This window comes from Ictalurus punctatus, chromosome 3, assembly GCF_001660625.3.
Source record: "Ictalurus punctatus breed USDA103 chromosome 3, Coco_2.0, whole genome shotgun sequence".
NCBI classification, from domain to species: Eukaryota; Metazoa; Chordata; class Actinopteri; order Siluriformes; family Ictaluridae; genus Ictalurus; species Ictalurus punctatus.
The window spans coordinates 14314442-14375389 of record NC_030418.2 but is presented as its reverse complement, the minus strand read 5'-3'; the positions used below and the strand labels follow the sequence as shown (position 1 = coordinate 14375389).

The 60948-nt window shown below is 37.8% G+C and overlaps 3 protein-coding genes across 10 annotated transcripts in view; all 3 read right to left on the bottom strand.

Moving 5' to 3' along the window:
• Nucleotides 1–1687: 1687 nt before the first annotated feature.
• gabrg1 (gamma-aminobutyric acid type A receptor subunit gamma1) lies at nucleotides 1688–12949 on the bottom strand. Of its 2 annotated transcripts, XM_017464204.3 has the most exons (9): nucleotides 12619–12755; nucleotides 9052–9212; nucleotides 7223–7290; nucleotides 6891–7111; nucleotides 6500–6582; nucleotides 5878–6015; nucleotides 5277–5429; nucleotides 4877–5076; nucleotides 1688–4122 (listed from the first exon to the last, which is right to left on the bottom strand). In XM_017464204.3, exons 1-9 carry the CDS (start codon nucleotides 12687–12689, stop codon nucleotides 3841–3843), a joined length of 1377 nt encoding a protein of 458 aa, XP_017319693.2. In that variant the 5' UTR covers nucleotides 12690–12755; the 3' UTR covers nucleotides 1688–3840. The 2 variants fall into 2 exon arrangements, with proteins under 2 accessions (XP_017319693.2, XP_047010237.2); XM_047154281.2 differs by lacking the exon at nucleotides 9052–9212 and having other exon boundaries at nucleotides 12619–12949.
• Nucleotides 12950–19391: 6442 nt separating this feature from the next.
• Nucleotides 19392–40023, bottom strand: gabra2a (gamma-aminobutyric acid type A receptor subunit alpha2a). The gene is made up of 10 exons (XM_017463215.3): nucleotides 39625–40023; nucleotides 39079–39162; nucleotides 38577–38692; nucleotides 35969–36036; nucleotides 23777–23997; nucleotides 23614–23696; nucleotides 23155–23298; nucleotides 22729–22881; nucleotides 22305–22507; nucleotides 19392–21687 (listed from the first exon to the last, which is right to left on the bottom strand). Exons 2-10 carry the CDS (start codon nucleotides 39147–39149, stop codon nucleotides 21391–21393), a joined length of 1356 nt encoding a protein of 451 aa, XP_017318704.1. The 5' UTR covers nucleotides 39150–39162; nucleotides 39625–40023; the 3' UTR covers nucleotides 19392–21390.
• Nucleotides 40024–53775: 13752 nt separating this feature from the next.
• Nucleotides 53776–60948, bottom strand: part of gng2 (guanine nucleotide binding protein (G protein), gamma 2) — a 13235-nt gene continuing 6062 nt past the window's right edge. For all 7 annotated transcript variants that reach the window (XM_017464872.3, XM_047154283.2, XM_053679626.1 and 4 more), the window contains 3 exons: nucleotides 57071–57157; nucleotides 54749–54866; nucleotides 53776–54638 (listed from right to left, as the gene is read on the bottom strand). In XM_017464872.3, the coding sequence (XP_017320361.1) occupies nucleotides 54510–54638; nucleotides 54749–54835 (216 nt within the window). In that variant the 5' untranslated portion in view covers nucleotides 54836–54866; nucleotides 57071–57157 and the 3' untranslated portion in view covers nucleotides 53776–54509. The remainder of the gene's footprint in view (nucleotides 54639–54748; nucleotides 54867–57070; nucleotides 57158–60948) is intronic.

The window sequence follows — 60948 nt, the reverse complement described above, 5'->3', positions numbered from 1 at the left end:
TGTAAACTTCATTCTTTATTCATTCTGCTGTTACCATCATGAGATAAATCATCAATAAAGATTAGTGAGCCTGTTCCAGAAGCAGCCATGCAAGCCCAAGCCATGACACTACCTCCACCATGTTTTACAGATGAGCTTGTATGTTTTGGATCATGAGCAGGTCCTTTCTTTCTCCACACTTTGGCCTTTCCATCACTTTAGTAGAGGTTAATCTTGGTTCCAGAAGTTTTGTGACTCATCTCTGTATTTCTTTGTGAATTTCAATCTGGCCTTCTGATTCTTACTGTCATGAGTGGTTTTCATCTTGTGGTATGCCCTCTATATTTCTGCACATGAAGTCTTCTTCAAGACTGTGATGCCTTCACCTCTGTCCTACGGAGGTTATTGGTGATGTCAGTGACTGTTTTTTGGGTTTTTCTTCACAGCTCTCATGATGTTTCAGTAATCAGCTGTTGCTGTTTTCCTTGGCCGACTCATTGTTGTCTGTTGCTCAGTACACCAGTGGTTTCTTTCTTTTTCAATTTATTCAACAATTTATTCCAAATTGTTGTATTGGCTATTGATTGATTTTCCCTCTTTCTCAGCTTCAAAATGGCTTGCTTTTCTCCCATAGACAGCTCTCTGATCTTGACTTATCCTTTTAAACACCAAACCCAGTCTTCACAAGTGAAACTGAAGGCTAAAACCAAGAGTAGATATTCAGACCTATTTATTGTTTATACAGTCAATCTAACAGGACACACCTGGGTAACAAGAAACACCTGTCAGTCAAATGCTCAAATATTTTGCTTGCCTACAAATTGAGTGTTCTGATGCAAAATGTGCTATGTTCTATGTTGTTTAACACATCGACATATACATAGCAGGAAATAAAAACTCTAAACTCTCTTCTCGTATTCATCTTTTGATCTCAAACCCAAATGTCTTCATTCTACAGCAAAAATAAATGAATTGGCCTCGCCGTTCCAATAGTTTCAGAGGTGACTGTATATTCAACATCATCACTCTTTCACGAGGTCAACAAATTCACACAAACATGAATAAGTAATCTAAGCAGAAGCTTGCTCTAGCACCCTACCTACTGAATTAAATCAGAACATTACCACAATAATGACCAGCACACTGCATGGATGATGTGAGCCCCACATTATTTTAGCCTTTTATAGCTTTTTTTAATGTCTTTATGTGATAGAACTACAGTTTGATTGACTGCTTATACACACTTTTCAACAAGCTGAAGAGTCAGGAGGTTTATAGTTGGGATCTTTAATTGACATCAACAGTGTTAATTATACCTCTTTTCACTGGGACACATCAACAGGCTTTTAATTTATTCATTGCAATTATTACCCAGAAGCCTTGTCCCTCTTTAAGCTCATCAGATCTCATCAGAGTCTGTGATAGCTCACCGAAGAGAATAAGCTCAAAATACAGAGGATCATGCAGAATCATTGTCCAATAATCATCAAAGAATAAACATCAGATATATCATTTCCCAAGACTAAGTTGGCAATCTAAATCAGCAAATAATGACATCATAACCAAGACTTTTTTGGTTTGTGCACTCAGCACATTACCTGAAAAATTAATTAGAAAGGATTAAATAATTAGTTGATAATATCTTTTCCCAAGTTCAGCCATCTGAGAAAAATAATCAAAACATGTTTTTTGTGTTGTTTTTTGTTTGTTTGTTTGTTTTTTACTACATTCCTGCTTCCTTATGTTACATTTCAATGAATTGCTAAATATTTAACACAAGCAAAAACAGCATAGAATTTATTCAGATTTTTTCAGGCACGGATTTATTATTATTATTTTTTTCACAGTGTTGAGTTTTTTTTTTAACACACTACACAACTTTATTAACAGGTGAAGAGTGCAGCACAGAGAGGACAAGCTAACAACATCTGCAAGAAGAAAGGGCTAAAAAAAAGTCAGGCAGGAGAGTATAGTAAAACCTAGACACAGCATGGAGCACACACACACACACACACACACACACACACACACACACACACACACACACACACACACACACACAAGCAAGCACGCACACACGCGCGCACACACACACACATGCTGTTAAGCAAACCACTGAAATCTATTTATGTATTATTAATAACAGCAAATGGTGATGATGGAAAAGTACAACATATTCTTATAATGCCTTGTTTATCTATTTATATAGAAAAAATATAAATAGATTTCATTTTGTAAATGTTCATTGCTATTCAGCACTATTAAAGACAGCATTCTGCATAGGGTGGACTAAATGTTCAACCACTGACTGAGTGAAAGAGCATGTTTCATGGCTTGTGAGATGTGTCAAGGCTTACTGGACACAAAACACATCAATACATAATTCTACTTTAGAAAATATGTTACAACAGGAAGAGGCTAAATTGCAACCTGCTGAAGGGACATATGGCAAGTATTTATGAAAATAAAATATGCAAACTAATAGAGACATGAAAAAGCATAGCTGGAAAAGGCGTGAGTGAGGCAGACACACACACACACAAACACACAAACTGCATTTTAATGACCGCTCATGGGTAAATTAGAACTGGAACTACAAATTAACATGGAAAAATCTGATCATGCTTAGAATGTTCCTCTTTTTATCATGGTTACCATCTGAATGGTCTACTACAAAATAATCTAAGTGTTAAACTACACAAAAGGCATCCATGGCTTTGTCATAAGCTGACAAGATGCAATTACATAGTTTATAGTTTTGACTGTGTGTACTTGGAGTAGTTCTGAAGAGCTGGGGGAAAAAGAAAGACCAAATTTGATTTCCAGAAAAGAACATTTGCTTCTATAATCCAAGGGGTCTCTGATGTGTCATTAGATTAAAGGAATGTGACACTTGCAAAGAGAAAACAATGAGCAAAGCTTCTGATGGACAATCACGGACAAGAGGACGGCTTTGTGAACTTCTTGGCAATAGTGCGCTACATGAGAGGCTTTGTTAGGAACATTACTGATCATCTGCTCAGTAAATATTAATGACTGTGTGTGTGTGTGTGTGTGTGTATGAAAATGCACAGCGACATTTGTACATCGGTTATTACAGAGATAGGATTAACCCAGTAGGCTGTAATTATTGGCTATTTCCAAGAGAATGGCTTAAGGGTAACTTTTAGAGCATCGAAAAATCTTAATCTACCTACGCTTTGGTTTGAGAGGGCACAAGGAAGCTGGATATTTGTATAAATATACATGTAATTATATATGTAAGTCATTTACGGTAAGATCTACTCAGTTCAGCATCTATATAGCCACTAGTACATAGGTAAACATGTTATTATATGTTAAATTCCTGCTAAAAGCTGTTAATATTGTTAAACTACTGAGTATGCTGAAAGCTAAAAAATATTTTTATTTGTCCACAAAATGCAGCACAAAACATGTTTTTGTGCTACACCTGTAACGATGCAAGTTTTTGAATTGTATCATTCACTGCATACCTTAAAGATGGTTTATTACTGAGCAAGGCAGATATGTCTGAACGTGTTTGATATGGCACACAATGTTTCAAATAGTCTGCAATATTAATCAGATTTTCCGATTTTTAAAAAAGTTCCTGCTGGTAATTTTCAAAGTAGTGTAATACTGAACTATAACGTCTAACATGTCACATGCACCTCTTCTTTCTTTCTTCACTAACACATTCTCACCTAGTAAAATACATCATATCAAAGAATGAAGACACCACTGGTGGGTGGCTCTTATCCACCCACTCTTATACAGTATTGAGAGGAAGGGAAAGTTACAAATGATTTTCAGATATTTCTTAGATTTCAAATGAGTCCAAGCCTCACTCACACCATATCTTTATATGAGATAGAGGTACCCAATCCAGTACACAAGGTTGAAGAGGCCAAAAGCAGTTGGGAAGAATATTCTGGAGTAGGAGTCAATTTTGGACACATGAACATGCATCCTGTTTTCACGCCATGCCCCTGAGCGACAGTCATCAAAGCAGCAGAAAAAACTTGTGCAGTCTTTCCCATCCAGACACTCGTATGCGTAATCATCATCATCATCATGATAAGGCGCAATGTTGTTCATCTGGAGCAGAGACGTCCCTGGTCTGATGTTCGCCATGCTTGATTTCTGGCATAGAGGAACACAAAATTATTCTACACATTCGAATGCTGGCTAGACCTTAGGCAAAGAAAAATGAAAGAACAGTTATTATTATGCTGAGTTATATTTGGCCATTTTAAGAACTGTCATTTTAATTAAATAGTTAAATAGTTAAAAAGATTAGATTACATTTTTAATCTAAAAGATCTGAAGAAATTGCATTTTATTAAACGTTACTTAAATTTTATGTTCAAAGTCATGTTTTGGCTGTGGTTGGTCCATGAAGACCTATATCTGTTTGAGTTTCTATATCTGTTTGAGTAAGTTGCTATGATCACACACATGTTTTGTCCATCTATATTTATTTGATGCTTAGACAGACCCTTCAGGATTGAGATTTTGCAAATCACAGTAATTAGCGCAAAATCAACCAACCTCCGCAATATTCTGAGGAGCTTGCAATTTTTCAAAATTACCGCTGATTTGGGCCAAAACACATCATGTGACATCATCACAACACACATTCAATCAAAGCCCTCTTCAATTCACATGCGTTGAAAATGAGTACAGCTAAAAGGTCTCATTTACCAACAAACATCATAGAGAAAGACCGTGTAAAACAATTTTGTGCCGTTGCAATTTCACCAATTCAAGTAGTTTTCTGAAGAAGAAAACTCTCCGCACCAATCACAAAAAACTCTGAAATCCTGTAAGGACTGTTTAGAACTGCTTTTGTTTTGTTTTGTTCTGCCACACACTGCACAGAGTATTATAAGCTCACCGGTGCACTGCTCGACTTGGTTTTTTTGTTCTGACGGTTACTGGTGAAGTAGTGCAGTGTTCCATACTCCATAAGTGCAGCAAAGGTGAAGATGAAGCAAACAGACACAAACAAATCCATGGCTGTCACATAAGACACTTTCGGCAATGACTTCCTGGATATGGTGCTTAGGGTTGTCATAGTAAGGACAGTTGTGATACCTGTAACAAAAAAACAATACACTAATAATGGGAAAGAACAGCAATTCCCTACAAACAACTGAAATCATGATTAAATTGAATTCGTGAAATTAGATAATTTATATATAATTTAATAAGACCTGTGTTAAAATCTGTGTGCTTTGTGTAAAATGGTATTTATTTATTTTTTTTATCGATTCTGAATTTAGCTTGCAAGCTACCTAAAGACGTTCGGGCAGGCACAGCGTCTTTGTTGATCCAGAAGGAAACCCAGGACAGCACTACAATCATGCTGCATGGGATGTAGGTCTGGATGGTGAAGTAGCCCATTCTCCGGCTCAGATCAAAGAAGATAGTCATAATCACATACTCCCCTAAATAAAACAATCATCAAAAAAGATTTTTGATGATCGTGTAAGAACACAACACACACAGACTAATATATATATATATATATATATATATATATATATATATATATATATATATATATATATATATATATATATATATATATACACATATGTATACATATATATATATATTGTGCCTTGACAGTCAAATTTCACATTTCTATTGCTGTTAACCTTGTTTAAAACCGATTTTACACAGCATACATGACCCCATTCAAGGTAGGATTGCTTTCATTTTGATTTTTATACTTCACAAACATTGCATACAGTGGAGCTGAATCGTTGCCCTAAAATCCCTTTGTTTAACATTGCAGGAAACTACAATGTCACCGAATGTCAGTGACATTCCACAGACTGACATTCACTGCTCAGCTAATTATCTAATTATGATCCTTATTAGAGAACTTACCAGACTGAGTATGTGCCACATCAGATGTGTTGCGCAGGCCAACAAAGGCAAACTGGTAAAGTCTCCAGTACCTCTGGTCAGCTACCTCAACAGCGCGACGCTGCCATCTATACTGGATCTCATTTTTTGGATACCCATCTGCAAAATAAAACACACACATACACATCTCCAAAAAGCTCATGCACTGTACATCACAAACACTCAGCTATAATGTATAGCACACACACATAAGAATGGCAGAATGGCACTGAGGCATACAAGACATATCATGCCTTTTCCTCAATGTTCTACCCAGGGTGATTGATAACACATATGAGAAGCTGAGGGAGAGCACAGACAGCAGATGCAGGAATGACACACTGAAATACAGACTAATGTAAAGGCAGCTGAAGAGGGATGAGTATTCTGCAGGAGGATGGTACACTGTCCTTCCTCATTGAGGGACTGGAAGATGGTATTTGGGGCAGGCCAGAGGTAATGTTTGGGAACCATTTGGCCACAATAGGTGGTGAATGAAAATTGGCCAGCTGACAAAGGCAATGCGTGGGATTGTTTGGCCAGCAGCACTCAGGACGGGGCTGAGGCTGAGTGACAGACTGATGATAACAGTTTTAACACCTACAGCTTGAAAACTCCAGCGGACACGAATGTTCATCCATAGGAAAGTTATGCAGCTTAAGGTAGCATTCCGCATTAATAGTCAACCTGACAAAAACAGAATAATGTCAGAAAAACAAAACAAAAAAAAGGTTGAGTCTCACAAATGCACTGCGTTGTGCAAACTACTATGTTTCATGACTATCACCTCAGTCTATTATTCAGTTTCAACTAACATAAATAGATGTGGATTAAATGAGTTAATGACTTAAACTATATGTGTCAACAGAGAGCAGGGGCTTTTTTTTTCTTACAGATGCAAATGCTACAGGACAGGAGAACAAAAGCACAAATCTCAGCTGCACAAACAACAATCAACCAACACAAGCATAAACAAAATGGCTGCAATGACACACCTCAGAGTGTACATTACACGTCCATTGCTCCAAAGGCGCAGAAGTCGGTTGGGTGTAGTGATCCAGTGGGCATCAGATTTGCGGGAGTTGCGGAAAAACGTATCAGGGATCCAGATCTTTCCCACCATGTTGCTGTTTAGCATGAGGAGCTTCATGCTGCTGTTAAACTTGAGCCGGCTGTCATACCATGTCTGAGCAAAGAAGATGTCTATGGTGTACTCCTAATGATCAGAGCAACAAAAACCACCAAAATGTAAATATAAATAATATATTTATAAGTTATAAGGATGACATCTTCCTAATATCTGTGTAGGTCTGTGGTATTAGCTCACCATGTTGATGGGATCCACTGGGCCTATGCTGTTCACATACACGGCTGTCTCGATGACAGTGGGTCTTACTGTAAAAAATACAACGCTACTGTGATGTGGACTCAAATCAATGTAATGCTTTTTAATACTAACATTTTAATTAACAAACTGATATGTTATTGTACATTCACAATCATAGATATATAAAGGTGATAAATAATTTGAAGTGATCCACAACCTATTGAAATCCTGTTTGAAGTGAAATGTAAAGGTTTGTCTCTTAGTATTTTTGAATAAAACTCACTAATACAAAAAGAATTATATGTAAATAAATGACTTTGTGTTGCACAAACAGCATTTCAACAGCATCAAAACAATGCAGTTCATAAGGGAGGATGAATCACAGAAAGCCCACAGGGTCACTTCACACCCCCTCACTGTCGGCTCTGAGCACTAATGAACTCCACTCATCCTCTCTCCCACTTGTGTTCCTGTTTCTCTTTCTTTCTTTATATATTTGTCCATTTGTCATATGCACTTAAGCAGACAGACTAAGAAGGAAGATCAACATTGATTTAACTCTACTGTACCCTGATACAGCTGTGATCAGTCATTTTAAACAACTGAGCTATGGACAGCATCTTGTATATTCATATTCATCTTATATTCTTCTAGTAAAAGCACTCCAGCATGATATTCCTGAACACAACAAAAAAAACAAATTATTGCATGGTCAGTTTCAAGAAATGTGATACTTTGGCAAGTATCACAGCTTGTAAACACTTTTTGCAGCCAGCTAAGAATCTGTGAGATTCTCGGGCCATCTTGCATGCACTGCTCTTTTGAGGTCTGTCAACAGATTTTCTATAATGTTTAGGTCAGGGGACTGTGAGGGCCATGCCAAAACCTTCAGCTTTCGAATCTTTAGGTAGTCCATTGTGGATTTCGAGATGTGTTTAGTATCATTATCCTTTTGTAGAAGAACAGTGCACCATCACTCCAGAGTTTGCTAAATCTTCCTGAAGGTGTTTTGCAGTCAAACAGAGGTTTTGATTTGCCTTTCTAGCAGTCCTACAAGCAGTTATCTTGGAAAGGTTTCTTGGTCTTCCAGACCTCAACTTGACCTCAGCCATATCTGCCTACCACCATTTGTTAATTACATTACAAACTGAGGAACTAGCTACCTGAAAACACTTTGCTATTTTCTTTTTGCCTTCTACAACTTTATGGGAATCAATTACTTTAATTTTCAAAATGCTAAGCAACTGCTAAGAGGAGACCATGGCTGTTGGTTTTTTGGGACAAGGCTTGAGAAGTCTAGCTTTTGCTGATGCAAAGCTTTGAAACTTGCATCACCTGTTCTTCCCTAACAATGTTTGTGAACAAGCCATAGCTCTAACAAGCTAATTAAGCTCTGAGACCTTGGTAAAAGTTATCTGAGAGCTCAAATCTCTTGGGGTATCCAAACTTTAGCATGGTGTTCCTTTCATGGTGTTCCCTTTTTTTTAATCTAAAATTGTACAGACAAAAATGATACACTAATCTTGTGTAATTTGTTGAGAAGAATGTTTAATTTTCAACTTTATGCCTTTTGGCGATTAGGTCATCTTCTACACACTTAAATATTTTCAGTAACCGCAATTTTGACCAGGGGTGCCCAAACTTTTGTATGCCACTATATCAGTTTGACTTTTTTCCATATATACCTCATCCACATATTCTATTCTGTTTTAAGTATAATTATTGCTATACTTTCTAACTGCCCTGTAGGACTTTGTGCTCAGTTGTCAATCAATGAAAATGAGGTTCATCAAAATCGGAGTCAATTCAAAGTTGCTGTAGTAACTTGCCTCCAATGTCTGGTCGCAGTTTGTTGTCATAGCCCTGCAGTAATTTATTCAAGATGAGGGTGACATCACTGTCATAAACCTTTGGGGATAAAACCCAAGTTTTATTTATGGGAACATCCTCATAATCGTCCTCCTCAGCTTTACTGGGTCCGAATGCCATGCTGATAACATGGAGAAATACAGAAAGATCCATTAGACAAGAGGAATTAGGCATAGAGTAAAAGATAGCAATAGAGAGAAACACAGGGAGAAACATATCTACGGAAAGTGGTTTGAATGAACCAAGAGAACTCACATATTGTACATATTTCATACAAATTCAAACAAACAAGGATGATGTGGTGTGGATATTAGATTGAAGTCATAAGAAAAAGTGCAAACACCCCAAAACTAACCTTACCCTTTCCAACAAATTGTCATAAGAATTGTTACAAATTTACCAAGTTTGGAAAGTGTTAAACTAATAATGATACCTGACAATATGATGACAATGTGACAAGGAGAGGAGGAGGGAAGGGCCAGGCTGTGAGGATGCACACCTGGCACTGAGTTGTCTAATCAGTGGGAGAGAGTGATGAAGAAGTGGCTGGAAGCACCACAAGAGAGAAAGATGCACGTGCACTTTATGTTTGACTTATGTTGGTGTGTATGTTTTATGTTCTGTTTATTATTGAATATTACGTTTATGTTCAGCCCATTCCCACCTCCTCCTTGCCCAGCTTTGAAATTGTCACAGTGGTGCCGAAACCCGGGAAGGAGGAGGGACGCATTGTCAGAGATGTAGGAGGATTGCGGAACTGAGGGAAAGTGAGGCGGTGATGCTGGAGTGGTTTTTGGGGAGGACAGATGAGTCGCTGCCGTCCGCCAAAGGATGGAGGACCCGTTACCTTCAGGTGGATGGAGGTGTGGCTGCCATCCACCTGAAAAGGGGAGGAGCCGTGGCCATCTGCCAGAAAGTACAGTGCCATCGACCAGCGTTGTGGGGGATCGCATCCCAGCGAACCAGATGACAGCATGTCTGGGGACTGAAGAACCATTTTTTTCTCTATTCCCTCTCCCTCTTGCTGTCTCTCCTGCCCGCTCCTTCTCTCTCCCCTCTTCCTCCCTTCGTCACACTCACATAAGGAGAGTATAAGCATATAATTTATTACTGTAAAATCTTTCAGATACTGAGAATGTGCTACCCAGAGTTGGGTGTAACATGTTACAAAGCAAACCATTACTGTAATCTAATTCGTTTTTCTGATAAAGCAGCAATGTAATGCATTACATTTTAAATGGATGTAATTTGATTACTGAGGTCAGTAAAATTATGTTACTTGCATTACAAATTTATTGTTATGAAAACAATATTAAGTAATTTTTTTTTTTAATAAATCACATTTTGCCTATTCTTTAGCCCCGAATAATTCTGCACTTGCAGCGGTTTGTCACTTTATAACTGAACATCAATAAGAGAAGGCGGAGGTGTTGTCATTTTACATCTTCAGTGAACGGAGACAAGATCAATCAAACAGGGTTTACAGGAAAATATGTGGAAACACTTATTATTGGCTGATAATAATACAATATAACAATAATAAACACTTATTAGTGTCTTATTGGCTGATAGTTCTCATTTATGCCAAACAGTAGCTCAAAGTCAGTGTGAGGAAAAATGGATATATGCTGATTTTTTTTTTTTAAACCATTAAAGGGGTTGAAACTGAAACAGTAATATCCTCTGATGCTGAGCAGGAAAACAAGGTGTGTAAATGTCTATGAGTTCCAGTTTACATGAACATGATATGAGCAGAGCATAAGGAAAGATAATGTACTCTGCATGGCACTGTAGCAGCTAAACTCATAAAATTATATCTTAGCAATTTTATCAGTCTGGTACTTCTACAAACAGTGACAACACTTGAGGTGAGTGTTGTAATAAATCCAACTTTTTCTGATCATGTCATACATTGACACGCGGTAGAATTACAGAAAGAACTATAAGTTTCACATTGTAGTGTAACGTGAAAGTAAATTAATTAGTAATCTGATTATGTTTTAAATGCAGTAATCAGTAATGTAATTAGATTACAATTTTAAAGAAGATATTAGTAATCTGTAGTGGATTACTTTTTTCGAGTAACCTACACAACGCTGGTGGTACCTATTAAATGAGTGCAGAATGGAAGTCAGAAATGATTCCTTGAAGGACTCCAGTGATTAATGGAGCTGTGGCTTGACTCTGACTGAAGGTTGGAACCAATAAAGGTTAGCAGTTTAAATAATCTCCCACATCTCTCTTTCTGTCTGTGACTGTTCTGGCCTCATATGAAGCATCACTGTTGCCAAATACCTTTCTAATTCATCTACACTTTTATTCAGTTTACAGGGCAGGAAATTCCAAATTCCCTCACAGTCCAATCCAGTGGATTCCAGTCCTTAAACAGCAAATGGAAGCTCTGATATGAATCCTAACATAGAAAATGGTTATTTAAAAAAAGGATCCCAGAGGATCTCAGATTTGAACTCTGTGGAAAATCCTCAGCACGTGTGGGTTTTTTTTTTTTTTTTGACAGAATCTAAGTTTTTTGTTGATACTGATTTTTTTTCAGATTTGTATCAGATTAGTGATCAGATGTGCCAGAAGTATCAGTGATTGAATCAAAAAAATAAAACCACTTATGTTTCTTGTTATTACTAATACATTATTGACACTCTGCTATATTGCTATTGCTAGATGTAGCCACGCCTCCTGATTTGAGTCATCAGTGCCATAGCAGAGCCTATGAGGCCAGCTGTAGATATTGTTCACCAAAGACTGAATCAGAGGGAATTCCAAAAACAATATCATTAGGAAGATAAGAAATTCATTTCATCATAATTTTTTTCTGCATGTAGAATCAGAACAAGCTTGTACAAAACCCTCATGAAGAAGCTCTTCATATGATAAATTTTTATGCTTCATCCAAAGCCTTAAATATTCAAATATTAATATAAAAAAATTGTGTTGAAATACCACCAAGTCCAGCTTGATACTTATGAACCATGGAAAAGTTTCATTCAACACTGAGGAATTTGCTGTGTATCAAACCTTGTATCCTTCTCATGCACCTACAAGGAGAAGTCAGCTAGCCTATAACTGAGGATAAGGATTTAATACCAATGCTATGTAAATAATCAAATACAAAAACAAAAATCAGGAGTGTTGTATTATTTTCCTCCTTTCCTTTATTATATGGATAAACAGGATTTTCAGAGTGAAGTCTCCTCAAGGTTGATTCAGGAAATGACAATGCACTTACCTGCTGGCTAAAACAAACAGCAACCTGCCTAAGCAATATGATATCTCAGCTTCAGTTTTCTTCCCTATGTTGTACCGCAAGTCTAATCAATCAGAATCGTTTTCTTCTGGGTACAAGCAAAGAAATGTCAGTTTAACGTCGCGTACGGGCCTGAAGAACATCTCAAACCGGTTTGCTGCACTCACAGCCACTTCAGGCGGATTAAACAGAACCAAAGCAGAACCGCAGGCTAGGGTTCAGGTTTACTTCGATTATATTTGACCTTCCTGAGCTGTAGACTTACCATACTCCGAGCAGTCCAGGCAACAGCCAGACCAGTGCGTCTCTCCTCCTGCGGGGATGCAGCACAGCCATGGTTCGAAAACAACACCCCTCAGTCTGAACGAAACGGCCTGCGAAACACTAGCAAAAGCGACAAGAAGAGACCCATTCACATTCACATGCGCCTGAGCCAGCCGCGGTTTGTGCTGAAGTATAACAGATGGCGCGCACTGCATACATTCAGCCTATTGCGCTGTGATCCAATGAGGCGAGAGAGACGAGAGAGAAGAAAATGTGCGTTCACACGCTGAGTAAGACACGCCGTACTGTACAGTATATCTGAGAGAGAGAGAGAGAGAGAGAGAGAGAGAGAGAGAGAGAGAGAGAGAGAGGGAGAGGGGGGGGGCGAGGACGAGTGAAAGCGGAATTCCGCTGATTGCTGCGGTACCGCGTCTTCTGGCCTTCTGCTGACTGAAGCGCACTCACTGCGCCCAAATTTAAATTAAAAAAATAATAAAATAAAAAAAGGACAAAAAACAGCTGTCAATTATTAAATCGTTACAAATCCATCCATCGATCCTACAGAGTTATGATAATAATAATAATAATAATAATGTTGTTCAGTTATTAAATTAGCTATAGAATATTAGTGAGTCGTACACTCTGTAGCTGACAACAAAGTGTCAAATACTTTACAACAGGACTCTTCAGTCTTATCCTGCAAAGGGCCAGAGTGCCATGGCTGAAGGCTTTCTTCCCAGCCACATAGGGGATACACTTGAAAGTTGATTGGAGAGATGAACTGATTAAACAAGTGGAATCAAGTGTGACTCCTGCTTAATGGAAGCCTGCAGCCACACCGGCCCTTTGTGGATAAGATTGAAGACCCTTGCTTGATAAGTTTCACAAAATAATTTTGCCATATTTATGAAACATCAGAGTGTATACAGCATATAATGAGTTTGGTACTACAGACTGTTGTAATACAGAATTGCCAACAACCCATCCACATAATCAAAACCAGCCTGTATTTCAAAATGCATATCATAAGCGTTAAGGTGGAAAAAAAAGTTCATCAGAAGTTCATCAAACAACATGGCATCAGGATATAGTATCCTGTGCTCTGTTGTCTATAACAAAATAAAGAACAAATATGAAGTTCTTAACTTTAGTTGAAATGCTAAGACAACAGCAACAACAACAAAACCATCCACAAAACGTATTCACACTCTGTCCAGCACCATGGAGGGGACAGGCAGGTTGTTGCTCGTGTAACCGTGGTTCTGTGACTGCGGAGTGAACAACTGCCAGAGCGGTTTGCTTCTGAAACTAATGGAGTTTTCCTGTCTGTTCCTGTAAATGACCATGACCGTGACCCTGACCTCATGTGTGTAGCTTATGAAAGACCCTGCTATGTCCTCTGGAGATTCAACCTGAGTGACCCAGATAGCCTGACAGGCCACTTAGCTGTAGAACCAGGCTTACATATATATAGTGGGTTTGGAATGTATTCTGCCCCCTCACTTTTTGTAAGAAAAAAAAAAAAATTTATTATAGGTTTAATTTAACTTAAATGTAAATATACTTTGGATTAAATGTACTTTTTGACCATTAATCTACACACAATAATCCATAAAGACAAAACAAATATGCTTTTTGAAATTGTTTTAAATTTATTTTAAATCAAACACTGAAGTATTTCATTAAGCTAAGAATTCAGACCCTTGACTAAGGCACTCCAAATTGAGCTCAGGTGCATCCTGTTTGCTTAGCTTGTCTTGAAATGTCTCTAGAACTTGACAGGATTCTGCCTGTGGCAAATTCAATTAAGTTGTACATGATTTAGAAAGGCACATATGTATAAGGTCCCACAAATCAGCAACCCAATTAAGTCAAAGAAATTACAATTTAATTGTGTGAAGACACATTGCAAGGGTATAAAACCATTTGTAAAGCTTTGAATGTTAACAGTAGCACAGTGGACTCCATCATTGTGAAATTGAATTCATTTGGCACTGCCAGGACTTCTAGTATAGCCAATGACAGATTAACAGTAGAACTGATTGAGCCATAAGTCTGAGAGAAAACAAGAAACAGAGAACGAAATGAGAGCGATAGCAGCAGTTGCCAATGTACCATTTTAATCAATGTCATTTCAACCAACAGATGTCAGTGGAGAACCAAGCACTGTGGTAAACATTACTGAAATATAATCAATGCCAAGGATACTATTGAGACTGCTGCTGATGCCAACACCACCAGTTTTGGGTGCAGTGAAAGTGAGTTATTTAAGACTAGCTAGCTAGTCATGACTAGCTACTGACTCTCCCTTTCCCCTGAGTTTCTACTGATTATGTTTTGTCATATTCCTCCCAACAAACTCCTGTTTTTCAACCCGTAGTAAGGCCTCTGAGTCCTTAATCTGTCCTCACCTATTGAGCAACTGGGCTAGAATGGCCTTGGTCAGGGAGCTGATCATGAACCCAATGGCCACACTTCAGAAGTATTTGGCAAGCACTTAAAGGACCATGAGAGCATGAGGAAAAATATTATCTGGTCTGATGGGACAAAAATGTAACCCTTTGAGCTGAACTCCAAGTGCTATGTCTGGTGAAAACCAGGTACTGCTTATCAACTGTATAATATCATGCCTACAGTAAAGCATGGTGGTGGCAGCATCATGCAATTAGGGTGCTTCTCAGCATAGGGAATAGGGAGGCTAGTCAGAAATGAGGAAGGGATGAATAGAGCCAAACACACAGAGGTCCTTGAAGAAAACCTGATCCAGGGTGCACACAACATCACACTAGTGCAAAGCTTTACTTTTCACCATGACACCAAAGCATACAGCCGAGACTATGCTGGTGTGGCTCTGGGACAAGTCTCTGAATGTCCTTGAGAGGCTCAGCCAAAGTTCAGATTGAACCCCATAGAACATCTGTGAAGAGACCTGAAGGTGGTAGTTCACAGAAGCTCCCCATTCAATTTGATTGAGTTTGAGAGGACCTGCCAGAAATAATCAGTGAAACTGCCAAATCCAGGTGTGCAAAGCTTATAGAGACTTACCCAAGAAGACTTAAAGATGTCATTGCTGCCAAAGGTGCTTCTACAAAGCATTAAATAAAGGGTCTGAATACTTGTCTAAATGAGATATTCAGTTTTTGATTGGAAACAAAATGTCAAAAATGTCTAAAAGCTTGTTTTTGCTTTGACATTATGGGTTATAGTGTGTGAATTGATGCCCAAAAAGTACATTTAATCCATTTTAAATTAAATCTATAACACAATAAAGTATGCAAAAACTAAAGGGATCAGTAAATTACTGCTTCATACTTGATTCCACAAATGAACAATCAGAATTTTATTTCAAGATAAAATGAATATGCAATCTTTCCCATGAAACAAATTGTGTCCAGTTAAAATGATGGAACATTTGTATTCAGGTGAGTTCTGATAAAAGAAAATGAAAGCGGAGAGATGAAACATCACCATGGTGATGTCAGTCATTAATATTCAGAGACAGTATGATATAAACTCGAAAATCCAAAGAGAATTACACGACTGAAATCTGCTCACGTAAACACACAAACCCAGCTTTACAGTGTTATTATTCACTGTGGTTTCTTGCAGAGCAAATAAGGACTGTTGTTCAAACAGGCCATGATGGCTTGTTATTGTGTCAGATATTCAGAGCTGAGCCACTGCGTACAGTATAGAGATTGGTTGTTACAGCACGATTGTTCCAATGTGATATTTTCATATTAATGTGCATATGTGTCAGACATATTAAGTATCAAAGCTCTGTGTATGTACATGCGGTTGCTAAGCAACTCATCCAACACCCGTGATCTCTGTTGGCTGGTTTGTTCTGTAGAAGAATCCCAATGCCCTGATCTTGTTTTTTCTGCTTTGTCCCTTCATCTATTCATTCATTTGTCATTACCTCTTCTTGTACTTTTTCAAAACATAATGTTTAAATGTGTGTGTGATATCTCTTTTTTAAATTATTTTTATGCTTAAATGCATTTATGTCAGTAAGAAAGGTCAGGTATAAAGGCCTTTTAACATAAAAATGGCCATATCTCAGTATAGTCTTGGAAAATAGGGTTAGTTTCCAGACTGCCATGGTGGTTTGCTTTAGAAATAGTATAGCTGCTCAAAGTAATAAAGTCATCACCTTGTGATTGGTGTCATATGCTTAGCCCCCTAATGCAGCAGAAACAGAAATGGACAGAAGGCTTAGTCACTCTGCTCCTTAGAAAGTAAGAGTGCACACCTCTACTGTGTAGGAATACAGAATAGAGAAACTGGCAACCAAATTCAAGAGCTGTTAGCTTGTATCTTTAGACAGCATAATGATGAGTTCTGGGATGCTTAGTATAGCCACTTTACATATACTACCAGACAATGATGTGAACACCTGTCTCTCTGAACTTGAGTAATGAACCCATCCTGGCAAAAATTACTGATAGCCCACCCTTGGAACATTCTGGCAGACTGTTAGGAATATACTAGAGGCGTTTATTATGTTTGCAGCAACTATATATGTTCTGCAAACAGTCAAAGCTAAAGTTGGATCCTCTAATTGACACATAAAATGCCTAACCCATTTAGCTTTGTATTTTTTGAAGCAAGTGACTGGGCTTGGGCAATGTATCAGTTTCATTAAAGAGCTCTCTTGGGCATTTAGAAGTTTCAACCTGATAAACTGACATGAACGCTGCCTTCTGCCTGCAGTGGCAGATGCAGAAGCAGCAGGATTGAGATCACTGCCACTAGTATAGATACCAGTGACCTTGCTAGTAATACAGGCTGATTAATATCAACTCAGCACAAATACTCAGCACAAACACATGAGAGTTGACACACCGGTTTACAAGGTTTGTAGAGCTCTGGAGAGTGTGGACTGTTAGAGACAAGAGGCACAGATGTCTTAGCCCTTAATGAGAAAATACCCATAACTGGAGGAGAAATGTATATAGAAATCATACCGGTAACACTGTAAGCAATGGGAAACAGCCGTAAAGTGTGGTAGATTACTGATTTGTTAACACATTTGATAAGGTAGGTTGTTAAAAACAGTACAACAGTAAAACACACAGGTCTTTGGCACACAAGCCTAGGAGGCACTAGATCATCACATCTTGTAAATCACCACTGAGTCATTTGATGCAGGTTACCTTTAGGCACCGTAGTGTTGAATTCAGAGATTACAAATGTCAATGGACAGAGTTATGAAGGCTGGTTTTCTGCTCTGCAGAAAATGAAACAAAAAAACTTAATAACATAAAATCTGCACAGGGTAATGTTTACAGTTTCACTGTTAACTATCACCAAAACAACAAATAGTACTTTGGGGAGCACCATAAAGCTCTCCATTTTCTAAAAACAAATTGGGTAAAATAAGGTTGATTGCACAAATTTGACTTCTTCCCATAAATGCCATGCAATGTGCACTGTGGCTACCTCCTGGGCAACACTACTTCATCTGATTTTACATATTGAAAGTTGCGTCATTGTAACCCATGTACTCTATGATGGGTTTGCATAAATTGTTTTAAGAAAATTGGATGTTAATGAGCGCATTCATAGATGGAGCTAAGTGTAATTAAGGAATGGTTTGGCATCGTACTATAATACATGTTCATTTCTCAGTTACAGTAATGAAAGTCTCCAGGGAGGCAACAGCTCTCTAAATTCTTTCATCTGCAAGCTAAATCAGTTCAAATTTTATAGATACAGACCTTGTTAGATTCTAATAACAAAATATGTAATTAGTGTGTGTGTGTGCATATTACTATATTTATGGGAAAAGGGGATTTGTGATAAATGCACAGAAACACAAATATATACATCCATAAACTGAGTGGTGTCAGTTTTTTTCCTTAGACATCATGAGGTCAAGTCAACATTCATGACGTTCTTACAGACATTGCTTAAGGCATACCCCTTGTTTAACAGCACCTGACAAGAGCCCGCAATCCTGACCTTGACACTTCCTCCTCATGTCCACCTAAAGAGATCCTACCAAATGAGACCCAGCTTGGTTTCTTTTCTGGCTAGGCCCGAGTGCATGCCAGAATGTGAAAACTACTTGAGACATCTGTTCTGACAGATGCTTGCTTGTTTCTAAACATATGTTTCTCCAGAGAGTGCACATATGATAGAACTCTGTCTCTAATGTCTATACGCATGTTTTGTGTGTGTGTGTGTGTGTGTGTGTTGTTGTTGTTTTTTAAAGGACGAGGTCAGTCATATCATTGCAGTCATTCTGGAGATTTTAAGTAAGTAACTAACTCACTGCTCTAGTTACTTTTGTTAACTGCATATTCTACTAGTCAAAGGTTACTAAAGCACTTAAACGAACAAAAGAAAGTAATATGAAAAGAGTGTAAAGAATGAAGGAGAGAGGAATACATCAAGGGACTTGGTTCACCTGCATGTACCGCTGAGAGAGAAAGAAAATGTCCACAGTAGGCTGCTGTATTCAGCAAGCTTCCTGCTGTGTATTGATTAGCAGTGTTTCAGTTCAGCAGCGTAAGGCAGTGCCATTCCAGCCCCCTTGCCGTGTTCAGCGGTTCAGGTTTTGCTTGGTCTGCTATGCTTTGGTCTATATGTATGTGAATGAAAGAATGATAGAGTAATGGTGTTGTGTGCGTAGGAGTTTAAGCAGCAAATACTCTAAAATTACTGTCACTGTACTCAATTAATTAATTCATTATTGTACTGTATACTAATACTGTATTCAATTATTTCACTGACAAGCCTGGCATTGTTTAGATTTTTTTTATTATTATTATTTAAATATTTTACAATACTGTTGTAGCATCTTACTGGCAAATTGCAAGTAATCTTCTGCACCCCGCTCCCCAACAGCACAAACACACAGAGAAGTAAATCAGGTTTACCGTGTAAACACTCCACTCCCTGAAGGCAGGACACTTGGAGCAGTGCAGCTCAAAGAAAGGTGCTGTTAGTGAGGCTGCAGTTCATTCATACACCTATACTGCGGCAGAGAAACCTTTTACTCAGAATAACAGTTAAAATAACAGGTTGTCTAATAATAAGAAAACAGGTCTCATAAAAAGCCTGAAGAAAAACATTAGAAATATCTGGAGGGTTCCTGTTAGTTGTGCCAGGTCTAGAAATCTCCTATTTTGAGGTATTTAACCAAATCTGATTATACATCTAATGCTGTCTCTTCTATAATTAGGACATTTTTCTTACTTTTTCAGCGGCACTAGATACTCCATTTTCTTTGCTACTCAAAAAAAAATAAATAAATAAATGAATAAAGACAGTTTTATAGCATTATCAGCTGGTGTTATATTTGCACGTACCTTTAAATCTATACAAGTCATTTTCTGAAAACAGTGACCAGTCAGCAATGAAATAAATCTTTTGCTACATGTACCACAGTCAGCTAGCTACAACTCCAATAGGCTGAATTACAGGATTGAGTACAATTTTTCAGCACTGTAAAACATTTGCTGTACTGAGTGTGTAGAAAGTGGCTACAAAGAAAACAGTGCAAATTTCACTATACTGTTAACAATTCACAGTGAGCATTTGTAAATAACACACATCTACGTATATTATGAGAGATGGTGATTTAAAGGGATTTAAACCAAATCACCATATTAAAGTTTTTCAGACAAATTATACAGTAAACAGTGGCTGAGTAGGACATACATACATCATTGATGTACTGTATCATTGTTTTAATAGAAAAATAAAACACTCCAGCTAAAATGTTTTGTCTTGTCCAAGAGAACAAAGTCAGTAGTGTGTTTCAGTTTCATAAACTGATTTAAAAATATATAAAGTTCCACATTTTGTTTGAAAATGCTACATGGGGAGCCAGAAATGTGCTAGTGTGCACTCATGCTAAATTGTTATAATAGATAGATATAATAGATTGCTCTGTCTAACATAATTTATTTTAACATATTTATGTATGATAATTGTATCAATCTTAAAATGTATAAAGAAAGTGTAAGAAATTCATTCGAAAAACATTTGCAATACATTGTTTGCATTAAATGCATCTAAGTGATACAGGCCCAGACAGAGTGCTGAGTTGTTTTCGTTTTAACACTACATTCAAGTAAGGGAATGATAAATAATTCTAAGAATGACTATACAAACTACATCTAATATTAAAGTCCCAGCTGTGCCATGTGCCATCCTTGGCACTTAAGGATATAATTGGCAGTGCTTTTACTGAGAGGAAAGGGTGACAGCCTTCTTCCTTCCTCCTAACAACATTTAGTCAACTGAATGTGAACTTAAGCATTCTCATCCTGCCGTCTCAGTATATTATATGCATTTAAAAATGTGTGTGGGTGGAGGGGGGGGGGGGGGGGTGTCAAGGGAGAAATCCATATATTTGACTTACTCTACTCAAATTGCCACAATGGTGTAAGAGATGATCTACTCTTCTTATTATATATAGATTCTATTACTTTGGAAGGAAACAGGTAAAATTAAAAATTAAATGAAAATACTGAATCTTGTAAGAAAAATGCTTTATCTTTGTCTAATAAAATAAAATAAAAAAAGTAATTTTAATCAACAGTCTTTACCGAATAAAAAGGCATGTTATCATTCTGAATATTGGTCTGGCAGTGAAAATCTAAAACGATGGACATGGTACATGGTATAAACTTTCAATAGTAAGACAAAAATGGCAAGCGTTACACTATACTAAACAGGTACAAAAGCTAAGCAATGTTTTAATATGTGCGTCTTTGTGCATGTGTGCGTGTGTGTATATTCATATTTAATAGAATGGTCAGTGAGAGGGAACCATGTTCTTAATGACAGGTTCTCTGTTGAGATATGTAGCCCAGTAGACGAGGTTGAAGCTGCCAAAAAGCACAGGGAAGATGATGCGGGACATGCGGTCGATCTTGCTTACGCTGTTGAAGGTCTTCTTGCTCTCTTTAGCCACGGGCTGAGCTTTAGTGGGCTCTGCTGGAGCACTCTTGGAAACGGTGGGCAAAGTTGAATCCTTACCGATGTGGGGAGCATAGTTTGCCACAGCGACTGCATAAGCATTGTTCTTCTTCATAACAGAGCCCTCTTTTTTCTGTGGATATGTTGCTGAATTAATACATAAATCAAATCAACAAATCAATGTGTGGGAGTAAATAATAAAATTGGTGGGATAACATACCTATATAATGGTATACCATGATAAGGAAATTTAAAATGCAGAAGTTATAAATAATTATAGTTACATTTATGCAATACCAGTATGGAAAATACCACTGAGAAATGAGTTATGTGATTTTTAAAACAAGGTAGCGGACTTAAAAAAAAATTTGTTAAATATGCAGTCGCAAATCAGAAAACAGTGGTTCTTAATTGTTTCTTAAAAGCTAGAAGTATATGAATCTTAGAGCCAATTATTTAATATTTATGCCGCTGATGTGTTGTAATTTATTGTATAGTTTTTATTGTATATTTTAACTTATTTATATGTTTTTTTACATATAACTCTATGCCCAAAACCATTGGTCATCAAACCAAGATTTTTCTTTTTTTTTGGATTGTAACACCCCATGAACTATAATCTTCGCACATAGATTTTTCAAGGTGAATGAATGAATTAAAATGAATTAAAAGCACAAGATATAACAAACTCTACTTCAAATTCTATATTCAGTAATGTACACCCTGAGTAGACGGAGTAGTCACGGTTACCTTGTCATTAAGAATGCTCTTGCCATCCCAGGCCCAGCCGCGTTTGGTGAAATAGTTGACTGTTGCAAACTCAATGAGGGCAGAGAAGACAAAGGCATAGCACACAGCAATGAACCAGTCCATCGCAGTGGCATAGGCTACTTTAGGCAATGAGTTACGAGCACTGATACTCAGAGTGGTCATTGTGAGCACTGTAGTCACACCTGGGCAGACAGTAGACCGGAGATACACTCATACTTGCACTTTATACTGAACTATAAAGCTGTTTAATATTCAAAAACTTTTTTTTTTTTTTTTTTTAAAGTTTTAAAAGAAACACAGTGAAAAAATACCAAACATTTGCTTTCATAAAGCTTACACCATGAACAGAGTACAATACATTCAGCGCAACAGCAAATATCAGTGAGGGAACAAAATCACCCACCAAAAACTGTTCGAGCAGGTACTGATTCACGGTTAAGCCAGAAGGAGACCTGGGACAAAATGACAGTCATGATGCAGGGCAAGTAAGTTTGGATAACAAAGTACCCAATCTTCCTCTTCAGATGGAAATGAACTGTCATCACTGTATATTCCCCTAGAGAGAGAGAGAGAGAGAGAGCGAGATAGAGAGAGAGGGAGAGGGAGAGAGGGAGGGAGAGTGAGAGAGAGGGAGAGAGGGAGAGGGAGAGAGGGAGAGAGAGAGAGACAGAGGGAGGGAGAGAGAGAGAAAGGTGAATTATACCTATAGATTTTCAGGTATAACATGAGGAGTGATAAGTCTATGACCGACTAATGAATAAAAAAATGTAGCAGTAAGAGATACTGTACTTTACAGTTAAGGTAATTAATGTAACTAATAAGAACTCACCAGTACTGGATTTAATCGTTTCTTTGCCAACAGTTTGGCCCCTCAAGTCATACTGGTTCAACCTTGATCCGTCTGGAGCCACCTCTACTGAAAGCGTGGCATTTCGTGTCCAAACATAGGTCACCTCTGTCAGAGTATATGCATCTACACACAGCAGCAGCAGACACAGCAAAGTAAAACGACTTTAAAATGCAGAATGCATTTGTAAAGATTATCTGAACCATGATTAAGAATTTAATCATTATGATAATTATATATATTAAATAAATAAATCATATCCAAATTCAAATCATGTTAACATTCTCTGGACGGTAGGCAGTCTGGTCAAAAAAAGTATATGTAGAATAGCAGAATACATGTGAAGGGGAGGGAAGACAATATATACAGTATTCTGCATCTTTTAGCATTTACTATAATTAGTAGAGTACTGGGGGTGGGGGGAATCAAATTTGAGCTTACAGCTGCCAAACTTCAGTGGACATGAATGAGAGTCCATGGGGAAGTCCTCCAAATGCATTGGACATTCTGCCTGCACAGTCAGCCTGGACCACACACATTAAATAAAATGTATAACACCACCAGAATTAAAGAATGGTTGGTGTGCAAAGTGTAGTCTGGATACCTCATGGTGTAAAGTAGTGTCCCATTTTCCATGATCCGCAGTAATTTGTTTGGCATAGTCATGTTATGAGCCACAGACTTCTTGCCATTGTGGAAGAAAGTGTCAGGGGTCCAGATCTTACTGGCCATCAGATTATTGAGCCGTAGGATGTTCATTGGCCCGTGGAACTTCAGGCGCTCATCTGTCCAGCGCTGGCGGAAGAACACGTCCACTGTGTACTCCTGATAGTAGAACACACAGCCAGTGTTAAACAATGGATAATGCAGTAAACAGAAAAAAGAAACAAGAGTTGCTTGAAGATCAACCACCAGAATGGGGGAAAAATTTGATCTCAGTGATTCTGATTGCGGCATGATTTTTAATGCCAGACAGGCTGGTTTGAGCATTTTTATAACTGCTGATCTCCTGGGATTTTTACACACAGGGGTTTTAAAATTTACTCAGAATGGTGCAATAAAGAAAAAACATCCAGTGAGCATCAGTTCTGCGGATGGAAACGCCTTGTTGATGAGAGAGGTCAACATAGAATGACCAGGCAACCACTCTGTACAATTGTGGTGAGCAGACAAGCACCTCAGAATGCACAACACATAAACCCTTTGAGGCGGATGGGCTACAACAGCAGAAGACCACGTCGGGTTCCACTTCTGTCAGCTAAGAACAGAAAGTTGAGGCTGCAGTAGGCACAGGTTCACCAAAACTGGACAGTTTGAAGAATAGAATTTCACTGGAATGTTTCCAACATGTTGTGGACTCCATGACATGAAGAGCTGGGGCTGTTCTTGGAGCAAAGGCAGGCCCATCCCAGTATTAGTATACTGTTCCAAACAAAGTAATCAATGATTATATTTTCCCCTGCTAGTTTTCCTGCTTTCCATTCAACCATAGGTGATTTTACACTTCCAAACAAGAGGTGCAAAAGGTAGCGCAAGAGGGAGAGGAAGCAGTGTGGGTCATGTGACTTCATCTACATTGGCTCTGTAAATATAAAGGCAGCAAAAGGTAAAAGGTATAAGTCTACATAAAATTATCAAGTTTTAATAACATTGTAAAGTTAATTATTAAAATAATTATTATTCCAATGAAAACATTAACACCCCCCCCAAAAAAAAAATGTATGGTACAATACAATACATATACATACACACACACATATATATACATATATATATATATATATATATATATATATATATATATATATATATATATATATATATATATATATATATATATGTGTGTGTGTGTACGTATGTATGTGTTTAATATATATATATATATATATATATATATATATATATATATATATATATATATATATATATATATATATATATATACAGTGAGGGAAAAAAGTATTTGATCCCCTGCTGATTTTGTACGTTTGCCCACTGACAAAGAAATGATCAGTCTATAATTTTAATGGTAGGTTTATTTGAACAGTGAGAGACAGAATAACAACAAAAAAAATCCAGAAAAACGCATGTGAAAAATGTTATAAATTGATTTGCATTTTAATGAGGGAAATAGGTATTTGACCCCCTCTCAATCAGAAAGATTTCTGGCTCCCAGCTGTCTTTTATACAGGTAACAAGCTGAGATTAGGAGCACACTCTTAAAGGGAGTGCTCCTAATCTCAGCTTGTTACCTGTATAAAAGACACCTGTCCACAGGAGCAATCAATCAATCAGATTCCAAACTCTCCACCATGGCCAAGACCAAAGAGCTCTCCAAGGATGTCAGGGACAAGATTGTAGACCTACACAAGTCTGGAATGGGCTACAAGACCATTGCCAAGCAGCTTGGTGAGAAGGTGACAACAGTTGGTGCGATTATTCGCAAATAGAAGAAACACAAAAGAACTGTCAGTCTCCCTCGGCCTTGGGCTCCATGCAAGATCTCACCTCGTGAGCTTGCAATAATCATGAGAACAGTGAGGAATCAGCCCAGAACTACACGGGAGGATCTTGTCAATGATCTCAAGGCAGCTGGGACCATAGTCACCAAGAAAACAATTGGTAACACACTACGCCGTGAAGGACTGAAATCCTGCAGCGCCCGCAAGGTCCCCCTGCTCAAGAAAGCACATATACATGCCCGTCTGAAGTTTGCCAATGAACATCTGAATGATTCAGAGGACAACTGGGTGAAAGTGTTGTGGTCAGATGAGACCAAAATGGAGTTCTTTGGCATCAACTCAACTCGCCGTGTTTGGAGGAGGAGGAATGCTGCCTATGACCCCAAGAACACCATCCCCACCGTCAAACATGGAGGTGGAAACATTATGCTTTGGGGTGTTTTTCTGCTAAGGGGACAGGACAACTTCACCGCATCAAAGGGACGATGGACGAGGCCACGTACCATCAAATCTTGGGTGAGAACCTCCTTTCCTCAGCCAGGGCATTGAAAATGGGTCGTGGATGGGTATTCCAGCATGACAATGACCCAAAACACACGGCCAAGGCAACAAAGGAGTGGCTCAAGAAGAAGCACATTAAGGTCCTGGAGTGGCCTAACCAGTCTCCAGACCTTAATCCCATAGAAAATCTGTGGAGGGAGCCGAAGGTTCGAGTTGCCAAATGTCAGCCTCGAAACCTTAATGACTTGGAGAAGATCTGCAAAGAGGAGTGGGACAACATCCCTCCTGAGATGTGTGCAAACCTGGTGGCCAACTACAAGAAATGTCTGACCTCTGTGATTGCCAACAAGGGTTTTGCCACCAAGTACTAAGTCATGTTTTGCAGAGGGGTCAAATACATATTTCCCTCATTAAAATGCAAATCAATTTATAACATTTTTGACATGCGTTTTTCTGGATTTTTCTTGTTGTTATTCTGCCTCTCACTGTACAAATAAATCTACCATTAAAATTATAGAATGATCATTTCGTTGTCAGTGGGCAAACGTACAAAATCAGCAGGGGATCAAATACTTTTTTCCCTCACTGTATATATATATATATATATATATATATATATATATATATATATATTTATTTATTTATCGGTACTCACTTTTGTTGCCAGTGGTTTAGACATTAATGGTTGTGTGTTGAGTTATTTTGAGGGGACAGCAACTTTACACTGTTACACAAGCTGTACACTCACTACTTTACATTGTAGCAAAGTGTCATTTCTTCATTGTTGTCACATGAAAAGAAATAATCAAATATTCAAAAAAATGTGAGGGGTGTATACGCTGCATGTATATACATACATACATTTTATATATATATATATATATATATATATATATATATATATATATATATATATATATATATATATATATATATATATTTATTTATTTAAGTTTGTATTATATACAAGTATTTAGGCATTAATTTTTATGGATACACAAAGCACCGAATAGAACTACAGTCCTAAAGAATCATAAAAACTCCCTTTCACTGCACCTTGTGGTTTCTGTTACTTGCTGTCTTTAGACATATTGTTTTACTTGTGTTTACTTTTGATCAAAGTGTTTTTATTAGACATTACAGATCTTACTCGTGCTCCCACTGTGTATCAGCGCGTCTATACCACGCGTGAGGAGCAACACGGCCTCATTACTAACGGAGCAAGCGCACAAATACACCATATAATGAAAATAAACTTAAATTAAACTAAACCTTTTAAGCAACTTGCACCAGTTTCACCAAGCCCTTGCACACAGTGGAGCATGTTGGATATAAACATAAGTTTGTGCTCGTACAGCACTTTTTGATTTCTGCGGTGTTTAATATAAAATGCACCCCTGCCTTAGAGGACTTTCTTCCTCAGTCACTTGACGATTTCACCTCCGTCTGATGGTGACGGAGTTCATGTTGGGAATAAAAGGTAACGTTGACAAACAATAAACTGAAGAAAAGTCATTGTCGGTGACTCTGGGTACTAAGGTTTAAATTCATTTAGAATATTTGTCATATCTCTCTCTCCCCGCTCTCATTTGAGTGCCAGTAACACTTATAATCTCAGAATCCCTTCGAGGCAACAGGTTACTTGGCAAGAACCCCAATGACAGAAGAAAGAAGTAGTTACTACAACAAAAATGAAAGAGTAATGGGCCACAGTGTAATGTCTGTGGATAGTCATGTATACCCCATTGAGCTCAAAGGGCAAGAGGTGTCTCTGCCAGAGGCAAATGTCAGAGAACGCCATTTAGACCAGGCCTGCAGCATGAGAGATACCTCCTATTTTCCTTCAGTCAGCTCTAGCATAGAGACATACAGAAACCTCACTATATGCACAATAAATTAGAATAGTGCAAGTGTCAATGTCAGACACTTCAATCTGGTTCCAGAAGTCATTACAGAAAATAAAGTAAGTGATGAGACCAAAAGATAGACCATTTAATCACGCTAAGCCCACATATTCACAATGCTTAATTTATGTCCTGTCAGCACTATATACACACTGATCAGCCATAACATTAAAACCACTGATAGGTGATGTGAATAACATTGAATATCTCATTACAATGGTGCCTATCAAGGAGCAGGATATATTAGGCAGCAAGTGAAAAGTCAGTTCTCAAAGCTGATGTGTTGGAAACAGGAAAAATGGGCAACCGTAAGGATCTGAGTGACTTTGACAACATCAAATTATGATGGCTAGACAACTCGATCAGAGCATCTGCAAAACAGCAGGTGTTTTTTTGGGGGTGTTCCCTGTATGCAGAGGTTAGTACCTACCAAATGTGGTCCATCTGTGATCCAAAGTGGTGCAAAGTGGTCATCTTTAAACTTCACATGGAAGGACAACTAGTGAATTAGCCAGGCCTGGATTAACACAGTGGTGCACTAGGGTGACCTGACTTGAAGTTTCTCCACCTCACACTTTACATGTAAAAATGTGAAATTTACTATGGTTATAAAGACCATAGATTTACATGAACTTATAGCTAAAGTACAGGCTTACTACACTTATTACAGAAAAATGTAAGACCCAACCAAAAAACCTGACACCACACAAAGACATGGGCCTATGGCATCTTAGCCCTTACTGATGCTCAAATCTGAATGCAATTCACATGCCAATGCAAATGTCATGCTAAATATCATTATTTCCATCATAAACAGCCTGTATTAGGACTACATGCAAAACCATTAAAGAGTATGTCTAAACAATCATTGCACACATGTACCACATGAGCTAAGCCCAAGAAAGACTGTTGCAAGCAACATATCAACAGCTGAATTCAACATCACAGAGACGCACAGCAGCAAAACAGTGAAACTTACACAGCAGCAAATCAAGATCAAGAACTTGCAAATGCCTTGGTGGAAGAGTGGGGTAACATCTCACAGCAAGAACTGACAAATCTGGTGCAGTCCATGAGGACGAGATGCACTGTAGTACTAAAGCAGCTGGTGGCCACACCAGATACTGATTGTTACTTTTGATACTGATATTATGTCTCAGTTGATTAATCTTTTTATGTTAATACAAATATTTACAAGTCCCACCGGGGCCATGTGTGTGCGGAGTTTGCATGTTCTCCCTGTAATCCTCCGGTTACTCAGGTTTCCTCCCCCAGTCCAAAGATATGCATGGTAGGCTGATTGGCATGTCGAAAGTGTCCGTAGTGTATGAACTGGTGTGTGAGTGTGTGCGAGTGTGTGCCCTGCGATGGACTGGCACCCTGTCCAGGGTGTACCCCGCCTTGTGCCCGATGTTCCCTGGGATGGGCTCCAGGTTCCCCTTGATCCTGAAAAGGAGTAAGAGGTAGAACATGGATGGATGGATGGAAATATTTACACAGTTAAGAAATTTGCTTTAAATACAAGCAGTTGAATGTGAGAGGTCGTTTCTTTTTTGCTGTGTATATTAACTGATAATTTTGTATCTGTTTGCATCTCTTTCTATAAATAATGTATATAGAAAATATGACAAATATTTTAAAGGTCTAGTTGTTATCTTAATCATTTGGTGCCCCTCAGTACTGGTGCTCCAGGGCACCTGCCAAATCCCATATATGGATAATCCAGCCAAGGAACCAGCAACAGGGCCATATGGGCACCCAAGGGTCATTGATGCGTGTGTGGAGCAAAGGCTAGCAGCTAGCCTGTCTGGTCCAATCCCAAAGAAGAGCTACTGTAGCACAAATTGCTGGAAAAGTTAATGCTGGCTATGATAAAAAAAAAGGTGTCAGAACACAGACTGCATCACAGCTTGCTGCATATTTGGCCCATGCTGACTCCTGTTCACTGCCGAAAGCGCCTACAATGGGCACCTCAGCATCAGAACTAGACCATGGAGCAAACGTGGTCTGATGAATCACAATTTCTTTTACATGATGAGGACAGCCGATTGTGTGTGTGCATCGCTTACCTGGGGAAGAGATGGCACCAGGATGCACTATGGGAAAAAGGGAAGCTAAGAGAGGCAGTGTGATGCCATGGGCAATGTTCTTCTGGGAAACCTTGGGTCCTGGCATTCATGTGGATGCTACTTTGACAAGTACCACCTACTGAAATGTTGTTGCAGATCAAGTACACCTCTTCATGTCAATGGCAGTGGCCTCTTTCAGCAGAATAATGCGCCCTGCCACACTGCAAAAATTACTCAGGAATGGTTTGAGGAACATGACAAAGAGGTCAAGGTGTTGACTTGACCTACAAATTCCCCAGATCTCAATCCGATTGAGCATCTGTAGGATGTGCTGGACAAACAAGTCAAATACAAGGAGGCCCCACCTCTCAACTTACAGGACTTAAATGATCTATTGCTAACATCTTGGCGTCAGATACCACAGCACACCTTCAGAGGTCTCGTGGAGTCCATGCCTTGACGGCTCAGAGCTGTTTTGGTGGCACAAAGGAGACCTACACAATATTAGGCAGGTGGTTTTAATGTTATGGCTGATCGGTGTATGTCATACATGTATCTTGACCTGCACACTGTATTTTGGCTCTGATAACAATAAAGATACACTTGCCTTGACTATTTTCCCTTACCTCAATATAGCTTGCTGCTAGTCTCGGGTACATGATAAAAAATATTCATGATATCCTGATACTTGGTCCTGGCACAGAACGGCTGACAGTATCATGCTCAGCTCCACTCATTGGCTGGGTGACTGTTCTTCTGGCTACTGCTTGGATTTATTTTGCAACCAAACCAGAATTTTTACTCTTAACTACATTTCACTGACATGAAGATACCAGTGTGTAATGCTTATTGGCTGCATTGGATGCATGTTTGGTGCATAGTCCCAGTGAAGGAACTGTTTGTGTCAGGCCATAATAAGCAAAGATCAAATGCAGCAGAAGGGTGTCTATTATTGAGTTTCAGCAGTATGAGATGCGAGCCCATCTGGTGCTTATATTCAGTCTCTGTCCATAATTAATATTATATACTGGTGCATCTCAAAAAATTGGAATATCGTGGAAAAGTTCCTTTTTTTCCATAAATTTATTTAAAAAGTGGAACTTTCATATATTCTAGATTCATTACACATAAAGTGAAATATTTAAATCTTTTTTGTTTTAATCTTGATGATTACGGCTTACAGCTCATGGAAATCAAAAATCCAGTATCTCAAAATATTAGAATCCAAGTTGCATACCACAAAATGTTCCTGTAAATTTCAGAATTCATTCTGTTGCTACCATCATGAGTTACATCATCAATAAAGATTAGTGAGCCTGTTCCAGAAGCAGCCATGCAAGCCCAAACCATGACACTACCTCCACCATGTTTCACAGATGAACTTGGATCCTGAGAAGATCTTTTCTTTCTCCACACTTTGGTAGAGGTTAATCTTGGTTCCAGAATTGTTGTGGCTCATCTCTGTACTTCTTTGAGAATTCCAATCAGGCTTTCCAATTCCTACTGCTGCTGAGTGGTATGCTGGGCAGCCTTCTTCCAATGGTGGATTATGATACCTTCACTCCTGCCCTGTGGAGGTTGTTGCTGATGTCACTGACTGTTGTTTTGGGGGGTGTTCACAGCTCTCACAATGTTTCTGTCATCAGCTGTTGTTGTTTTCCTTGGCAAAACCATTCAGTGTCTGTTGCTCAGTACATCAGTGGTTTCTTTCTTTTTCTGGATATTCCAAATTGTTGTATTGGCTATGTACAATGATTCTGTAATGCCTCTGATCTTCCCTCTTTCTCATCTTTAAAATGGCTTGCTTTTTCCCCATAGACAGCTCTCTGATCTTCATGTTGGCTTATCCTTTTTAACACCAAATGCAGTCTTCACAGGTGAAACTGAAGGCTAAAACCAAGAGTAGATGTTCAGAGGTATTTATTGTTTAAATAATCGATCTAACAGGACACACCTGGGTAACTAGAAACACCTGTCAGTCACATGTTCCAATATTTTTGCTTACCTATTGTCACAAACCTAAGCAGGAGCGGGCGGCAGGTATAGAGCGTCGTATCGGGAAGTACAAGAAACGTAGTCGTAGGACAGGCAAAGGTCAAGCGATCGGTGCGAGCAACACAAACGGGGTCAGGCAGAGAGTGTAGTCGAAACCGGAAACAAGGGTCGAGGATCACGAGAAGACAAACAAACTAGAACGGCTTGGTAACGCAGAGAAACGAGTTGACTGAGCGTATACTTTGCATAGATTCTGGGTGAATGACTTCCCAAAGTACTAGCGGTGAGAGTGTGTGTGTGTGATTGGTGCCAGGTGTGTCTGATCAGAACTCCGGGGATGGTGAGCGCATGCGTGCATGAGAAGTGAGTGTTGCATCTTGGGAATTTGAGTTCTGATCTGACTGAGCTGTGACACCTATAAATTGGATGGTCTGATACTAAATGTACTATGTTCTATGTCATTTAACACATCTACATATATATACCAGAAAATAAAATCTGAAATTTTATCTCTCTTCTCATATTCATCTTTTGATCGCAAACCTAAATGACTTTAGTCTACAGCAAAAACAACCGAGTTGGCCTTGCCATTCCAATACTTTCAAAGGGGACTGTACAGTATGGTACTGTGCAAAAGTTTTTCAACAAAAATGAAAATGTTAAAGAAAAATCTTTGTAAGTCATTAAAGAAAGTAACATATTACATAATAGACCATTTTTCAGACAAAAATTAATGCAGGTGATTAAGAATTACCTGCAAAAACAGAAGCAAGTGTGAGAGCAAATGTCTCCAGAAGAACTAGGCAGGTTCTCCTAGATGCTTATAAGATCTGACCAGCAAGTGTTCTCATGAAAATTTGTATGAAGTGTACCTGAGAGTACTGATGCATTTTAAAGGCAAAGAGGTGTCATGCCGAATACAGACTTTGTTTAGTTTAGTTATTAAGTTCTCATATTTGAGTTCCAAATTTAAGGTCATATTCATAGTTGACTTAATATGCACTGTGCATAGTGAGAGGTTAATACTGAAATTGCCCATATTTGTGTTCAGACCTCAGACATTGCACTAATCAGAAAGTTATAAGTGAGTTGCACATGTGGGGAGGAGTTTGCGGAAAAAAAAGTTTGCAGTGGTTGCGAGGTTAACATAATTATCATGACTAGGATCATTTCCATGTACTAATCATGACAATCAGCCTTAATATATTCACAATATATTAGACTATTATTACATATTTATTTAAATATTTGCCTTCGTCTCATTTGCATATAATCACATTACCAAAATTTGTATTTGGTCCTTGTATAGTCTTTGGAATTTATGTCACATCTTATTGCAACTGACAGAAAAGGAACTAATGCTTTGTAGTTGGCATTTTCTATACCCCAATTCTAAACTTAAAGGAAAATGCTTGTTTTTAAATTATTTATTATAAATATTTAAAGGAAGAGAGTGAAATGGTTTTCTGGAAAAGCTTTTAGGCACGTAGCAGAAATCAGTGCTATGAATAGTCAACAAAAAGTGAGAGAGATGGAGACAGGATAAGAGATACAGAAAATAATACAGAAATACATACACAATATTGAGACACACACGTGATTACTGTCAAGAAAGAAAAAGAAGATGAAAAATTACTACATTCTCACATTTTCCTCTAATGCTGGCCTAAACTGGTCACTTAAAAATCAAGCTGTACCTCTGTTGATTTGATTCTAGACACAAATGAACAACTGCCCAAAAGCTATACACTAGAAAAATCTGACAACCTCTGAGTACTCTTGATAGGCAATGATGTAATTGAGGCATAGCTAGGGGGTAGATTTCAGAAATTTAAATCCCCTGAAATATTTTCCAGTTTCAAATGTTTATTCGAAGATGATTAAAATAACACAAATACAGTGCAGCACATTTTATACACAGTCCCCTAAGAAAGTATTGAAACAACAAGGCCAGTTCTTTTGATTTTGCTATACACTGAAGACATTTAGGTTTGAGATCAAAAGATTAATATATAGATCAGATAGATCAGAATTTCAGCATTCATTTCATGATATTTACATAGAGGTGTTGAACAACTTAGAACAAAGCACCTTTTTTTTTTAACCCACCCATTTTTCAAGAGATCAAAAATATTGGAACGTGTAACTGAGGCCTTTCTTGTTGCTCAGGTGTGCCTTGTTAACTTGATTGTTTAAACAATTAATAGCTCTGAATGTCTACTCTTGGTTCGAGCCCTTGAGTTTTGCCTATGAAGACTGCATTTGTTGTAAAAAAGGATAAAAAAATCAAAGACCCGAAAGCTGTCTATGGGAGAAAAGAAAGTTATGTCAAAGCAGAGAAAAGAGCTTAGATAATAGCATTGAAAATAGAATTAATCAGGGCCATTGCACAAGCATCGGGCATAGCCAATACAAAGAAAAGGAAAAGAAAAGGAAAGAAACCACTGGTGTACTAAGAACCAGACATGGAACAGGTTGGCCAAGGAAAACAACCGCAGTTGATGACAAACACTGTGAGAGCTGTGAGGACAATCCCCAAAACAACAGTCAGTGACATCAACAACAACCAGGGTAGAGCTGAAGGTATTATAATCCACTGTTCAAAGATGACTTCAAGAGCAAAAATATAGACAATGACCCAAAACACACTGCCACATCAACAAAGGATTTCATCATGGGGAAAAAAGTAAAAGGTTTTAGACTGGCCAAGTCAATCACCAGAACTTATCCCAACTGAGCATGCATCCACCTCTTATTTGATGGTTTGTTGATTAATTACTTTGATTGCTTTTTTTGGCTAGCAATGGCTATGCTAAGAAACAGGATTAACTGACTGGAACTGTAAATTTTTTCCCCTTTTCTTTTTGACAGCAAACAAGCTGCACTCTGAGTACAGAGATAGGAAGGTGACAGCCTGCAAAGTACTAAAGGGTTACTGTAGGAGATGTGCAGATCTATTTTTATAAGATAAAATGTCATTTCCTCCCTATTACTAGCATCTAGTATTTTAATGATTTTCATCAGAACTGTCATAAAATAATTTTATGGCAATTATATTACTATGGCCAGACTGGTTGCCTATTATTTCCATAAATTATTAAATAGCAAATTTGTGTCATCACCACTTACTACTGTCTGACATCCACCCAAAATGCATGAGCCTGTCACACTTCTCAGTTTAACTGTACAAATTGCCTGGTGATTTTATTTCTCATATTTTCTTACCCACCACTGCGGCCACTTATTTTCAAATTACTTGTCCTCCTGGCTTACTGACACATTTCATGAAGACAGGAAAAAGATGGATTGTCTTCCACTCCTTCCCCAACATGGCTGTTTGCATCCTCTTTTATAAATACTCTGTTTAAATATCCAATTACCTGATTCTGGGTTCTGCTATTAAGTGTCCCTTATCAATGTAACTCACAATATTGTAAAAGCACAGTAATACTACCGCTGAATACTATTCAGTAATGCAACGAGGAGATTCAAACACATAAATGCTCTACAGCTGAAATACACCACTGGATCAAGAGGAGCAGAAAAAATTGAGGTCTTAGAGCTCAGATGCCCTCCAGTGTATGAAGGGGTCAGTGAGTACCAGTGTACAGACAATACCTTGTTTTCATGGAAACCTCTATTCTACTTTAAATATTTGAAAAGCATACAAAGCCTGTGAAACAAATTAAAATGGGGTTCTGGAAATGCTTTTAGGCATGTAGCAAGAGTCAGTGCTATTAACAGAAAACAGAGTGGGATCATGAAACAAACAGGGAGACAGGGTATCAGAAAGTGGAATAATACAGAAAGACATATACGATATCAAGACACAACATGTGATTATTGACAGAAAAGGATATTTTACCATGTCTGCATCCGATACTGGCCCAAAACTGGTCACGTATATATCAGTCTTTACCTCTGTCACTCGATCTACAAAAAAAATTTGCAATAAACTCATAATCAGTGACAATGGGAAGCTGGGAAACTAGGAAGCAGAGCAATGTTGTATCATTATTAACCTGGAGCACACACTGACTAAGTCATGACATTAAACGAAAAACCTACATAAAGTGTCTGAGTGTCATAGTTCTGGTTACCATAAGCCAATAGAATAACTTCAGTTCATGTTTTGATCTAGTGCAGGGGTGTCCAATCTTATCCGGAAAGTGCTTGTGTGGGTGCAGGTTTTCATTCCAACCAAGCAGAAGCCACACCTGAGTCTACTGAAAGCCAAGATCAACTGATCAAACAGTTGGAATCAGCTGTGGCTCCTGCTTGGTTGGAATGAAAATCTGCACCCACACCAGCCCTTTGTGGATAAGAGTGGACACCCCTGATTCAGTGACTGCAAAAGTGAGCCATCATGCCCTGTCAATGGGTACACTGTCATTCTGGAAGAGACTATTCCCATTAAAATAGAAATGTTTCATCATAGGTAAAAGGATGATCAGTCAGAATAATATTGTATTGATTTGCAGAACCATGCCAGCAAATGCCCCCCAAAGCATACCAGAGCCTTCACATTTTTCTTCACCTATCTGTACCTCTGCATTGATTTTGTGTGTGTGTGTGTGTGTGTGTGTGTGTGTGTGTGTGTGTGTGTGTGTGTGTGTGTGTGTGCGTGCGCGCGTATGTGTGTTTTGCGTGTGTGTGTGCGCATGCCTATGCATGCAAATGTTTGTATTTTTAATAACAAATAAAAAAGACTCACCCAATTATTTTTGAATGCTACAGTGATTGCAATCAATGTTGAGCATGTTTTGATATGTAGTCACAGCAAGATTCATAGAAATTCCTATGACTATTATCTAATTGTAGGAAGAACTTCAAAACCAAGTCAGGGTTAATAATGATAATCCGGGCTTTCGTGTTTTATTCTGCTCTTTGTTTGTTTTCTGAGAATACAATGACAATACATTAAAGCTTCGTATAGACATTTAAATAAAATTCACATAGATAACACACAAACAGAGACCAGAAATTTATCAGCTTAAGCTTGATTTCAGTGAATGCACTGTAGATTATATGTACTACATGCTAAATTGCAAAAAAAAGAAGAAGAAGAAGAAAAAAAATAGAATTGGCATAGATCCTACAAATCTCAAGTACAGTACTTGAAGGATGAACAAATTTCTTCCAAAAATTCCCTAAATTGGTGTTTTGATAATGGTGGTAACGATAATGTCTAACAAATTAGCCAAATCTGTTATGATCCTCCATAGGTGTTCAATTTGGTTGAGATCTGAGGACTGCATATCATATTATTTACATAGTTTTCATACTTGTCAAACCATTCATTAAGCCCTGGTGTCCTGCCAATGGACACATATATATTGCCACCCTGGATGAGACCCCGGATGAGAAATGTTTCATCATAGGATGACCTTTCCCTCCTAAGATAGCAAGTGGAACCAAACCATTACAGCAAAATGACCCTAAAGCATAACAAACTCCCTAGTTGTAAAGGTCACTCATTCATTCATGTCCTCTTCTGTTGTTGTATAACACATGTGCACTCCTAATTACTAAAGGATGACTCCTGTGCTTTGTGCACCACTGAACTCTCAAATATGCATGTCTTCATAATGAGGGGCTTATGCATTGCAAACTGTAATACCTCTCTCGCTGTATAATTATTGCTGTCAGACTGATCAAGCCCAGCATTCACATTCTCAGTCCCTTGAAGAGCAGTTCTTATCTGTTGCTCTTCTGTGCTAAGGCATCACAGTCACTGAATGTGTCCTTTCAAGAACACCATATTTATTGATGTCTTTCCTACAGATCTAAATGTAGATGTCACTTTAGACACTGTTCCTATTGAAACACGGCCAGTAGAGGAGTCTTTCCAACTGAAATCCCATTATTTGTCCCAATAATGAACTTAGTCACTTTTTCTCTTGCCATCTTAATCCAAAATCGAGGTGAACCTCACCTACTCAGCATTTTTAAACATGTAACAGAACATGGGAGGCTACTTGTTATTTGGGGTTAATTGTATCATGTGGTAAACCTGTCTGGAAGCATATGCACTCGTTTTTCAACTTGTTTATTCACGTTGTTCCTATAATTTGTCACCTTAATGTCCATACAAGTTAATTTAATCATTTTATATATATATATATATATATATATATATATATATATATATATATATATATAAATTTTGTACAGGAAGTTCCATTTAGGTTCAGTTTGAAACTGATGTATCCTCAAGCATTTATTAATTTACAAGTTGCATCATATGAATTCTAAAGTATTTGTACAATCATTAAACGTGTGCGGTCATATAGGATAAATATAGAACACAGAATAATAGAAGGTCATATAGAATAATTAGGGATCTCTAAAGTCATATGGCTTGCACAGTGCAACAAACACATTTGATTAAACAGTTTGATCTGTAGGCTACAGATATATCAGGTGAGCTACCAGTCTATAGTAGTAGTCACTTTAAGTGCAATGTCACTCACCTCCAAGACCCGGTCTCAGCCTGTTATCATAGCCATCCAGCAGTCGGTCCAGGATCCTTGTAAAAAGTGTGATGTTGTTTTTAAAAGCCTCTGACCCAGACACATCTGATTTTGACCTTCATATATTGGAAAGAAAAACACACTATTAAACATTCATACACTCTCAACAGCACTGTCTCCAACATCTCAGCCCTTCTTATATAAGTAATAAAGGATGAAACATCTGTCAATAGCACTAACATGGGCAATCTGTTCTCAGTTTATCCAGTACACATAAGATGCATAGACAGACTGATGCAATACAATTCAGAAACAAGTGATTTGATTGAGCACAATTTACAACTGCTAAATATGGCCAGGGTTACCTCCTTTAGCACGCTCCTATTTTACAGAAGAGAGGGATACTTCATTTTTCATCTTATATCAAGTCACATTCAATTATATATGCATTTATTAATTAATCATTATGCCAGTCCCCCAAGACCAAAAAGACTGCACTCACCTTGTCTGCCAGACTCCATTTAACATCAAGTAGATCAAGAATCCATAGGAACGAATATATCGGCCATACATTTCTGAACAGGACCTGAAAATAAGGAAAAATCAGTTAAATGATTTCAAAGAGGCACACATGGGAAGTAGGTAGGTGAAGGCAACGTTACTCATATCATGAGACGTCATCACTCACATACACACACACACACACACACACACACAGGAACGCAAAAACAAAACCCACAGGCTATAAACCAGACTGATTTATGGCTAATTCAGATTAAAACGCAGCAAGATCATCAGTTACATAGGCTTTAAAAAGGATTGTAATTTTATTAAATGCATTGCTTGTGATGACTTCCAACGCACAGTGTGCACTGTTCCCAGTTTAAAGTGGTCTTAGTTAAGCATTTAATTTCTCTTCCAGTGTGAGCTATAAAATTTCACATCCAGAAATTAAATCTGACGCCATCTGTTCCCTTCAAATCCGATGTTTGTTTACTAAAACTAAAAAGATAAGTCAACTCTCACAGTGTTGAACAAGGAGTTTTACCTGCCGAGGACTGAGGAGCGTCTCTCCTCGCTTCTGCACAGGAGAATCTGATGAGGGAAGATGTGCGCACGGACGCAACTGTTTCACGGCCGTAAAGTCCTTCCTCTATCTTAGTATAGTTGTTTTTAATCCCAAACCAGCTCGGGCGTATTCCCGCTTTCCCACAGAGCCCACCTGTAAGCAACCGCCGCGCGCGGGAACGAGGACAGTGCAGAGTGCTCGCGCTCGAGAGCCACGAGACACACGCGCTCGGTCCTAAACGCGCGCGCGCGCGCACTCTCTCTCTCTCTCTCTCTCTCTCTCACGCACACACACACGTTTCTCCTACTATTTACCTGTGGCCCTTCCTTTGACATAATTATTGCTTAGCTAATTAATGTTATGTTACACCTAAAGCTAACCCTAACCTTAACCTCACCGGTGAATCGCCGTCAGTCACCTGACACAGAAGCGTTCAACGTTGATATCCGACGCTGATTCAACGTCAAAATGCACATAGCCTATGGTTATGGTTTACCGTCAAATCAACGTTGAAAACCTCGCTGAAAATGCACTTTTATTCTGCTCCGTTTCAACCATTCAATAATTATCTATAAATTATGCCTATTATAATCTAATAAATCGGAATTTCAGTGATGTAGCTAGTTTACATATATGCCGATTATGAAATTGCCGAAACTGTATTTAACCCTCGAATTATGTTGAAAAAACGTTACAACCATTAGCCTATGTTATGGGTCAAAATGTCTTCCACAGTTTAAATACACACAAAAACAGCAAAGAACAACTTAAAACAGTAAAACTTTATTATGAATGTCAGAGACTACAAAAAGAAGAAATTTGAGAACATACAGTAGGCTATGATATATAAACTGTATTTAGTTATTTTAATGTATGTAACTGTATTTAACTCTTTTTAACCACTTAACTAGGCTATTTATTAAACATTTTCTTTTTCATGAACCGTGAATTGTTACGGTAAATAGGCTATGGTATGGTAAATATATATTTTTTACCATAATGTAAAGACTTTTCATTTACCTAACTAGGCTGTTTCAGAATAAACTAATAGATTTCAACTAAATAGGATGTTGTAAAACTTTGTAACCTTAGTTTTGTAAACTTGGTGCTTTTTAAACTTAGTTTCAAATGCTGTAGAGATGATTTCACCCCTTTTCCCCACTCAAATACTCGGTACTTGATAAACACAAAGTAACTGTGTGCTTTCTGCAGATGTTTCTGCAGATTTTTACTGCACTGTACACATGTGGTGCTGGTTTTATTGTGTTTCTGAGGGGAGCAGACCTGGCATCTGCACCAATGATGAAGGAGAGCTGCAGTCAGTGCCGTTTCTTGCTATAAATGGTATAAGAGGTCGCTAATTAATTGGATTTAGTCAATTTGTTCTTTTTCTTGCTTCCGCTTGTTGATGTAATAGAAAAAAAGTTTAGTGGCTAACTAGCTATCTAGTATCTAGAGTAAGAAGTATTAGGCTAACACATGTTAGGTTGCTAATCTCTTACTACTAATTATGCCAACAGCAGACTGTTAAGTTTAAAGATAATGGTATGATTGATAGTGCCAAAAGGCCTGGTTTGAGTGTTTCTGTAACTGCTGATCTACTGGGATTTTCATGCACAACAGTCTCTAGTGTTTACACTGAATGGTGCAATAAAGAAAAAACATCTAGTGAGTGACAGGTCTGTGGACAGAAATAGCTTGTTGATGAGAGAGGTCAATGGAGAATGACCATAGTTTGAGCTGACAAAAAGAATACAGCAGCTCAGATAAGTGGTTATAAGTGGTGTACAATTGTGGTGAGCAGAAAATCATCTCAGAATGCACAGCATGGCGAACCTTGAGGAGGATGGGCTACAAAAGCAAAAGACCATGTAAGGTTCCACTTCTGTCAGCCAAGAACAGAAAGCGGAGTCTGCAGTGGGCACAGGTTCACCAAAACTGGACAGTTGAAGAACGCAAAAATGTAGCCTGGTCTGATGAACCTTAATTTCTCCTGAGGCACACAAATGGCAGGGTCAGAATTTAGCACCAACAGCATGGACCCAACCTGCTTTGTGTGCAACAGTCTAGGCTGGTGGAGGTGGTGTAATGGTGTTGGGAATGTTTTCTTGGCACACTTTGGGCCTGTTAATACCGATTGATCATTGCTTGAAAGCCACAGCCTATTTGAGTATTGTTGCTGACCATGTGCATCCCTACATGGCCACAATTTACCCATCTTCCAATGGCTACTTTCAGCATGATAATGCACCATGTCACAAAGCAAAAGTCATATCAAACTGGTTCATGAACATGACAATGAGTTCAGTGTTCTTCAGTGACCTTCAGTCACTGGATCTGAATACAATTGAACACCTTTGGGATGTGGTAGAATGGGTGATTTGCAGCATTAAAGTGCACCTGAAAAATCTGCAGGAATTGCATGATGCGATTATGTCAACATGGACAATTGAAATAATGAGCGAACTGAATGTCTCTGTTTGTCTACTGTGAGTTAACATACATGACAGATTTTATTTACATTAGTGAACTAAAAATTCTCTCCATTTACCAGCACAGAAAGTGAGAGTACTGACTCTTTTCAAGTGCAAAAAGTATGTGCAGAAATATGTGAAAACAAAAGCACCATCTTGAACATTACGAAGATCACCATAAATCATTGTTGAATCAATATTTCTTTGCTATATCTGGGAAATAACCAAAAGGAAACCTTTTTGTTCTTTTTTATTGTTGTTTTTTTAAATAAAATATTGTCCCCACAAAGTTTCAGATACAGATTTCTACAAAAATAGTTTTTTTTTCATACTCCATAATAAAGAAAAATATATGCAAACCTGAGCAGGACGTCTTACAGCACTAAATGTTTGTCACATATTAACTGATATATTACAGGCCTGATTTCATTTATGACTGAGCAATGTCAAACATGTTTAGCATTTTTACTGCATGTTTATGTATCCAACATATATCTATACAGTATGTGCTTTCTTTTAGGTCATTTAGAAGTACAAGTAACAAGGTAAAATAAAGATATTAAAACGTGCAAGGTATTTAAATATTCAAGAAAAAATGTCTGTGGTCAGAAGGACTCATACAGTATAGATTCATTGTTTTCAAATGGCTGTTAAGCTGGCACCTGCAACACATCACACATACCAAAAGCCTTACACATATTCTCTTCGCCTAGTGCTCACACTACACAGCACATGTCAGAATTCATTATGCCGAAGAGCATAGGACAGAGCCTTCATGGTAAGCACTGAGTCCTCTTCAGCCAGCCTCTCTGGTCACACTGAGGTCTCCAGATTGCAGCTTGATGCACATTGGAGAATGCAAAATGCACTGAAACAGAAAAAACAACTGATTTTTACAATACAAAAAAAATGACAGAACAGTTTTCATAATTTGCAGATAATATAAAAGTTTATTTATTAGTTAGTTTTCTGACAGTATATCATGGATCCACTACTAAGATATTTGTTTATAAAATATTTGTTAATAATATTCTATAAGCCCTGCGATGGATTGGCACCCTGTTCAGGGTGTATCCAGCCTTGTACCCCTTGCTCCCTGGGATAGGCTCCAGGTTCCCTATGACCCTGAAGTATAAGCAGTATAGAAGATAGATGGGTTGATGGATAAAATTCAATTATACTTAGTTACGTCAGTATTTCTGGAGTTGTTACTATTATTAGTTAAAGTAACTATTACAAGTCAGTTTCCTTCTGGCATTTTCTCACTCATAACAATTTTGGTATATTATCAAGAGGAACTCTCAATTCCAGACACATACCTGGTGCAAGAATGTGTATAAGCACAGTGTAGAAGGACTGCATTTTCAGAGGAAAAATGTGGCTTATTAAAGCCTACACCAATTATTGACTTTTATACTATACAAACACTTACTTTATTTAATTATTTCTTTATATTAAGTTATTTGTACCACCATTTTGTGGTTTTATGTTTAACAAATCTCAAATTTTCAAGACAAGGGATATGGCTTACTAATACGCTGTTAGCTCAGCTGGAACACTATTTATTTATTTTTTTCAGTGGCTGCTTTAACACAGACACAGAAACCATAATAATCATATAACTCCTACAGTGTTAAATGGGTCCCCAGTGCATACATTGATTCTTATAACCATATATTGCAATTGTTTTGCACTGATGATTTTAATGGGTGTGCTTAATTTAAATGATATGAAACTGGAAATTATGCATTCCTAATCAGAGTGCACACCACCTTTTACATAAAGTTGAATTATACATTATCATTTTTAATTTGCTTTCATTTTTATTCTTGCTTCCCCATCATCCAGGTTGATTGACACTCAGAGACACTATAGAAACAATTGTAAACTGTACTTTAAATTTATATTACCAAATAGGGCCTTGTAAAAAATAATTTCTTGAAGGAATGTTTGTCAGGATAGATACAAAAGTCATGCCAATAGTCATGTCAAGGGTAAAGCACAAAATATTATTATTTTTCTTGACCATTAGTATAAATCTGTTCAACCAACAAGAATTCAATAAAATTCTGAGTTATAATTAATATTTTCTTGTTAGTTTTAATTTTTTACTATTATTTGTGTGAGAAAAAGATTGACAGAAGCTGTTCCAATGATTTTTGTCAGCTAGTCTATAGAATTAACGACGGACGGTGAAGCTAAGTCCAGAATGAAGTATAAAGTTTATTTATGACTAAAATGCTACCCAGTAAGATTGATTACACATAGATATCATTCTGAATCCATGACAATGTTAGTGAATTAATGTAGTTTTATTTTTAATTTAACAAACCATTGTCCTGCTCTGTGGATAGTATTGCCGCCTCACAGCTCCAGGGTCCCCAGTTTGATCCTGAGCTTAGGTTACTGTCTGTATGGAGTTTCAGTGCATGTTCATCATTTGTTTGCATGGGTTTCCTGCTGGTTCTCCAGTTTCCCACCTAAACCATTCCAGCAGACTATGGACTATGTGATGGTCTAGCATCCAATGTGAACATCAACCTCATGCCCATAGTTCCCAGACTCCAGATCCACTGTTTTCTTCCGTGTTTTGCATTTGGTAATGCATCAACCCATTCCTGTAAAATGTGTAGGTTTCACTACTGGACTCTGGGTTTTGTTAACCTCGGGTACCAGCACAGTGGAAATGTAAGCTGATTCATCTCACGCTAATTAGTCAGTAAAGCTGACACATGTTTTTTATTTTACAACCCCTGGCAAAAATTATGGAATCACCACACTTAGAGGATGTTCACCCAGCTTTTTTTACTTCATAGCAAATTTTTAAAAAATCACAGATATGATACAAAACAATTTTTGTTTAATAGCTGAACACTCTTCATGAAACATACCTCAAACTAATTAAATTATTTTTTTCAGTTCAAGTACAGGAAAAAAATTATGGAATCACAATTAGTACTTTGTTGTGCCTACACAGGCTTTTATGACAGCCTGAATTCTTTGAGGCATGGACTTAACTAATGAAAAACATTATTCTCCATCTAGCTTGTTCCAACTTTCTCATATAGCAGTTGATATAGCAGTTAGATCAGTTTTGCAGGATGGAGTCTTGTCATGGACCACATTAAAAAATTCCACCATAAATTTTCAATTGGATTGAGATCCGGACTGTTTGCTGGCCATGTCATTGAGTTGATATGCCTTTGCTGAACAAAAGTTTTAACACTCTTTGTGCTGTGGCAAGATGCATTATCATCCTGACAAGTGACTTCATCATCACCAAACCTATTTTCTATCAATGGTATGAGAAAAGTGTCCAAAATGTCAATGTACACCTGTGCATTGACTGTTGAGGCCTCCCCTGGTCCTTTACATATTCATGATTCACCATTGAATATCACTTTAATCCCATCATCCACACTCCATGATGGCTTCTTTTTAGCCCACTGTAAGCTTGTTTTCTTCTGTTTAGGTGTTAGTGCTGGTTTTCGTTTGGCTTTTCTATACGTAAATCCCATTTCATCCAGTCAATTTCTTACAGTTCTGTCACACATTGACTTGTGTTTCCGCCCTTTTGTTTTCCATTTGTTTTGTTGTGTATTTTCTATTGTCAAGGCATATTGCTTTCAGTTTTCTATCCTAGTTTTCTTTGCCATCTTCCTTGGTCTACCCGTATATTTTCCTTTTATAACCTTCCCATTTCATTTATACCTGCACCAAATTTTAGACACAGCTGGCTGGGAACAACCAACCAACAACTTTTGCCACACTCCGTGTTCCTTCTTGAATGAGTTTTATAATCCTTTCCATTGTTTCAGTTGACAACTCTCTTGTTGATGTTTCCTTTCAAAAAGTCTAAGGTTAAGGTCTGTAAACACTATTTTAAGGTCTATAAGCACTCTCTTTTAACTGCAGACTAATTAGAATTTTAGACTTGTGCTGGTATTTGTTTTAGAAATGCAAATTACAAGGGGATTTCATAATTCTTTCCTGAACATTGAGTGATTTACATAATTTTTTCCTTGGCATTAATTGGCATTAATTAAACTAAATTAATTTAACTTGTTTGAAGGGGAAAAAAATTGTTTTGTGTCATATCTATGATTTGTTTATTTGCTACGAAGTAAGAAAAATAAGCCAGGTGAGCATTCTCATAATCTTTGCCAGGGGTTGTAGCACAGATTCTCTTCATGTGATAACTTCCCCTGGTTTGTGTGACCATTTAAAAGCTTGAGCACATGTGTTATAAATGCATATGTGGATTCATGACTATGAGTGGAGATCGGGAAGACAAAGCGAAACAGAGAGAGAGAGAGAGAGAGAGAGAGAGAGAGAGAGAGAGAGAGAGAGAGAGAGAGAGAGCGAGCAGTGACTCACACATTACTCATCTCCATGGAAACATGCTACACATTGTGCAAGGAATCTGCAGAGGGCTGTCATGATGAGTCTGTTATTTCACTAAAATATGGGCTTTGAGGTTGGCATCTGGGTTTGTGTTTATATGTGCATTATGTGTCTTTGTTTTGTCTTTGTATGATTCTTTGTGTGTGTGAAACCCTTTATCTGTTCCAGCTGTAATGCGACAGTATGCTGAATTTTAAGAGTATTATCTGAACAAACTGAATAAACAGTAATGCTTCAATAGCAATTCTATAGCACAAACATTTTTTCTCCACTAACAACTTATAAATGAGGCATATTATAACCATTTACACTACACTGCTGTTGAATTCTCAAATATGATTAGTCAGAATGTGTTGATTAATTTCTTATTACAGTACAGCTCTGATAATAGTGCCAGCTGCCAGGCAAATCAGAGGTTAATACTGATGTACTTGTTAATATAATATATTATTGTTTTTCTAGTCACTGCACATTCACATTGATTTATATGGTGAACACGCCACATAAATGGATTTAGACAAACTATGTAATTGCTGATATAGTGAAGCTTTCTGTGAGAAGATATTTATTTATCATTTTTGGAAGGAGTCTCCAGTGTTAATGCTTTCTACCAGTCAGCGGTAAAGCTGACTGTTACTCACTTTTTTCTCACCATTCTGTGTCAACTCTATAGACTGTTGTGTGTGAAAATTCCAGGAAATCAGCAGATTCTGAAATACTCAAGTTACCAGCCTGTCTGGCACAAACAACCATGCCACAGTCAAAATCAATCAGATCACTTTTTTTTTCCTATTCTAATGTTTGATGTGAACATTAACAGAAGCCCTTGTATCTGCATAATTTTATGCACTGAACTGCTGCCACAGGATTTGCTGATTGAATAATTGAATGAATGAGCAGATTTACAGGTGTTCCTAATAAAGTACTCACTGAATGTATTTCCCGGATGAAACAGCTGCACTTGAACAGTTTTTTTATGTCCTATGCTCACAGGAAGGTTATGATCGCCCTCTAATGTTAATACTATAATACTACAATATCTCCATTAACACCTTGAATTTCTTTCAGCAATATTTTGTTCTGTTTATTTACTTTGTTTAACAGTTTCCTCCATTACTCACAATGCCACCTGACTTCCATTTGGTAGTGATTCCAGTGAAATATAATCAAATCTCTACCTAGACAGCGTTTTAGTCCAGCTAAGTCAGTCCAGCTCTCTCACCTCCTCATCTGTACACTCTCCCCAACCAGAGTAAAGTTCCAAATCTTCATGCTCATAAAGCCATCATGCTTGTCATCTGTTAGATAATTAACTAACCTCTGATGTAACTCAGCACAACTGTATTGTATAGCTGCTTTGCATTATGGAACACTGAGTGCAATCTTTTCAGTCTCTTCTACTTCTACATTGGATTTCAAATTAATGTGAAATTGAATGTTGCTGGAAAATGGTGAGTGAGAAAAGAATATCTCGTCCTTTTATTTGTAGGTGCTAACAGCTCAACCTGATCGTTATCCCTTATGTTTGAGATCTTTTAATATTTTCTCCAATTAAACTCCACTGTAACTGCACTAGCAATGTCTTCCTGTGATAGCACATAACCACTACCTTCTAACAGGAATAAGTAAAATATAGCAAATTTCAATATAAAATATAATATTTAATGTGTGTGTAATGTGATTCAAGTCAATGTAAGAGAATCATTATCAAGGAAACATCACCTTATTCAAACATAAATTAAATTGGTACTGTTGAAGGTAGTTTCTATCAGCTCAGAATAAGACTCAAAATAAAATTCCCCTTCTGTCATTATTTAGGGAAACTTATCAGTGTTGGATGACTATAAGTTAATTAATTATATGTTGACACCAGTTTATTTTAGATTTAGATTTTAGTTTTTAATTTGATCTAAAACACCAAAAGTGAGAGTACATTCAGTTAAAAGCTTTAAGGGCCCAATAGTGGGTCTGCTGCTGTCATGCGGTTTGGACTTTCTAGCAGGGACATGCAGAGAGTTCGTCAGGGGTAGGGGCTCAAATAAATAAAAAAGGGCTATATCGCCAAATAGCCAATTTTACTACTTTACTACTTTATCACCTGGTAGACATTGTAAACAGACTGTGTGTGGTCACAATAATGAATTTGAGAATGACATTACTAATATAACCTAATGGTATTTTATTTGTACATTTATACAAATAGTAGCAGTAAAAAGAAAAATTCTGTGCTTCCTTTTCATCTTCTTAGGTCAGATTCCACCTCTTCTCTCTCTCTCTTTCCCTCCACTTCAACATGCATCTCTGACTGTTCTCTTACACCACCCTCTTTTTCTCCATTTTCCACCTCTTCTTTTTCTCCCTCCTCCACAACATGCATCTCTGGCTTGCCATTTTTGCCTTCTGAATTTCATTTTTAAAAGATAAATTGAGATTTTAATGATCTTATATCAAAATGTTTTCATATCACTTAGGCTACAGGACTAAATTTACCACATTTGTTAACAAGGGGCAAGTTACTATATGTATATAGTGTAACTACATATGTAAAATATTAATGGGAATATACTTGGGAATATGCATATATGGGAATATACAAATATGTTTTCTCTTATGAATTCACAGTGGTGCCAATAATTGTTGCACACCTATATTTAACAAAGATATTTTTATAAACCTGTTTTGTTTCAAATTGTTTGATATCCATGAGAGCAGAGTATTTTTGTGAATTTTTTTTAACAAAAAATCAAAAAGTTAAACAATAAAGACAATTTTTCACAGCCTTTGCTCATATTTACCAAAGGTGTCAATATTAGTGGAGGGCACTGTACAACACATTTTTAATTATAAATCACTACAACAAGGCATACCACTATACATTTATGATTTTTTTCCTCAAGTGATTTACAAGTGAGACAGAATACTGTGCAAGCATAGAATTAGTTATGGGTCTTGTTCAAGGCCCCAGTAATGGCTCATAGGCAGCCAGTCACCAAGATATTGCTGAACCACCACTGCCCTCTGTTGGTACTCCCTGAGTCCGGTATTATATATTCATTGGGAAGAGAAAACATACATATCTAGGATATTTTTGTTAATTAACTACCCATCTTAGACCTGTCATTTAAATTAAACTGCCAAATTAATTTATTTTCTGCACTGGTTCACTTCTGAAGGTTTGCCAAATGTAGTATTCATATAGACCCCTTAATGAGATATGTCAGCTGCGCCTCCTGGAGAAAGACATAGTGGGAGAATATACAGTAGATCTAAAAAGTCTACACACTCCTGTAAAAATTGCAGATTTCTGTGATTTTAAAAAAAATTAAGATTAATCATTTCAGATATTTTCCCCACCTTTAATGTGATATAGCAATCAAACGCAACTCAAGCAACAAAATTCAAGTGAAAAACAAATTGAAAAGATTTTTGGGGTACCTTCAATAACCTGGTTGCACAAGTGTGCACAGTCTACCAACATAGCATCTTAACGTGTCCATTATTCTACTCTTCTTTGCAAAATTGCTCCATATCTTTCAAATTGCAACGGGATCTGCTATGCACAGTCCTCTTCAGGTCATTCCACAGGTTTTCAGTAGGATTTAGATATGGGCTCTTACAGGGCCATTCCAAAACATCGTTGTTCTTCTTCTGAAGCCATTCCTTTGTTGACTTGGATTTGTACTTCATTGTGAGGTACAAATTTGCACTTCACTGTGGGTCATCATCACTGTGAATATTCATCTACAGCTGTGTAACAGAGGCCTGCAGGCTTTGTGCTAAAATGGATTTGGAGCTATATATTATTCCCACTATTTTGACTAGAGCCATAGTCCCAAGTGAAGAGAAGCAGCCTCATGGCATGATGCTGCCACCACCATGCTTCACTGTGAGTATGGTGTTCTTTGGGTAATAAGCTGTCTTGTCTTTTTTCTATATAGTTTGTAGACACCTGACCATTACACGCATATATGAGCCTTCCCCAAACTGTTGCGACAAATTTGGAAGCACACAATTGTATAAGATGTCTTTGTCTGCTGTAGCACTACATTTTCCCTTCACTGGGGTCCAAACCTGTTCTAGCATGACAGTGTCCCTGTGTATAAAGGAGGTACATGAAGACATGGTTTGCCACAGTTGGAGTGGAAGAACTCGAGTGGGCTGCACATAGCCCTGATTTCAACCACACTGAACACCTTTGGGATGAACTGGAATGCTGACACAGGCTTCCTCACCTGACGTCAGTGCCTGACCTCACTAACGCAATTGTGACTAAATGGGAAAATCCCCACAGTCACATTCCAAAATCTAGTGGAAAGCCTTCCCAGAAGAGTGGAGGTTATTATAAACAGAAAAGGGAGACTAAATATGCAATGGGATGTTAACAAAGCACATATGGGTGAGATGGTCAGGTTTCTACAAACCCTTGGCCACATAGTATATCCTTTAGAATTATGCCAATAAGAAAGTTCTGCATTGGTCTAATCAGATCATAACATAAATTTTGCCATATGCCTTTATGGGTTTTTGTTGTTGTTGTTGTTGATTGTTTCACTTTGTTTTTTTGGTAGAATGGGCCACCATACCCCATAACCCAGACATGTGAAGAATACAAGAGATTGCTTGCCAAACATTCTTGTAGTGTCTTTAATGTTGCTGTAGGTCTCTTTGCAAGTTTTCATCTTGTCCTTTCTTCAGTTTTGGATAGACGTCCTTTTCTTGGTGGTGCCCCATTTTCTCCACTTGTTCATGATGGCCTTCACAGTATTTCAAGGTACATTTAATGTTTTGGAAATTCTTTTGTGCATCTCTCCTGATTAATACATTTCTATAATGGGATCTTGTACATGTTTTGTAGCTCTTTGTGGACCATGGCTTCAGCAGTCAGATGAAATCAATACAGAAAATACAGAAATACAGAAACAGCTGATCCTTATTTGAGGTTAACTGATGACAGCTGTATGATAATTGCCTTTGAACGTGGGTTTAAATGGTCTGCACTTATATAGCACTTTTATCTAAAGCACTTTACACTGTGTCTCATTCACCCATTCACACATTCGCACACACACTCACACACCAATGGTAGCAGAGCTGCCATGCAAGGTGCTAACTAGCCATCGGGAGCAACTTGGTGTTCAGTGTCTTGCCCAAGGACACTTCAGTATGTGGAGTCATGTGGGCCGGGAATCGAATTGCCAACCCTACAATTAGTGGACAACCCACTCTACCACCTGAGCCACAGCCGCCCCAAATGTGACTGGTTAATTCTGAGCACAGTCACATGTCTCATTATAAATGGGTGTGCACACTTCTGCAGTCAGGTTCTTGTAAGTTTCTTCTTTCTATTTTTTCCTTTTTTATTTAAAAATTTCTATTTGTTTTTCACTTGAATGTTGATATTGAATCTAACACTTTTCCAAGCCAACAGAAGACGGTTGTGGTTACATGCAATAAGATGGTTAATTGGACAGAGAACCTCAGTCTTTGCAGTGGCAATTTAATCTAAGCCAAGTTGCTAAGTATCATATCAGTGATGTTGGCATGCTAACTATTTTTCAGTCGATTTAATAGGCTCCGCTTAGAAGTTGGTAGTAGTAGCTAACAGCCCTGTTTTATATTGCTTTAACAAACCAATGCAGCCTGCCTAAAATCCACAACAATTCAAGAAACTAGCTAGCTAATGCTAGATAGCTAGGTCTTGTTCTTACTAAGGAGTTGCCTATAATGGACACAGTCAGCTGCTAAGTTTGTTCAGATAGCAAATGAGTTTATGGTGTCTAGTTGGGCAGCACCTCAGCTTTCAGTGCCATGACCATGTTCATGATCCTCAGTGTTGTAATTGTAAATCATGTCTTGAACATGCCCACAATCAAGAAAATTGTAATTATCACTCTCTCCCTGCTATAAAGGGAGATGGTTAAAGGTAGATGTGGAGGTCATGTTGCCTAACTTGGAGCCATGTAAGAAATAAGATTTTACATTATGTCACGCCACCAGATAGACAACAGAGACATCTAAGTTTTTAGATGGAGGATATAGTCTCTTAACTGAGAAAGTTAATACAGAAGAGCCTAGCATGAAAATAAAAACAAAATTGCGAAAATGTGATAACTCTAAGGGGCCACAAGAGGATGCACCCTACACAAAGGGGGCCTCATGCTGAAAAAGTTTGAGAATTGCTGCTCTAGGGTTTTCGGTTTGACCCTGAGGTCAGCTTACTGTCTGTTGCATGTTCATGTGGGTTTCCTTCTTGCACAAAAGCATGCCAGCAGGCAAATTTGGATAAATGGCTCCTAGTGTACATGTGTTTTGAATATGGTTGTAACTGTATTCATCTTCTCCACATACATACTGTTGGATAGTTACTGCAATGTTATAGATACAGAGCAGAGATGGTTTGTCATCAAAGAGGGAGACTTGGGTTTATTGTTGAGGAGAATTGTGAGATTTTATCTCAGTTTGTGTGTGGTCTGGCATTTTGTCTGGTAGAATTGTGGTTTTGTCCTTTTTATAGTGTCAGGTTTACTTAATGGTAGTTTTGTTTAAGTAATATCTGATAGGTGCTGCTGTTTGCTTTGTATTATGTATTGACTGGATTAAAGGACTACTTGCCATTCTTAGATTTTAAATATTACATTATATAAGCAAGAAAATCAAATAAATTGAGGGTCAGTGGTTCACCTGAGATCACATCTCTGTCATATTATGTAGCTGGAATTCCTGCATAATTACTATCATGGAAAAAGCAGGAATGTAATTTACACTCTTTACTCTGTAGTTTACTTTACACTCTAGTGTAATTATTCATCACATTACTTATAGAAACACTGACTGTTTTTTTTCATCTTCCTTGTCACTGCTGTGGATATCAAGGGTACTTTATTAATTACGATATTTTAACATTTATTCTGCTTTTGAGTTTCTGAATAAGCAAATAACAACAGTATCTGTTGTGTAGACATGTTGATATTCCATGTTATGGAAGATATTATTTTGTGTAAAAGCAATTTTCCCAACGGACAGGAATATTCAGTCTAGTCTAGTATAGTAGTGTATGCACTATAAAATATACTGCTGAAATCCTCAAATTCTTACATGTAACTCTAAAACTAGTTTGTTTTCATTACAAGTGTAAGCATTTTTAAAGTATCTACAAATTTAAGTATAAATACTTATCTTAATCCATGCTAAAACATCATACAATTACCTGATTGTGGTTTTAATCATTTAAAAAAAGACAAAAAGACTGGGCCAATTTTTAAGTTTTCATGCAGTTATTATTGGAATCACCACAGACATTCAGACCATACAGCACAACACAGTTGATTTTTACAAATAGTAAAAAGACCTATCTTTTTGAAGGAGACAAAAAATTAAATTGCCTGCTATACATATCCAAATGCTGTAATCAGTTTCATAAAGATACATATCTGTTAGGAATATTTGTACGTGTGCAAATCTTTCATAAAAAATGCTTTTACCTATTTACTATTATTAAATTAAAAAAACAAAGTACATACATAGAAAGCTACCTAAGTCATATATACCAAATTCATTTAAGAGAAATCAATGATTATTGAAATAGAGCAAACAAAGAAGAAATCAGAACATTTCCATGACAATTCATGGTTCTTTGCTCAGTGATCAGCTTCAAAATCATCATCAACTTAATTTAATCAAACAAAACATTTGAATACCTCATAGGGACCACAAAATACCGCATTAATACTGCAATTTACACATCATATCCAGCTTGAGCTGCTGTAATGCCAGTTGCTCATGTTGGCTGTGCTTTCCTTTGTAAACATGCACAGCTCTGGCTCTCCCTCCATGCTGGGGTTTTGCACGGGTCGCATGGAGAACCAGGTGAGGTTGAGGAGTCACCGCACGCCTGCCCCTCAGCCCTCGCTAAAAGGTTTACGTTCTTAACATCAATGTGTGTGGGTCCCAGATGGAGCAGGCATGCCCTAGGCCAGCCATCACTGCTTACAGGATGGCGCAGAAGAACTTCTTCTCCCTGAAGGGATTCTCAGAAGCAGGCACAGGTGACAGCAGAGGGTCCTCCTTAGCGTGAGCTTCGCAGTATGACATCAGGTCTGCAGCCGCTTTAGACACCTGCCAGTGACCAACGTGTAAAATGACGTAGGTGTTAAGATAAAGCACATCTTTCTGATTAATAAATTAGATAGCATGGTTTTCTATGCATTTTTTTTTTCCCCTCTCACCTTTATACGGTCAATGTTAGCTTCCATCTTGAGCTGTTCCACCAGTTTACGCGCCTGGGCGATGCTGGCAGTGTTGTTGCTAGCCATGAGTCTGCTGAACCAGGAGGCTTAAACACTACTGCATAAGGACACACACCAATATTAATTATGTTTGTACACTGATTCATGTGCCACAAAATCACATGGTTGAACATTTCCTTTTAATACCACTGCGTCACTGTGTAAAACTGCCTCCCATGCTGCCTAGCAACACCATGAGACAGGAACCACAGATTTGACCATAGTTGTGCTGAATTGCTTTCCCAATGCAGACTAAAAGAAACAAATAACACTACTACGATGTGCACTACCATAAATCACAAATCTAGTTGTTTTACAGTCATGTGAAATAAATAAGTACACCCCATGGAAATTGTTGGTTTTGTTTTTGTTTGTTTGTTTTTTATATATATTTTGACAAGCAAAGATTTGATCCTTTTTGAAACAGTGCCTATTAATAAATGTGATACACTCTATTAAATGACACATAAAATTGACATTTTGTAGTAATTTTCATTTCAAATTAACAAACATTTTCAATTTATATTTAAAAAAAAAAAACATCAGTCAAATCGAAAAAGTAAGTACATCCCTGCATTTATCACACCTTCAAATCCATAAAATTAGAATCAGGTGTGATAAAAATTACAATCAAGATTGAGTGTGACTGATTAGAAACTGCTTAGGGAGTGCAGTTGGAACCAGTCTTATTTATACCCCTCTCATATCTAGTGCCTGGTGTTTCCTTTGCTACTGAGGTGTGTCGTGTCATCATGCCAAGATCTAAAGAGTTCTGTAAGGCCTTCAGAAAAATGGTTGTGGATGTCTTAGAGTCTGGCAAGGGATTTAAAATGATCTTCAAATTATTTGAAACACATCGTTCTCTGTAAAGAAAATAATCTACAAGTGGAGAAGATTTCAGATGACTGCCAATTTGTCCAGGACTGGCCGTCCCAGCAAATTCAGCCCAAGAACAGGCCGTCTGACGCCAAAAAGAAGTCCAAAATTTCAACACAGTATCTGCTAGTAAGTCTTGCAATTGATGATGTCAAAGTGCATGCTTCTACAATCAGAAAGAGACTGCACAAATTTGACTTGCATGGGAGATGTGCCAGGAAAAAACCTTTGCAAGATTACAGTTTGCTAATGAGCATATAGGCAAAGACCAGGCGTTTTGGAATAATGTGCGCTGGACAGAATCAAAGATAGAGTTGTTTGGCCACAGTAACAGTAGACACGTTTGGCACAGACCAAAGACAATTTTTCAGAAGAAGCACCTCATACCAACTGTGAAGCACGGTGGTGGAATTGGTATAGTTTGGGCATGCTTCACTATCTCAGGGACTGGAACAGCATGCATTCATTGATTCTAATGTGAATTCTGCATCATATCAAAAAGTGCTTGAAGATAATGAGAGGTCATCTGTCCAAAAGTTGAAGTTGAACCAAAAATGGACCTTTCAACAGGATAACGATCCTAAGCACACTATCAAATCCACCAAGGAATGAAGAAAAACAAGAAGAAATGGAGGGTTATGGAATGGCCAAGTCAAAGCCCGGATTTGAATCCCAATGAAATGTAGGGGGATTTGAAACGGGCTGTACATGCAAGAAAACCCTCAAACATCTTACAACTGAAAGATTATTGCATGGAAGAGTGGTCAAAAATTCCAGCAAGCCTGGTGGACAATTATGCAAAACATCTACAAGAATTTTTTTCTGCTAAAGGGGACAATACTAGTTTCCATTGGGTGTATTTCTGTTTTCACATGACTCTATCTGGTAGTGTTGTGTTTTCTTTTTCATTTAGAAAAGATGGCACATGGATTCTACAAGATCCTGGATGTGTTTTGCAATTGTGTGGCATATGCAAATGATCACATTGCACAGTGGCTGAAAATTGGACTATAAACTTGCTGCACACAGCCCACATCATACCAACAATGCTCAATAGAGTCAAGAGTTGAGGACTGTGAGTTTTTTTAAATGTTGATATGTCAGTTCTGTTGTTATTTGTGGGTGTGGCATGCCTATTTGCTCACACAGTTTTTGCCATTCACCTTTGACCCCTTTGATCCATAGGATAATTTGTGTGTGTGTGTGTGTGTGTGCATGCTGCCTTGCAATTGACAGGCATCTCATTTGGGATGACTTCTCCCACCTTGCACCCAGTGTTACTGGGATTGGCTCTGATGTATGACTCTGATGTAGGACTTGTTGGGCCGTACAATTTGTGTGAAGGTCATGTATATACCTGATATTTAATCTTTCTGGATACTGTACCTTAAATTTCTCTTCAGTCTTTTCAGCACACCCCTTGAATGTCACTGCTCAAGGTCCGATCTCGTGTCTCTCTGTTCAGACTTTGGCCTATAGGAAAGAAGTTTACAAATTTGATTCTTGTGAAGATATCTACAAAATTATATAGTGTGCAACTGTGTTTCAAACAGACACATACACACTCTTATCTAAAGAGCAATAGCAGGCAATTCCCTCAGTAGTGCAGACTACTAGGTTAGTTCTACTGGGTGTCAGCATCACAGACTGATCTCTGCACGATATTCCCCAGTTATTAATGTGATGTGTGTGTGTGTGTGTGTGTGTGTGTGTGTGTGTGTGTGTGTGTGTGTGTTGTGCAATATTGCCACATGGATAACAACGGCATGCTGTGTCAAAGAGTGTGCGAGTGTGCATTTAGGCTTTATGTTGTTTGTTCCCCTACATGGATATTGATAGCATGCTGTGACACACCTGTCAGGACTGTGAGCTCAAAGGGTGAGCGGTGTATTAGAGGTTTTAATCTCAGTGGGCCCATCTGCAGAAAGGTTAACCACAAAGGCCTACTAATGAGAGAGAGCAGCAGGGGGCGCCAATGTGTCAGCTGTCACTGACCCCAGTCTCATTAAGGAGTCCAGCTCAGCCTGCTGGCTTAAATATATCCAGGGAAAATGAAAGAGATTCAGAGAGAGAAAGAGGCAAAGGAAATAGGAAGTAACCAAGCAGCCTTTGATAACACTGTTCTATTATTTTCTTTACAGTTTTACATCCATCCTCCGATAATTCATCTAGGCACAAGTGTACGATCTGTTCTGTTTCCAGTTAAATGCATGCTGACACAACTTAATTTCATCAAGGAACATACTTTCACTGTATTATATTATGCTTTACTAATAAAAGTCTTTAATGAAGTGAGTCTCCTGCTGTCCGCATAATTATTTATAATGTTCTTTTCTTAACGGATTACCTCCCTGGACTCCCAGATCACATTTCCTGGACTTATTGCATTATTGCACTGAAGTCACTGTGACATTTTCTAAGCCACAGCTAACAACATTATTGTTGCAAGCAGGAAACAGAGCCCCACTGGGAATTCAGCTTAAAACGGTATTTGTATTCCCCAGAATAGCTCAGATCTAAATTGACCAACTGCTGCCATTCTCATTTTCATCCTGAAGCTGATAGCTAAAAAAAATGTAAATAATTTTTTTTTAAAAAGGAGTAAAAATTGTCAAAACCATTATCCTCTGTTAAACATGGCAAGTCAGTGGTTTGAACAATTTTAGGCAATTTATTCAGTAGTGGTCTTCATTAGGACTTGGGGGAAAAAATGTCACACTGAAACCACTAACCCCTCTTTTGCAACGAACATCAGTTGCTAGGCAACCGAGACGGCAAAGCATCCAGGAGAGGTGAAATGTTCCATTCTGAAATCAACACTGAGGCCAGACCCAGGCCAAGCATACAGGAACTCACATTTAAATAACTGAGAATGGATTTAGCAAGCCCAGGCTTGCTAAATCAAAACGAAAATGGTTTATAGAAACATCAGCATACATTGGAGACAGTGAACCTTTGGCTCTTAGTTCCTGTTTGTCCTCACATCATACTGCTCACTGCTTTACCTTATAGGGGCTGAGAGAGAGAGAGAGAGAGAGAGAGAGAGAGAGAGAGAGAGAGACCGCAGTTATGCGAATAGGAAAAGTGAACTGGGTATGTCAACCTAAGAGTTTGGCCAGACTCAACGATGTGCTTACTGTGGTATGTGAGGTGAGAGGTACAGGATGTGGGAGCATTCCTGTGTAATGGTTGGTGTATCTCAGTGATCCAAAGATGTAGATTTCTGTGCGGCGAATCTGTATTCTTTCTGTGTTTCTGTTTCCCAAACAAATGATCAATATTACAGGGTGTGTTGAGTCGGGGAGAGCGTTGTGGATGATTTTGTTTAATCTGAACTCCTGTAAAAGGGACCAAATGCCCACTCAATTCTCAGCTCTGTCCCCTACTCATAAACAGGAAGGAAGGATAGTCTTTTAGCACTGTTTCAACATGATAGAGCATAAACTGTAATATTGTGGTTTAAATAAAAATACAATGGAAATTCTTTCTCTGGTGTGGATTAATGAATGCACTTGGTTTTACCATCGAAATTAAGTGTCAAATCCGAAAGAAAGCACACATACACCCATCCACCCCCACATACACTCACAATCACCCACTAATACCCACTAAAAACTTATCTCTAGCTACTGTTATGCAGCTGTAAAGCCTCTTTAGAAGGTGTAAAGCAGCCCTTTAGAAGCAGCTGGTTAAAGTCCTGCTCTGGTCACTCATCATAACCTTTAGTAAGGCACACAAACAAAGAGAACTTTCATGTGTGGCTGCAGTGAGCAGCCAATATGGCAAAATGTAAAAAGAAAGGACATTTCAATTATTAGTCCTACAATCTCTCTGTCACTATATGACTGTGTGTTTGCATGTATGTTTGGAGAAATGGCAGCCTTTCTTCCTCTTTCCATATGCTGCTGTCTTTCACTCATTTCTTAACCCTCTGTCTTTCTCTTCCTTATTTCTACAGTCTGATGATGGTGTGATACCGCTGCTTTCGCTCATATTGCCATTCTCTACTACAGCTCCTTTAGAGAAAGAAATAAACTCATGAGGTCAGAATTCATTAATATCATACAAAGAAAAGACTTGTTTTATTTATGAATGAATTTATGAATGGAGAGAACCATTAGTCCAAAATCTCCCATAGGTGTTTAAAAGAGTTTTGATCTGGTGACTGAGAGAACCATAGGATATTATTTACATCATTTTCATACTCATCAAAGCTTTCTATGAGCTCTCATGCTCTAGGGATGAGGAGATTATCATTCTGGAAGAGATCACACCCATCAGGAGATATATATTAATATAAGCTAAATCTGATATAGCACTGGGTCATTCACTTTGTTGAAACAACCTCCTGGCAGAGGCAATCAGTTTTGGAGATATTAAAATGTCCTGTTAAAAAGATTATAGCACCATAAAACCTTGAGCCATTCAAAAAATGTGGTCTAATTAATGTGGTCTACATGTGGTCTTGTTAGACATTACAGGAAGAGTGAGGGCACTGTTATTCTTTCCAGAGAATGCTTACTTAAACCCAAAATGTTTTGTTTGAAATGAATATTGTTTATAGTTAATTGTGTTTATTGTTTAAATGCATATGTTTAAACACAATTTGTGTTACTCATTTTAGATATTTATGATCAGACCATTTTAATACAGGGTGCCAATAATTCTGTATGAAAAAATGAGAAAAGGGAAATATTGTATTTTAAAGTGTTTTTTTTTTTTTAATGTTTTTCAGTTATTCATCCTAATATTTTTGCAAAGTAGAATACATCTAAAGGGTGGTAAATATTTAAACATTCATTGCTGTCTCTCTCACTCTGATAAATGGACCGGTTACTCTTCCAGAGGAGCTTTTCAGCACCAGCGAATCCCACATTCCCACATTCATGAATTGCTTCCAAACAAAATTTAATCTTTCCACAATTTACCTCTGTCAATAGCTATTTTGAGGGCAGTTTGATAACTAGATAATCTGAGTCATCACTATAATGTAATATCTTACACTCTAGTAAAAAAGGTTCTTCAAGGGTTACTTAAAAGTTTGTTGAATGATTAAGGGTTCAGAAATGTTCTACTTGGAATCTTTAAGGGCTCCTGAGGAAAAACTAAAAAAGCCTTAAGGAATCAAAAATTTCTGAGCATGTCCACTGGAAGCAAACTGCTTATACAAAAATCTGAGTCAAGTCACACACAAGTGCAGTCTTTCTATATGGAAAAACAAATGTAAGGAAAAAAATCTGCGGTTGTGCTATTATAGGAAAATA

Bases quoted from the DNA above. Each gene is read 5' to 3' on its own strand.
- gabrg1 (XM_017464204.3), bottom strand. From the start codon at position 12,689: ATGGCTGTGCTGCATCCCCGCAGGAGGAGAGACGCACTGGTCTGGCTG. The intron at 7,112-7,222 runs GTGAGCTAATAC...TCTGATCATTAG, and splicing joins CAGTGGATCCCATCAACATG to GAGTACACCATAGACATCTT. The intron at 5,077-5,276 runs GTAGCTTGCAAG...TTTTTGTTACAG, and splicing joins GCCTGCCCGAACGTCTTTAG to GTATCACAACTGTCCTTACT.
- gabra2a (XM_017463215.3), bottom strand. From the start codon at position 39,149: ATGTATGGCCGATATATTCGTTCCTATGGATTCTTGATCTACTTGATG. The intron at 38,693-39,078 runs GTGAGTGCAGTC...CAATATATGAAG, and splicing joins AATGGAGTCTGGCAGACAAG to GTCAAAATCAGATGTGTCTG. The intron at 21,688-22,304 runs GTAACCGTGACT...ACATATCCACAG, and splicing joins AGAGCATTCTTAATGACAAG to AAAAAAGAGGGCTCTGTTAT.